Consider the following 72,089-nt stretch of genomic DNA (forward strand, 5'->3'; position numbering starts at 1 on the left):
CAAGAACCCTGTAATACTAGTAAGAGAGTATAGCATGTAAACATTCCTTCTCAATAATATGGTTGTATTGGAAATCTTTTTATACAGATTGACAACTCATTGTCCGATATGCATGTAATATTTGCCACACGACGCCCATAGTTCTTTCTACCATCATCATCTTATTCTGTGATATTGCTGTAAACATCGATGGTTCACACCCAAACAAAATGGGAGTAATGGACCTTCAGAGCTTCTCCGTGTTATACACTTGTGAAATATATAGACGAAATTTCTGTATTGAAATGAATCTACATCTCACAAACAGGATTTTCAAATAACGATTGTGAGTAATCACCTTACAAACCAATATAAACGTATGGCAAGATATAACCATGAAGGAATTTAGTTTTTGTCAGACGCAAGAACTCATCACTATATATATCATAAACGTATACGTATATATATGCATACAGTTTCAAATATTAAGAACAAGCGGTCGATGTCGATAGTCTGTTTTCTAACTGTTCAGAGTTAGACATGTCACTTGTTCATTCTTGGAAGCCTTCATATTCCCCGTCTAACGATGGGAACTCTTTCTGATTGTGTTGACTATAAATGCTTGTATGGTAATTCTGTCGTTTATCTGTACAAGCGGTTGCATTTCCTCTCCTTTCCCAACAAACAAACGAACGAAACGCCACTAGTCTGATTTCTCTGGAGCTCATCCTCAATGGCTCTTATACGTCAGGAAACTTACATGTATACTAATAATGATTGTTTCAAGAACAACGATGTATGGACGAACTATTATAAATTCGTCAATATCAGTTATGCATGACTAAAATATAACTTTTATTACAACTACTGTATTACTTTTTTGGATTAATGACGGCTATCATGTTCAACATTGCACAAATATTATCATAGAATTTAAAAAAAAATCCTCAAAAATCCTCAAAAGAAATAATGTCTTAGCTTAGATAATTGATATTCTTTTCACAAAAAGTTCGTGTAAATGATTGTCAAATGAATTTAATTATGTAAGAATAAAATGTTAAAAAGAAACTAAAAAAAAATCATGCCTGTTGTATGTTGTATTTTTTGTCAATTAAAAACTTTAAAATTGCAATAGTTTTATTAGCATTTAAACACAGCCAGATTTGAATACAAGTTAAGAAATTCCGGTAAAGTCAATGATATCAAACAGATGTACAATGGTATATCAAATTGGGTAATATTGCATTTAGTTTTTATAAAAGATTAAAACTACTATTTTTTGCTTCATATTTGAATCTTTACGCCAATTGCCGCTAAGAAAGTAATCAAAAATTGTTTCCTTTTATTTTTATACACTTTCGGAATTACGAATCTGAATTTTATTTTCAATTAATTTACACAATTTAATTATTGTATCTTTATTCTCATCGTGTATTAAATCTTAGTGTATTAACATCGTGACAGCATACTCTTTCTAATCCTTTCTGTTTATCCTTTCCAAATAACAACATTTATACCTGTGTACGCTTGAACTCACACCTGCGGCTAAATAGCTACAAGGTAAACGAATTGACCTCAAGCCGAGAAATATACAGTGACCTTTACAAAATAATACACACACTCAGCTCACACATTAGTTGCATTGAAATGATTATCAAAACAATAACGGTAAATAGAACTGAAATATTTTCAGTTCAATATCAGTAAAAATGTTCAAAAAATATTTTATGAAAAAAATCTCAACAATAATTAATTAAATTTATTCAAAAACATTTACTAGAGATAATTTTATAGGAGTTTAATTCAATCAATACAAAACGATATATGCATATTCATTTTCTTTCATTCTTATATTGTGGTTAATAACTTCGACCATTCGTCAGCTGTGCGCTTTTAATTACGTATATTGTCGATAAGCTATAAGAGTTAAACAGATTTTATTTTTTCCCAGAATTCAATAAATCGGGCTAATACGTCACGACCCACTCGAGAATTCAACCAAAAAAGTTACAAATACTTGATTTTCTCCGTTATTAGAAGGAATATAAATTTAAAACTTTGCAAATGTGTTTTTTATGTTAAGATGAACATAATTAGATGATAAGTAAAAAATCGCGGAATTTCCCTTTAAGGTAACATCTGAATAAATTATCCATAGAGTGGTTAAATTCACTTAAAAATTTTTACAATTTTATTATTAAGGTTTGGTTGGTTCAAGTTGACTTCAAATACAATTAACAATACATATTAGAAAGTATCTTGGTCATATGACCAATTTAAGGTAACATCAAATACAATTATCCAAATAATTGTCAAATTTACAGAAAAATGCTTGAAAATGATCAATAAACCAAAAACAGGTTTGCTGTTATATTATATACAATTATTCTAAAAATATAATCAATTTAAGGTGGCTCGGCCCTTTAACAATGCGCATATTTTAACGCATGTTTTTTACGACGAGTGCCTTGGAAACGGTCGCTTTCAGGGGTCTTCTCAAAAATAGCGTTGACGACCTTGGAACGCGGGCGTGTATGAAAGCACCCTTGACGACGTAAACAAGTGATGCAAAACGTTCTTCAAAACAGGAAATACGAACGGTCAGACATTCAGAGTGCTTTCTTCATTTTTCGCATAAAAGACTAAAGGAGAGAAATATAAGCTATCTGTTTGGCGTTTTATAACAGTTTGTTTCTGTCATAAATCTCTTTAATATCTTTATTTCCAGTTATTTTTATGGGTTTAATTATTCCCCATTATGCGATATATTTTTACACTGCAAAATTTTGTTAATTATAGTTTTATATTTTTTATTTTACCCAAAACAAATTTGAACATTTTCATTTAAAGACTTGTTTACCTTATCAATAAATGAGCACGAACATCATCTGATAAACTTTCTCGTATCACAATTCCATAATTTCCTGAACACTAGACTAAGTCCTATAATGTAAGACCTCGGGGCCAATGTTTTCTATTTTATGATTTTTGTCTATTACTTAATTTGCTTATTGTAATTTTGATGATTTGCAATATTCTGTTGTATCTATCAATATGTCAATCGAGTTCAAATTAAATAAAAAAGAAACATCATTAAGTGAATCAGAGCAAGTGTTATTATTATAATAGACTAATGGATCCAGCAACTTATTTCACAAAAATGATTATTGGTTTTCCTGCAGAAATAAAAGGACACTTCAATAATTGGCTGTTTTCCGCCTTTTCATGAAGATGAAAATTGATTAATCGGGGCGGATCCAGCCATTTTAAAAGGGGGTTCCCAATCCAGGACAAAAAGGGGGTGTTCCAACTATATTTTCCCATTCAAAAGCATTGATCGTCCAAAAGTGGGGGGTCCACCCCAGGAACCCTCCCCTGGATCCACCGCTGTCAAAAGTAACCGGGACTGGCCTAGTATTCCGACCTCAATACTGCATGCTTTGCGGAGGTACGCAAAATTTTTGGTTACTATGTCGGGATTTTTCTAGGAACATCCACAGCGTGTCGGGCAGTCACAAACACTACTAAAGACCTTATATATATAAATCTATACTACTTCTAGGTTCAGGAAAAGTTTGGATGGGAATTTTTAAACTCCGCCCAGTACACAGGAACGCTATATTAGCCGGGCAAATTTTAACTTCTATCTTAATTTTTGACATGCTTTTTTAAAAGGTAAGATAATAAGGAAAGTTCTTGATGATGAAAATAATTATAGTGGGGTAATGGCATTGCGGCAAAAAAATGTGAATGACAATTTTGTTTGTGAACACGGATTTAATGGTCTTTGATCTTACCGTGGCAAAGAAATGTATAACTAATCTATGCGTGATGATAAAAGGAGATGATGTTTTTTTTATTTATTATATTGAATTTCAAATTTGAACTTTGGTGGATAGTTGTTTCATTGGCAATAATACTACATCTGCTTATTTTCAAATCTTATGTTTAACATAGAAATATGACTAATCTGACAGATGATCCCTTGATTATACAGGGTGCTCAAACAGCTGGATGTATACATACGAAGCCTCGTAAGGTCAAAAGGGGGAATTTTGCCTATACATGCACCAAGCATAATTGTTCACTCATTCTTACCAGCACAACAACAATATGGCAGTCCATATATCTAGCTCATCTTACTTTGCATAACTTACATAATTGATACTTTTCTATATGTTCTCATCCGTATTATGTTTGAAATATTTGCCAGTGACAATTCAGTATGAACAAATTAAATATTCATTATGTGCAATAAATACAAAAAAGTAATTTCCTGGACTTTTATTTGTTTGACTATGTGGTATATGGTTTTATTGGTAATCGTACGAGGACATAATTGTTATCTTCTATGTAAATTGGTCTTCGGTTTAGAGTTGCCTCATAAATAATGATACCCCATCTTCCTATTTTTATACACAACAAAACGGAGTTGCAAAGGGTATAATGTTTTTGACCCGTCTGTCCGTCCGTCAGTCAGTCTTGTTTCTTGTCATCACAACTCTCAAACAGAATTTCATGAAACATTTTTAGATAATAAGGACGTACTATGTAGATGTGCATGTCAACAGGAAATTACGATTCATTTTTATTTTTTCTAGGAGTTATGCCCCTTTGAACTTATTTACTACAATATAGCACTGTAACAGTTTCTCATCGTCTCTCAAAACGCACATTAGAATTTTTGAAACCTTTTTAGATAATAAGGGCATACTATGTAGATGTGCATATCGACAGGAAATTATGATTCATTTCTTTTCTTATACCATTTGTTTTCTTATTTTATTCCTCCAGTGACATTGTGGGAACTGACTGCCAAAGCGGGACCGGCTACAGTTATTTGCAATGTTATCAACCAATGAGCCCGTACCCTATGTCAGACTCTCTAACAATCATCCCATCAACCAAATATTTTGAAACATATTTAGAATTAAGAAATAGACAAATCCATGAAATTAGGTTAAGTTCAGATAAACCCTGCAAGACAGACATTTTTGTTTTTTATTCATTATTTTGTACATAAATCACCCATTAGTTTTCTCATTTGAATCGTTTTAAATTGTTCATTTGTCATTTCGAGGCCTTTAAAACCAACTATGCAGAATAGGTTTTACTCATTGTTGAAGTCTGTATGGTGACCTACATGTATAGTTAATTCTGTGTTGTTTGGTCTCTTGTGTCTCATTTACAATCATATCACATCCTCTTATTTGATATTTTAATTTGTTATAATACATTTAATACACAAATATACATGATTGATTGATTGTTGGTTGCTTAACGTCCACCAAATATACATGAAGATGACCTATTGATTACACAATATAGCATATGAAAAAAGAGGACTTACTGTTGATCAATGAACCATACAAATGATTATGTGGTCCATGATACATTGTAATTGACAGAATTGTAAACTACATGTATTGCACACAAATAGTTTATCTACTACATGTACCTTTTAGTATTTATTAAATGAGTATATGCCGACCATGTTGACGACTGACAGTCAATGGTATACCATATTACCTCCTGAAAACAGGCGTAAAAAAAGGCTCAACTAAATCAAATTTTTGAAACGTTATTGATTTTATTCCTCAGATGTCTCTGAGATCAAATTTATAAAACATGTATTACAAATGTAATATTGTTAATTTAAATGTTCTAGTATAAATGTAAGCATTGTTGCCATTTATACGTCATGTACATGTACAATCATAAGCTGATCAGCTCTATATCTTCATAATTTTTATTCTCCTTCACTGTTTTTTTTATAAGACTCAATATATATATATATGTGATCTTTATTCATCATTGGGACAGGTAGGTGAAGCAGGTCCTTTTGATTGCATTTTTTAAGGATTTTGACAGCACTAAGGCATATACATGTAGTTCCAATGTATAGTTGACCTCTGCTCCTCAATTGTATTGTGGCAACACATATTGCATATACATGTAGAATGTTGTTCTTAAGTTTCAGCACTTTACACATAGTTTCCGGTTGCAAGGCTAGATGATACTGGCTTCTCATAAAATTCTGTCAGTACTGTGCCAATAATTCCAAGTAAAGTTGAACATTCCAAGATCACTCCTTCCATTTGCATGTACATGTACAAATGTACTTGCAGCCTGAAATTAAATATCAGAGTAATTCTGTCAGAAAATCAACAATTATTGATATTCAAAAGCATACAGATGAGACTAATTCATAATGGAGAATGTGTCCATAGGACACAGATGAGCAGCCGCTTGCATGTAAAGAATGAAAAGAGTGACACCACCCAAATTTTTACTTTATCTGAGTTGTGTTGTAGTAAGCATTGCATATAAGTATCACAATATTTGGATAAAGCAAACTTGTGTTAAAGAAAGGAACAAAACTTTAGCTATTTTAAAATTTGTAAAGGGGCATAACTCTAGAAAAGTAAATGCAACCCCACCAAAAATTCAAACTTCATGTGTGTTTGTTGGTAACAAGAATAATATATATGCATTAATTGTGAATTTTATTTAGTTTAAAAATATTGGTAGAGGCAAACTGAAGTTAGAGAACAGAAAACAAATTTCGGACGAACATGCAAGTTTGATAAGACTGACAATGCAAAGATAATTTAACTTAATGCCCCTGCCACTATGGTGTAAAAATAATGAAGAATTTGTTTTGATCAATAACGAGCAAACAAAATATAATTACATGCACAACAAGTGTAAATAGTTATTTTGTTTCTATAGGTTGAATAAAGGCTTCTTGCTGTTCGGCTGCCTTCAATTTTGAAAATGCAGCTCATGCAGTCCTCATGAATAAATTATGCTGAGGCTTTTTGTACCCTATTTGGAATATGGGATACACAAATTTTGTATTTATTAAAAATTACTATTCACAAAGCAACAATTATTTTCAACTCAAAATACAGTACCTGGCCAAAAGTAGTTGTCATCTGCATTTTTTTGCTACATGTATATCATGTAAATATTTTAAATAAAAACACATTACTTCAAAAAAATATTTTGAGGGCATTTAAAAATGTATGATTGGATTTAATTTATATCTACAGAGCTTAAAAGAAGTAGAATGGTCTATATTAATATGTGTTTATTTGATAATAGGTTTGTTTTAAGTGTTTTTGTTTTTCCTTGAGAACGCATATAATATGTTGTTTTAAATACAATATATATATATGTTTAAAAGATGTACAGATGTATTGCCTCCTACTGTAAAGGTTATCATTTACTAAATAGGCCAATTATGTCATATTCTCAACAACAAAAAAACCAAGTCAATCAAAACCCTTGAGAACCTTAATTGATTATTATTAGAGGGGGTGGACAGGGGTAAGGAGACAGGGGAATGAGGGATCAGAGAAAAGGGTTATCTTGGAAATACATGTTGTCATTTTTATTTTGTCTTGGAACAAGGAGATGGAATACGAAGTAAGAGGAGAAAATTTTAGGGTAAAAGGGAAGGGAAATATAGTTGGGACAAGGGAGTAGAAACTGCGCATGCCCTAGGGTAGTCCAAATAATTATGACGTCTTGAAAGGCTATTATAATTTTTTTCTTTGACGCCTTACATCGACGTCGATGTAAGGCGTCAAAGAAAAAAAATATAATAAAAAAAGTCCAAATAATTATGACGTCTTGAAAGGCTATTATAATTTTTTTCTTTGACGCCTTACATCGACGTCGATGTAAGGCGTCAAAGAAAAAAAATATAATAGCCTTTCAAGACGTCATAATTATTTGGACTAGCCCTAGGGAAGTTATGGGGTACCCCATATACATATGACCCTAACTCTATGTAACTTGGCTACGAAATTAGATTTACCAAATGATGATTAAAAAGGCTTATTCATTGACACTAACAGTAGCGTAAAAATGACAGTTGTGGTGGTTCATAGTAGCTAGATGCCATCCCCTCCTCTTCGTCCGTTTGCACACGGATATCTCTCAAAACGGGCCAGACATGTTTACAAATTGCCAGTAAGGTGAAAATACTAAGATAAACACATAAATAAGATACCAGCTGTAACAATTAAACATGGAACAGAAATTGAGCTCGTACAAGGTCTCAGTCGCAGTGCTTTTCAACAGTAGCGAGTATTTTGAGACAGTCCCCAAGTTTGTATTTTTCGTGATACTGGTAACATTTGGCTGCCTTAAATATCGAAATATATGTTTTCTTATGCAATAACTCTACCTTCATCGTTGTATATTCACCACAATGTCTGTTATGTATGTAAATGGTCGTATTCATCAATGTAGTATGCTGCTCGGCGTGGCGACCTTGAAATTCCTCTGGTCCAATAATGGCGCCAAATTAGAGGGAAGCAACTCGCGCCAGACAAAATTACCGTAGTTTCACCTAAATAATCAAAGTTTCGCTTCTTGATAACAAACAGTCATACGATAATCACATTTATATTCAGCCATCGTTTATTAATATAATTTCAAACATTATTTTATTTAAGCCACCAATAAAGAATTCACAATTAAGTAATTAATGGACTGCATTGAAATCAGACCTTATGGAGTAGAGGGGTTAAACAAAAGCTCGTAACTTTTTTAAAAGCCTGGTGACCCCCATTTTATTTTACCTTAAAATGCTCGAAAAGTTCATAGCTTTGACATATCTGTTTTTAAAAAAAATCTACCGGGAAAATTTTACGAAAAATCGATTCAATCAATATTTTTTGCCTTAAACTGAAATTAGAAAATGCAAAATTTAGACATAAATCTGAAAATAAAAAGATTTTTAAGTCAAAAACAACAACGGGAAAGGTTTACATTTCAAATTCTAAGGTTTTTTCACATAAAAATCATACTGACTTGGTTTTAAAACTCTTTGAATTTGATGTAACCGTTATTGTTGTAAGGGTGGACATGTTTGGAAAAAGGGTCAAAATCGCACATTTCGCTTCAATTTGAGGGGAAAACGAGCCTGGTGACCCCCTTTTTTCTTTGCATTTTTGGATTCAGCATAAAAAAATCTACAGAATAAGTGAAAATAAAAAAAATCTACCGGGGGTCACTATTGGGGTGAGCCACCTTAAGGTAACATCTGAATAAATTTTCCATAAAGTGGTTAAATTTCAAGAAATATTTCAATTTTATAAAGAAGGTTTGGTTGTTTCAAGTTGACTTCAAATACAATTGTCAATACATATTAGAAAGAATCTTGGTCATATTACCGATTTCAGGAAACATCAAATACAATTATCCTAATAATTGTCAAATTTACAGAAAAATGCTTGAAAATCATAAATATAACATAAACAGGTTTGCTGTTATATTACATACAATTATTCTAAGAATATAATCAATTGAAGGAAACATCTGCATAAATTATTCATCAAGTGGTTAAATTTACTGAAAATTTTTACAATTCTATTATAAAGGTTAGGTTGGTTCAAGTTGACTTCAAATACAATTGTCAAAACATATTAGAAAGTCTCTTGGTCATATGACTGATTTAAGGTAACATCAAATACAAATATCCAAATAATTGTCAAATTTACAGAAAAATGCTTGAAATGATGTATATACCAAAAACAGGTTTGCTGCTATATTACATACAATTATTCTAAGAATATAATCAATTTAAGGTAACATCTGAATAAATTATCCATAAAGTGGTTAAATTTACTGACAAATTTTACAATTATATAATAAAGGTTAGGTTAGTTCAAGTTGACTTCATATTCAATTGTCAATACATATTAGAAAGTATCTTGGTCATATGACCGATTTAAGGTAACATCAAATACAATAACCCAAATAATTGTCAAATTTACAGAAAAATGCTTGAAATTGCGAATATACCAAAAACAGGTTTGCTGTTATATTATATACAATTATTCTAAGAATATAATCAATTTAAGGTAACATCTGAATAAATTTTCCATAAACTGGTTAAATTTACTAAAACATTTTACAATATTATTAAAAAAGGTTTGGTTATTTCAAGTTGATTTCAATTACAATTGCAATAAATATTAGAAAGTATCTTTGTCATATGACCGATTTAAGGTAACATCAAATACAATTATCCTAATAATTGTGAAATTTACAGAAAAATGCTCGAAAATGATCAATATACCAAAAACAGGTGTCCTGTTATATTACATACAATTATTCTAAGAATATAATCAATTTAAGGTAACATCTGAATAAATTATCCATCAAGTGGTTAAATTTACTGAAGAATTTTACAATTTTGTTATAAAGGTTAGGTTGGTTCAAGTTGACTTCAAATACAATTGTCAATACATATTAGAAAGTATCTTGGTCATATGACCGATTTACGGTAACATCAAATACAATTATCCAAATAATTGTCAAATTTACAGAAAAAATGCTCGAAAATGATCAATATACCAAAAACAGGTTTGCTGTTATATTATATACAATTATTCTAACAATATAATCAAATTAAGGTAACATCTGAATAAATAATCCATAAAGTGGTTAAATGTACTGAAATATTACAATTTTATAATGAGGTTTTGTTGGTTCAAGTTGATTTCAATTACAATTGTCAATGAATATTATAAAGTATCGTTGTCATATGACCGGTTTAAGGTAACATCAAATACAATTATCCAAATAATTGTCAAATTTACAGAAAAATGCTTGAAAATGATCGATATACCAAAAACAGGTTTGCTGTTATATTACATACAATTATTCCTAGAATATAATCAATTTAAGGTAACATCTGAATAAATTATCCATAAAGTGGTTAAATTTACTGAAAATTTTTACAATTTTATTATAAAGGTTAGATTGGTTCAAGTTGACTTCAAATACAATTGTCAATACATATTAGAAAGTATCTTGGTCATATGACCGATTTAAGGTAACATCAAATGCAATTATCCTAATAATTGTGAAATTTACAGAAAAATGCTTGAAAATGATCAATATACCAAAAACAGGTTTGCTGTTATATTACATACAATTATTCTAAGAATATAATCAATTTAAGGTAACATTTGAATAAATTATCCATAAAGTGGTTAAAGGACGATATATGATAAGGGTCATTTTTGGCCCCCTCTCAGAACCTGTTCATATTCATACCATCGATAGACCTTGGGCAGGTACTTAAAAAATAACAACTTTTATTTGTCCCCGTGACTTATTGGTTGCCTAGCAACCGGTTTCTAAAATCAAACTTGCAGTGCCTGTGTTTCGTCAAAAATCTATTTTTTAAGTGGTTTTTGGTGTAATATTATGTTAACTTATATTATATTGATAATCTGTATAAGGTTTTATGTTTCCTTCAACAAAGAAAATAAATGTTTTATGCATAGCAACTACATAACACATAATATTTTGCTTAGCAACCGTACTATTTCAGGCATGTAATGTATGTATTTGCACACACAAGTTACATTAGGTGTGTGACAACAACATAGAATTAATACAAACAAGCTAGTTTATCCCATAAATTCATTTCAGACTGGTATTTTGCTTAGAAACTACCTAGCAACGTAGATTTTGCATATCAACCTTACTATTTTAGGCATTTATAGTATGTATTTGCACATACATTCTAAATCGCATGACACAAATAAATAATTCATACATACTGGCTTGATTTTCCGATGAAACAGTTTAAGAGTGGTATTTTCCATAAAAACTACCTAGCAACATGTATTTTCCATAGCAACCATACTATTTCGTGCATTTTATACATGTATTTAAACATATAACTTTCATTTGGTGTTTGACAACAACATTTTATTACAAACAAGCTAGTTTGTTGCATGCATCAGTTTCAGACTGGTTTTTAGCTTAAAAACTACCTAGCAACATGTATTTTACATAGCAACCATACCATTTCAGGCAATTAAATCTGAATTTGCATATTCAATTTTTATTGCATGACAACAACAAAGAATTCCTTCATGCAAGCTATATTTGCCTATGCATAAATTTCAGATTGGTTCTGTCATATAAAACTACCTAGCAACGTCAATTTTGCATAGCAACCATTTTTTTTTATTATTAGTTGTGTAGAAATCATATGATTGATTTCGATATTTCTTTGATTTCTTTACATGTATATAGGCTGCAGTAACTTTCTTAATGTAGCAGCATAACAAAGTTTGTATTTTCGGATTTTTCCAGCATACTAGTAGAGTATTTAACAGTCACTATAGGTTTTATTACATGCATGGTTGCAAGGGAAGATGTATTGTATGCAGAGTTTCAGCATTGCCTTTTTTGTATGTTAGGATTCTTTCCAGATAGGTAGGATAATCGTGGTTGTCTGTTTTTACAGTATTTGCTTTTGTATTTTTTGAAAGTTCTGTGTTTTGTTTTTCTTAATTCAACTCACATTAAGAAACTCCCAACCTTTAGTTTACTTTTGTTTTCTGTTCATTCTTCAAAGAATCATTTTTGTTATCACAAAATCTGTATAAATAGAGTGTCACATTTTCTTTGTATCCAAAATATACTTTTTTACCTCTGAATCATTACACATTTTTCTTAGAAGAAGGTAGTTTTGTGTCATCCTGAGATGAACTCTGTTTACCAGATTTGATTTTGGTATTAAAGAAAATAACCCAACTTTGAAAAATAAATATCATTTTAATTTTCCATACTATCATTGAAATGCAATATAATAAATACATTATAGGTAACAGTGTCTGTCTGTCTGTCTGCCTGTATATCATTTTAATTTTCATACTATCATGGAAATGCAATAAAATAAATACATTATAGGTAACAGTGTCTGTCTGTCTGTCTTGTCTGTCTGTCTGTCTGTCTGTCTGTCTGTCTGTCTGTTTGTCTGTCTGCTGGTCTGTCTGTCTGTCTGTTTGGTCTGTTTGTCTGTCTGTCTGTCTATCTGTCTGTCTCTGTCTGTCTGTCTGTCTATCTGTCTCTGTCTGTCTGTCTGTCTGTCTGTCTGTCTGTCTGGTCTGTCTGTCTGTCTGTCAAGTAATAAGGATATGAACTTACACACACAAATTATCTGTCTGTCTGTCCCTCTATAAATCTCTCTATTTCCCATACTATCATTGAAATGCATTGTATTCAATAAAATGACTACATTATAAGAAACATGGAAATCAACTTACACACACATACTCTCATAGTCTCTCTCTCTTTTTCTGTAAATCTCTATATTTACCATATCTATCATTGAGACACAGTGTATGAAATCAAATAAGTACATCAATCATAAATAGCAGGGATATCAACTCACACAAACTCCCTCTTTCTCTCATGCCCTCTCTTATTGTCTCTCTTTTGCTCTTTCTCTCTTTTAAATAGAATTTCCTCCATCTATCATGAGTTTTTTAATTAGGTTATTTGTAAAGTATTTGATGGTGGACTTTAAAAAGTAACAAGATCAGAGCTGTGTCTGTGGAAGATTTATGGATAAATAGACTAGTCCATGAATGCAGTTATTAGATGAAAAAATTAAATGTCTCTTCTGATTGAGTTCCATATTTTGAACCATATTAAAGTACTTATAAAACCTACAAGTAACGTATTTATAAAAAAAAATCATAAAATATGCAATATAAATACAAGCTACTGGTGTTTAGTTTATAGATTTCCTGCTACAAATAGATTTGGTAAGAAATAGCATTTACTAAAAAATTTCAATTATCCAAGGTTTATTAAATTCTTCATCTGTAAAAGTTACTAGCTATATATAGATTTCCCAATTTACAGGTTAAATGGTTTGATTTTATGAAGTTCTTATTTATAAGGAAGGAGGAAGATAAGTATCAGATAACATGAACTCAATTCAAACAATTAAAAATATCTAAATACAAATCAATCTTATCTATCTACTAATTAAGTTTTACTGATAAGGAACTTTTGTCTACTCTTCAATACCAGCTGATGTTGAGGGATTAACTGACAGTGTACTGGTATGTGCATATGATATGGAGGTATTTCCTGATAAACGTGATGGTTTGAGACTTTTCATGTGCCTCTCTAGTCCCAGATACCACAGCACACTTGCCACATGTGCACAGCAGCCCACCATCCTAGCCCCAACTTTGCATGTGCAGTACCATCCATTTACAGGTTTTTGCACACTTGAACCAGCATTGTAGTCAATCCATAATGTATGGATGGTAGATTTGGAATGTCTTGATTGAATTTTGACTTGCAGAAGAGTTTCAGATTCCTTGCAAAGTAATAATTCATAATTTCCGGATTCAGAGAGATGTTCCCTGGTGTATCCTGGTGCCTGTTTTAGCTGGTAGATACCTAATGTGATATCCCTTAACATTTCCTCTGTCAGCTTTGGAAAATTTTCAAGTACTGTGCCAGAAGCATTAATTGGTAGGTATACTGTTCTCCGTCTTATCAAGTTGTTCTCTTCTACATACGTTTGCAGACTGTTTACTAAGACTGAGCGGTCAAGCATCTTCTTTGCTACCTCTTCATTTTCAGGGTTGCAGACAAGAGGTCGTTTGTATTTATTTAGTATTCCACCAGTAATTTTTACTTAATCACCAATACTGGAAATCATGGTATTTGGAACCACCTTTTCAAAAAAATGAAATTGTTTCAATCTGGCATTCGTGCTTTCTACAACCCAACGACATTTAGTTACCAAGCGAGTCAGATTAGCTTCATTAGTGGTCAACTTTTTTTTCCCTTTCACCATACAAACAGGCATCTTAACCATATATCCCTGATCTTCTAAGTATTGAACTGCATCCCTGAAACCCCTATCTACAATGCAAATATCATCATCTTGTAACCATGCTGTTATGTTCTCCAGGTTGTTTGTTATTGCATGTTTAGTTATGGATGCATCGTTATTGTGACCATCTGCAAAATAAGGCCCTAAGATTGACAGAATATAGCCATCAGTTCCTACAATAATCATAGGTTTGACCAATGGGCGGTGTTTGTGCATACTGTAAGACATTCTTTGGAAATGGTAATCGCTACTTTTTTGAATGAAAATGTATGTACCGTCGAGGACGATTACAGCTTGTCTTGGATCTGTAGTGAATAATTGCTTAGCTACTGGTGTTGTATGGTTTGTAACAAAATCTTCGTGACTTATATGCTGAAAACCTAGTGTATGTGGAACAAAGGTTTCCATTAATGTTCTTCTTGCTGCATGGATAATTCTCTGTACCTGAGATGTTTTCAACCCAAAGACTGTTCCCAGAATTTTGTTTGACAACCCAACACGGAGCTTGGTAAGAAATACTCCAAGGCAAGTTCTTACTGATCTTACTCCAGAACTCCTAACAGTTGACATGTATCCCAGTAAATCACAAAACTGCTCCTTACTCAGTCCTGTCAAGTCATTATAATTTTCTTCAGTCATGAGTGCAGGTATATCAAAGTTTAAACGTGAAGATGTCATTTTCATTATTGCTCTTAAATCATTTAAGAGACCTATTATGTCAGTACGAGAGAAGTACTCATGCTGTTTTGATGACTGTAAAACATCTAATGCTTGTATCTTAAAAAACCTGCTTTCCATATGTATTTTGCAACATCGACTTTTTTGGTTAATGAAAATTCCTTTTTCAATAAATGATTGTGTTCTGGCTTCTGATGTAATTGTTACCAGACGATGCCTCGTATTTCCTTCCTTCTTACATACAATGCAGTACCTGTGTGTTTTTGGTGCAGATTTAATTTCTAGCCTTATTGACTTTGGTGATGTGAAAACATTAGCTGCACATGCTCCAGGAATATGTGCTTCATTATTTTCCCCAGAATTGTTTATCTCAATGGAGCGAGATCTAATTGTTTTATTGCAGTTTTTTACTTGTTTATAAAGTTTTGCGGTACAAGATGCACATAACCTGTCTGTTTCTTGGACACATCTCTGCAATTTTTCTGTTAGGAATGTCTTTATTACACCACTGAAGCATCGTCTTCTGTTATTCAGCTGGCATCTTTTCTTACAAAGACAGCAATTGATAGACTTTGTCATCTTGTAAAAATACTGGAATGTAAAAAATAAATAAAATGAAACACTGTGAAAATTAGGCCTAAATAACAAAATCTAAATATAGTTTAACTGAGCTAATCAAAGAATCCAAAGAATTCATTTTTTGTTAAAATCAAACTAAGTGTAATTTTGAACCCTTTGGACCTTAATGTAGACCAATTTGAAAAAAGAACCAAAAAATCAAACTTCATGTAATTTTGGAGCCTTTGCATCTTAATGTAGACCAATTTGGAAACGTAACCAACAAATTAAACCAGATGCTTTGCAGGGCTAGCTTTATACGACCACAGAGGTCAAACCCTGAACAGTTGGGGCAAAAATGGACACAACATTCTAGCTTGATACAGCTCTGAATTAGGATTGTGATCAAATAGTTGACACATCATAGGTTTCTGACACAGAATAAGTGTGGTCTAATGAACTACAAAATAGTTTTTTTTTACATACTATGGTCCATCATCCAAAATCTAAATACATGGCCATGGATTTATTCAGAATATCAAAGAATACCAAGAATTACATTTTTGCTGAAATCTAACAGTTTAATTTTGGACCCTTTTGACTTCAATGTGGCCACATTTGATAACAGGGTCCAAAAATAAAAAATATCAATACATGGTTAGATTAAGCATACCAAAGAACCCCATATATTCAAATTTTGTTGAAATCAAACAAAGTTTGATTTTGGACCCCAATTTGGACCAACTTGAAAACTGGGCCCATAATTAAAAATCTAAATTCATGTTAAGATTCAGCATATCGAAGAACCCCAAGAATTCAATTTTTGTTAAAATCAAACTTAGTTTAATTTGGGACCTTTTGGACTTAAATGTAGACCAATTTGAAAACGGGACCAAAAATTAAGAATCTACATACAAAGTTAGATTTAGCATATCAAGGAACCCCAATTATTCAATTTTTGATGAAATCAAACAAAGTTTAATTTTGGACCCCGATTTGGACCCACTTGAAAACTGGGCCAATAATCAAAAATCTTAGTACATTTTTAGATTTTGCATATCAAAGAACACCAAGGATTCAATTTTTGTTAAAATCAAACTAAGTTTAATTTTGGACCCTTTGGACCTTAATGTAGACCAATTTTTGATGAAATCAAACAAAGTTCAATTTTGGACCCTTTGGGCCCCTTATTCCTAAACTGTTGGGACCAAAACTCCTAAAACTAAACCCAACCTTCCTTTTATGGTCATAAACCTTGTGTTTGAATTTCATAGATTTCTATTCACTTTTACTAAAGTTAGAGTGCGAAAACTAAAAGTATCGGACGACGACGACGCAGACGACGACGCCAACGTGATACCAATATACGTATCTTGTACGTATCAAAGATACATATTTTGTATGTAGAGAAGACTGATAACATTAACAAGAAACCGTGAATAGGTAAACATAAATGAAATATAATTACGATATTATTGTCAGGTAATTAAAGATTGCATATTTTAGCTTTAATATCGATTCACTTATAGGGGGTTTGCATCGGAACTGATAGTTATCAGAAGCACCAGGATTATAATTTTATACGCCAGATGCGCGTTTCGTCTACATAAGACTCATCAGTGACGCTCAGATCAAAATAGTTAAAAAGCCAAATAAATACAAAGTTGAAGAGCATTGGGGATAAAAAATTCCTAAAAGTTGTGCCAAATATGTCTAAGGTAATCTACCCCTGGGGTAAGAAAATCCATTTATTTAAAAAAAAAATAGTTGTTGGCATGACACGGGTTATGTTCTCATATTTTTATGATAGTATAATACTAAACCCCTTACGGCAGGGATTGTGCCTGATATTCCTATGATGAAAACACACTCTTTAAATTAGTTTAATTGAGGTCTGGAGCTGGCATGTCAGTTAACTAAAAAATTGTTACTGAGAAAATGTTGAATTTTTTAAATAAAGCTGTTGTTAGTTCAAGTTTACTTTTAATACAATTGTCAATATATATCAGAAAATCATCTTGATCAAATCACCGATTTAAGGTAACATCATTACAATTATCAAAGAAGTTGTAAAATTCAAAATAAAATGTTGAAAAATTATCAATAAAAGTAAAATCTGAATAAATATTTTAAAAAAAGTTGTCAAATTCATTGAAAAATTATAATAAAGGTAAAATCTGAATGAATATAAATAAAAGTGGTCAAATTTACTAAAAAATGTTGCTGAGAAAATGTTGATTTTTTAAAATAAAGCTGTGGTTGGTTTAAGTTTACTTTAAATACAATTGTCAATACATATCAGAAAATCATCTTGATCAAATGACCGATTTAAGGTTACATCATTAACAATTATCAAAGAAGTTGTAAAATTTAAAATACAATGTTGAAAAATTATCAATAAAAGTAAAATCTGAATGAATATTAAAAAAAGTTGTAAAATTCACTTAAAAAATGTTGATTTTTTTAAATAAAGCTGTGGTTGGTTTAAGTTTACTTTTAATACAATTGTCAATACATATTAGAAATCATCTTGATCAAATGACCAGATTAAGGTAACATTATATACGTTTATCAAAAAAGTTGTCAAATGTACAGTAAAATGTTGAAAAATTATCAATAAAGGTCAAATCTGAATGAATATCAAAAAAGTTGTCAAATTTACAGTAAAATGTTGATAAATTATCAATTAAGGTAAAATCTAAATGAATTTTAAAAAAAGTTGTCAAATTCACTGAAAAAATGTTGATTTTTTTAAATAAAGCTGTGGTTTGTTTAAGTTTACTTTTAAAACAATTGTCAATACATATTAGAAAATCATCTTGATCAAATCACCGATTTAAGGTAACATCATTAACAATTATCAAAGAAGTTGTAAAATTCAAAATAAAATGTTGAAAATTATCAATAAAAGTAAAATCTGAATAAATATTAAAAAAAAGTTGTCAAATTCCCTGAAAGAATATTGGAAAATTATAAATTAAGGTAAAATCTGAATGAATATAAAAAAAAGTGGTCAAATTTACTGACAAAATGTTGCTGAGAAAATGTTGATTTTTTTAAATAAAGCTGTGGTTGGTTTAAGTTTACTTTTAATACAATTGTCTATACAAATCAGAAAATCATCTTAATCAAATGACCGATTTAAGGTTACATCATTAACAATTATCAAAGAAATTGTAAAATTTAAAATACAATGTTGAAAAATTATCAATAAAAAGTAAAATCTGAATGAATATTAAAAAAGTTGTAAAATTCACTGAAAAAATATTGAAAAATTATCAATAAAGGTAAAATCTGAATGAATATAAAAAAAGTGGTCAAATTTACTGAAAAAATGTTGCTGAGAAAATGTTGATTTTTTAAAATAAAGCTGTGGTTGGTTTAAGTTTACTTTTAATACAATTGTCAATACATATCAGAAAATCATTGATCAAATGACCGATTTAAGGTAACATCATTAACAATTATCAAAGAAGTGGTAACATTTACAATAAAATGTTGAAAAATTATCAATAAAAGTAAAATCTGAATGAATATTAAAAAAAGTTGTCAAATTCACTGAAAAAATGTTGATTTTTTTAAATAAAGCTGTGGTTGGTTTAAGTTTACTTTTAATACAATTGTCAATACATATTAGAAAATCATCTTGATCAAATGACCAGATTAAGGTAACATTATATACATTTATCCAAAAAGTTGTCAAATGTACAGTAAAATGTTGAAAAATTATCAATAAAGGTCAAATCTTAATGAGTATAAAAAGTGATCAAACTTACTGAAAAAATGTAGATTTTTTTAAATAAAGCTGTGGTTGGTTAAGGTTACTTTTAATACAATTGTCAATACATATCAGAAAATATTCTTGATCAAATGACCGATTTAAGGTAACATCATTAACAATTATTAAAGAAGTTGTCAAATTTAAATAAAATGTTGAAAATTATGAATATTAAAAAAAAGTTGTAAAATTCACTGAAATATGTTGAAAAATTATCAATAAAGGTAAAATCTGAATGAATATAAAAAAAAGTGGTCAAATTTACTGAGAAAATGTTGCTGAGAAAATGTTGATTTTTTAAAATAAAGCTGTGGTTGGTTTAAGTTTACTTTAAATACAATTGTCAATACATATCAGAAAATAATCTTGATCAAATGACCGATTTAAGGTTACATCATTAACAATTATCAAAGAAGTTGTAAAATTTAAAATACAATGTTGAAAAATTATCAATAAAAGTAAAATCTGAATGAATATTAAAAAAAGTTGTAAATCCTATTTTTAGCCAGTTTCTGTAATTCAAATCTCATTATGCATAACTGATAGGGCAATAACAAAGAAAACATGAACTTAATATAGTTTAATCATGACATAAATACATCTATTGGTAAACATCGATATTTCCTTACTATAAAAAAAATATAGAAGGTCACCCCTCCTTTTTCATTTTTTTAATATGTCAAATATTGAATTATTAAATGCCACACACAAAAATAAATCTAGAGCTGACAACACGAACTTCAATAGAGCAGGAACTTCTCACTTACAGACGGCCATCTCTTGATGGCTTCAGACAAAACAAGAACAACCTAGCCCAAGGGCACATCAATGACTTAAATGGACCCTTTAAATTTAAAAACGACTTCCGACCTCTATGTTGGAAAAAACGACCTGCGACCTGTGCATTTCCTTTAAAAACGACCTCGCTACCTTGCTACGAATTTAAAAACGACCTTGCGACCTGAGGGGGGTACCCTGTGGGAGCCTCAACTGTAATACTTAAATCGTTGAGCATGTTTGATAATACCTTCTGCTGATAAAAAAGTGCAAAGTGACGCATCACTCATTATTTATATCTTAACGAGAAAATAAATATCGCTCTTTAATAAATGCAGTTATTGCACTGCATCAATTGAACCGTTTAAGAAATTGTTGTGAAGACAACAAAGGATAATGAATAGTACTTAATTAGATTCATGGTTCGATCAAGGATTTGTATAGTGAGAAGGATTGTAATCTCGCGGTATCTCGTTAGTTCACGCGTATCGTGAGAAGTCATAAATTCGCCACTTATACGATGATACTCGCTTGTATTGTAAATATCCGGTTGTATCGCTTGGTTGACACAAGGATTTGTATAGTGAGTCTCACTATACAAATCCTTGGGTGACAACGTTATGAAAATACACATGGTAAGCTACGATCTTACGATCTATTTACGATATTAATTTTGTGTAGACTTACCGATAATATAATTCTTATTTCTCTTAAATTACAAAGTGATAATTACCTAAATTGATCAAAAGGAACAGTTGGCGTTTATAAAGTCTGTCTGTGCAATTTTCGTAATAAAAATTAATTAAGTTTGTAAATTTGATATTCATGCCGGAAAAAGATAAAAAATATTGGGTTTTCCCCCTCATGTGACCGCAGTTTTGATAGTCCATTATTATCTTCATAATAATCATTTACTCAAAGTGGTAGATGAAATAATTATTTGATTGTCACAGCTTGTTGTTTGTCTTTCTGTTTTTTAAATAGTTCTTTGTTTTTTTATTAATTATGCAAGGCACTGTTTGTAATTGAAATATATGTTTGGGGTGATTAGATTAATTAGTGAAGAATATATATAATTAAATAAATTACAACCTTTAATCTCAAAACATAGCATTTAATTTAAAAAAAATTAAGATGATTAATTAAATGAAGTCTTTGATCTCAGTATCAGAACAAGCTTAGATATATTATAAAATGGGATATTTAGTCATCAACTTTCAGTTCAAATTATTATTCAATGATACAACCATGTCAGATTTTTTATCCTGGGACCAAGATATTGACCTTGATCTTTTGTTAGGTGAATATACTGAGTATGATCCAGAACCCAGTGACAGTGATGAAGAATGTTACATTGCCAAAAAGAAAAAGTCTGAATCTGTACCAGATACATGTATTAAACCTTCCTACAGTTGCCCTGTTTGCAAAAAGACTCTGAAAACAATTTCAGGCTCCCGTGGTCATGTCAAGAAACAACATGGACCGAATTTGAGAGCATCAGACCATCGCACACATGCAGATAGTAAACTACCTAACACCGTCCGTGACGCCTTAAATGAAAGTTTATTTGCTGAAATATTCCCTACAGCTTTGCAGTCCAGTTTGTCCAACATTGCTAATGATCCATTTACAATCAATAACATCACAATGACAGCTGTTCAGAAATCTACATCAAATCAGGAAAAGTTAACAGAAAATGACCAAAGCATTATATTGCTGGTTACACCATTCGTGCCCTCCAAAAGAGATACACCAGGTACTCTACTAAGAAGTTGTCCGTCATTAATAAATTTACAGACAATTCTTCGGGTGTTAACTTTGTGAAACAATATGACAAGTGGTACAAGACACAAGACCGTGGTGGCCTTCAGAAACCATCAGATTCCCTGTTCTTATTAATCCGTGAATTAGAGACAATTATTCGCAAAACAGTTGAACCTTCATATAGTGCTAGTTCGCTTCTTATTGATCCTGTAAAAGAAGCTATGATGGAAGGGTTCATGGTTAAACATTATTGTGACATTCTTATTTAAGGTGAAACTGCAAATATTGTGTCAGCTATAACTGAAGAAATTTCGTCAGTCCATTTTTGTTGATAACCTCTTAAAAATGGTTTTTTTTTAAATAGTCTTCATCTTCATCTAAGAAGTCCAGTACAAAGTCTACTAGAGCCCAATCTCCTCTTCTCCAGAAAAGAAGGATGTCAAATAGAAGCCAGTAAATACATCCTCTCAAAAGTCTTCTTATTCGAAATCGCGGGGTAGGGGTCGAGGCGGAGTAAAACCAACTGCGTGTGGTCCCGGAGATCGACGACTCTCCTCGCACAACAGATTTTCAACACTTGTCGACGAAACTGAAATGGAATCAGAAAGTGTTCCGCCACCCGAAAGATCACAATCTCAGGGTGAGCGAAATAAGAATGCTGGCAAACTCGACAGCATTCACCCTTCTTTTATTAAATTAAGACAAAGATCATCCAATGGAATTGCCGAGGTCTTAAAATAAATCTTCTCGAGTTAACACTTCTAGTTCAGTCTTTTTTACCTACTGCATTTTTTCTTCAAGAAACTCATCTTAAAGAAAGTGACAATGTATCTTTAAAAGGATACAACATGTATAGCACATTTTCTAAGGTAGATGAACGTGCTGCAGGCGGATCATCCATTTTTGTGAAGGACAACGTCATTCATAGCACAGTCCAACTCACCACGGATCTGCAAGCAGTTGCAATTCGTTTATCATTAGACAAAACAATTACATTATGTTCAATATATATTCCACCCAATTCAATTATAGATAAAGCAAAACTCAAAAACCTGACTGATCAATTACCCTCACCATTTATACTTATGGGCGACTTCAATGCTCACAATCCATTATGGGGTAGCAAGACTCATCATACCAAAGGTAAGATCATTGAGGACTTTGTCTCTCAAGAAGGATTAGGCATTTTAAATGATGGATCTAATACGTATCTTCATCCTGGAAACGGGTCTTATTCTTCCATTGATATCACTATTTGCGATCCCTCTCTGCTTTTGGATTATTCATGGCGTGTTCATGATGAATTATGTGGAAGTGATCACTTTCCAATAGTACTTGAACATCTGTTTACTTCTGCCCAACAGAGAGTACCACGTTGGAAATTTGACAAGGCGGACTGGTCCTTGTTTGAGAATCTCTGTCAAGCGGAACTTCAGTGAAAGATGTTTGAGACTGTGCAAGATCCAATTTTTACTTTTAATACAGTTTTAACGTCAATTGCTGACAGAACTATTCCTAAGACCTCGGCAAATCCGAAACATCCCAGCAAACCATCGTTTGATGACGCTTGTGATCAATCCATAGGTGACCGTAAAAAAATGAAAGATGGTTCAATCAACAACCAACGACGGAAAACTTGAGTAATTTCCGTATTTTCCGCGCTAAGGCACGGCGGACTTGTAGACAAGCTCGACGAACATCCTGGGGAAAAAATTTGTCTCGGGGATTATATCTCGCACTCCGATGACAAAAGTTTGGAATATGGTTAATAAAATAAAAGGTAAAAATTTAAAAAGCCACTGTAAAACAGACACAATAAATAAAATAGTCAGAATAGTTTACCTTTGTTTCTATTCACCACAGCATGACTAACAGCAGGTGTATTGGCTGTCAAGAGCTATTATCGTTGGCGTACCGATTACAGCATGAATTACACCTATGGAAAAAGTAAAAAAAATAGTTTATATTTCCAAATTTAGAAATAATTTTCTGGCAATTCATTTGTGATAAGGTTGGATTCTGAATTTTGAAGTCTTTGTCTGTTCGGAAGTTGGCATCGTCCTATGCATAATGTATCATAAAATTGATGTAAGTGTGGTTGAGTATATAAGAATTTTTATTTGTCTTGTTCTTTCGATTGTTTTATTTTTTTTTCGTAAAAATTTAGTGTTGCCTTCAGTGCTGTCGTCATTCAAGTCTATTTATAACTTTTTCTTTGTTTATCTCATCGTAGTATCTGTCCTTATCAAGTGTGCAAATATCTGACATCAAATCTTACTTACCCTGAATTACAAATGACATTTTCAAGTAGTATTCGTTGTTCTTTGCTTTATCAAATACAAATTATGTTGTCTTAACTGAACTGATAAACTGTAAGCACATAAAAAGGCAAACATTAAATGAGGAACAATATGTTAAATACTATTGTACTTAGTGTTGGAAGGGAAAGTAGCAGGAGGCTCTATTTTGCATCACAATTAAGTCATTGCACATACATTTTTCTGTCAAATGGCACAACTGACTCGCACATGTTGGTCAAAGGACAGCAAACAGTCTCAACTTTGTTTCAGCACGTGGTAACAGGTTTGACGGTCTCTCTATAAAGACTTAAAAGTAGTCTTTAATAAATAAACTTATCATAGATACTAGGACTAAATTTTGTATATACGCCAGACGCGCGTTTCGTCTACAAAAGACTCATTAGTGACGCTCGAATTTATCTGAAGAAGCAATAAATTTCAAAGACAATATTATAGCTTCTGCTTCAGCGGTAAAGATGGATGTATCAGATGGTTAACGAGTTGCAGCTCTGTCCCTGAAGACAGCAGCAGATGCAACTCTGTCACCATCTTTTGATCCATCAGTATAGACAGTTGAAAAATCTCGATAATTGGCTTTAATTTCAGCATAGTATTGCTGAATTAAACGAGGATTTGTTTTATTTTTATTGTGTTCACGGAGATCAAATATCAATTTTGGTTTGGGAAGTTTCCATGTTTGACATGAAAATTCTAGAGTCCCATATACATACTGTTCGAAGACTAGCTATATATCTTTAGCATGTGTTCCATTGGTCAAAACGGGTGATTATTTAAGGACACTGCAAAGTGTCAAATGATGGTAAGGATATGTTCAGCTGTTTATTCGAGTTGCGAGTAATTAAATTAGATAACTTTGAATGATTGTTTTGGTCAGTAATTAGCAGGTTTAGACATAAACGGAAACCATTCCGAATCTGATTCTACGTTTGCATGGTGTGTGGCTGTGTGGTACTCATCACGGAAATCTTCCTAGTCTATATCAGATTCATATATATATCATCAGGAAATGTAGGTTCATCAACCTCGGAAATACCATCATCAAGTTCGTCTGCTTAGATATGTTCATGTTGATCTGTCATCTCGTCATCCTGGACATAAGCCAGCATCTGTTTCAAGATGTCTTTGTCTAGACGATGTTAAATTTCTAGCAAAGTTTGACTTCTGTCGGTTCCGTAGGTACAGTCTTCACATCTGTAGGTGGTTTCTTTTTGCGTAAACTTAGGTGACCGGTAGCGAGAGAACATTGTTGACATTCATGAAATCACTGTCATCTAGATGCTTGAATGTTTAACATTATTCGAGCGTGTTTTAAAAAGGTTAACTGAAGCGCGTGACGTCATGTACAGACGACAACACCGCGCTGTCAAAAAGAATACAGTACTGTCGGACTACTGTCAAAATAACTACAATGTCAAACTATCAGGTAAGATTGTAAATAAGCTCTTTATAAATTCGGATATTGTTTGGAATTTAAAATTTTGAAAATTATCATTCATAGCTATATGTCTTGTATTTGTAACAGTTTGATCTTCAGCCAAAAAGACACTTTTTTAGTTTTAATTTAGGAAATGGGGAGGGGGGGGGGAGAGGGGAGGGGGATTCAGATATTCATGATTGTTTGTACTTAATTGATTAAAACTAATATTTTGTAAATATTAATTATAAAAAATGCATTGTAGAATATTGCTTTTGATAGATATATATTAAAAATGTTTAAGGATAGCCAAGAAGAAAATTCTTAAAATGATTTATTTGGCAAAGATATGACATTATGTAAATATTAAAAAAAAAACTTCTATAAGGGAAAAAAACAAGTAAATTGATAAAACTTGCCTTAACTAAATGATGCAAGATGAATAATATATTAAAGATTAAATGCAATAAAGGAAATGTGCCATATACCACCCCTATGAAAGTGAAAGTTATGACAGTGTCCCCAACAAAATAATATAAAAAGGTGGGAAAAGATAAATCCTGGACAATTATGGGGCTTGCTGATGTGTCATCACCAGTCAAAGCTATTGTTTACGATGAGGAAAAGCTTAGCTCCATGAAGACAGGAAATTCAGTCATGTTAAGAAATTATATCTGCAGGGATGAAACAATAATAATAACAGAACTAGTCGCCAAGAACTTCCAGAGTACAAAGATGAGAATAAAGCAGCTAACAGAGCACCCCTTGTTCTTACTTACCATCCATTGTTCAGAAGCATTGGAAAATTATAGAAAATGATTCAAATCTAAAAAAAAGTATTTTCATCACCACCAGTCATGGCCTTCAGAAGACCTAAAAACATCCGTGACAAATTAGTGACATCTGTATTAGCAAAGCAGCCTACTCCATCTCCCGGTTGCTACCAACAATGTGGTCGAAGGAATTGTTTGTGTTGTAAAGCTGCCAATACAAGCAGTTCTTTCATCCGCTCCGTTACTAAACAAAATTATACCATCTACTCTTAACTCCAACTGTAAAACGGAGAACTCAATTTATATATTAACATGTGACACTTGTGGCATTCAGTATGTGGGAGAAACAATGGCAAAATTTAATATTCGGCTCAATAACCATCGTTTATCGTACAAAAGCAACAAAAACTGTCCTCTCACAAGACATCTTCGTTCAACGAAACATCCTTTTGATAATGTCACTTTCCAAATCATAGAAGTCAACACCGAGTGGGACACCACGGCGAGAAGGAGAAGAGAAAACTTTCGGATCCACCAACTCCACACTTTAGAACCTAAAGGTCTTAACTAAAAAGACAAGAAAAGATACAGGAAAGATAAAGAATAATTAAATACAAAGCATCGTCCTTTTTATCCCGTAATATTAGCCAATGGACGTTGCTAACTTCAACTACCAATTATGTATGTTCAAGGCAAGTACCCCCCAAGGGTGACTGGGGAACAGAAATATGGGCACTTGGTCTTCTTCCGACCGGCAGTAAAACGCTTGCCGAAGTGGGGCGTCCGTTTGGCTGTAGGGGATTTTTTTACAAATTGTTCACTTAATTTGTTGATACTTTTTAAAAAATCTTCTCCCTTGAAACTGCCATGGGCTACATGGGTTTCAGAGTATCTAGTATAACATGCATTTATTTGCTTTTGAAGAAAATATGACAGATACAAGAAAATGTTAATGGACACTAAATATATTTCAGGACATGGTGCATTTGAATTCGACCATGCACTAGTTGACCAAATTTAAAAGCCAAAAACTGTGAATGTGTCAGAAGCCCTGTCTTCACCCAAAAAACTGGATTGACTGTTTCAGGAGTTGTAGATAGTGTAAGTAAATTTTGAAGTATTAAGGTCAGTCCTTGAACTTATAAATCTAGTCTCTAATTAGTCCCGACTTGAGTGCGGTCAAACCAAAGACTTAATAAAATTGGTATTTACTGCATCACCGCTAAACATGCTGCTTTAAGGAGTAATAACAAAGACTGGTCGGAATGTGTCCATGTAAGGTAGCTTGTCTTCCTGGGAACTGTTTCCTGGTGAACTAGCATATTAAAATCCAGCTCAGCGTGTCAGTCTAGCTAGACCAAAGCAGAGTTAATGTTCCGGTCCGCTTCAGGATAAAGTTTTTGGTTAAGGTAATTGTTGATGAAGCTGAAGTCCAATCCATATTTTGTTCAGTAATTTTTGGTATGAATCAACTTAACTACATTTGTTTAATTTAAAATTTTAACAGGTTGTGGCTGGCAGCTCTACACTTTAATGAGAACAGCCAAAGGAAACAAGCTGTAACAAAGGATGGCGGAGTACGGTACAAGATAGTATATCCAAAGTTTAAAAAGGGGGATAATTCTGTTAAGAAAATTTTGGTAGACTGCACATTTGGTGAGTGATCCAAGTAGTACTGATCTTTGAATGCCAGTATGTCAAGTGTTGGTCATTAATGTCTGGATTCTTCGCGTTTTACATCGTGTTACATACACCACCAGGATGTTAGACGAGTAGATGTATATAAATTACACCCCAAAGATAATATTATCAATGTAAAATTAAAGATTTCTATATTTCGAAGTTAAAATGCTGCAGGATAACAGACAAGTATTTTAATGATAACACTTTTTCTTCTTGTAGACTATGTACAAACAGTAATGACCACAGTGATGGGGCTTGTTAAGGTGTCACATATGAACGAGCATGGTGTTAAACTGCTGGTAGAGATTCCTCCTCCTCTTTGTAGTGAATATGAGAGACCAGACAAAGTGATAGCAGTCCAAAATCTGATGAGCTGTCTCAATATTGCAGTAACTAGTCACTGTCGGCCTGATGGAAACCAGTATAATTCTGGCCAGGGAATGTGCTCCTGTTTCGTAATACTGCACACGAAGGAATGACTACCCGTACCTCTTTCCCAAGGAATTGCCAGCACCATCTTACAAACTGCCTGTATACAGTATATCTGCTGCGTCTGAAAACAGATGTTAAACTTTGATTTTGGGACAAATAAAAGATTAAGGACTTTAATTTAAATTATGTAACAATGTACTTAAAATTTTGCAATTTTTCTTATTTGTAATATGAATTAATTATGTGCACTATATCACAAAGGCAACAGTAGTATAATGCTGTTCAAACGTCATCAATCGATTAAGAGAAAAAACAATCCGGGTTACAAACTTAAACCGAGGGAAACACACCAACTATACGAGGAAAACAACGGAACAACAGAAACACTGAACTGCAACAAAAAGAAATAAGTTAAAATATGTTTCTCCGGATATAAATTTTCTATTATCAGTTGTTATACTTTACAAAACGAGAGCCGAGGTCAAACTAACGAACATTTGTTCAATACAGTATCCTGTAGATTGAGAAATTTTGACTGTGTTTGCTATTTGTCTACTTCTCTCTTACTTATGTATTCGAAAATACGTCTTCAATTAGTTGTTTTATACTAAAATTTGATTTTATATTATAAATTTACTTATATTCATAAGTAAATGAAATGTATCTCTAATTTTCTGTAACCAAATTCTGGAAAACTTATATATATTAGCTTGTTGTATCACAATTTTACCTTTTTATTCTCTATCGTCTATTTTCACCAATAGCAATCATATCAAGAGAAGCATTACCTATTCAATTATTGAAACATGATTTAGTATTGGTATAGTTAACACTTTGATTTCTAGTGGAAATAATTGTCGACAATTGCATTACTTCTTACTTTGCTGATGTCTGTTTGTTGAATAGTTATTTTCTCCAAAAGACATGTTCTTACTCATTTTATTGAATGATTGATTGATTCTTGCTTGTTTAAATTATTTCTTGTTTACATTTCTTTTGTCAGAATCAGAAATTTGGAATTTCTCAATGCACTTCAACTTTGTACTTGTTTGGCTTTATAAATATTTTGTTATGGGCGTCACTGATGAGTCTTATGAAGACGAAACGCGCGTCTAGCGTACTAAATTATAATTCTGGTACAATTGATAAATATTATAGAATTTTTATTCATTGTTACTATTCATTTTGAGAAAAAGATGCAAAAACCTCCACGACCCTTGTTCATTATGAATCCTTATGTACACAGGCAAATTTTGCTCACGTGAATTTCACGTGAATCTCATTTCACGTGAAAGTCACGTAAAATTCACGTGAGTTTCACATGAATTTCACGTGAAGTTTTGTTGATGTGAATTTCACGTGAACTTTTCACGTGAAATTCACATGAAAACTGTTCACGTTAAATTCACGTGAAATTCATGTGAAACTCACATGATTTGACTCACGTGAAATTAACGTGAACTTGCTAACGTGAAACTCATGTGAATTTGATGTGAATTTCACATCAACTTTTTTTCACGTGAAATTCACGTGATTTCACTCACGTAAAGTTCACGTGATCTGACTCACGTGAATTTCACATGTTCTAACTTGCATGCAATTCACATGATCTGACTGATGCTAATTTTATATATATAATGTGCTTACAGATATAATTTTTGTGCCTGTCCCAAGTCAGGAGCCTGTAATTCAGTGGTTTTTGTTTGTTTATTTGTTACATATTTGTGTTTTGTTCATTTTTTAATATAAATAAGGCCGTTAGTTGTCTCGTTTGAATTGTTTTACATTGTCATTTCGGAGCCTTTTATAGCTGACTATGAAGTATGGGTTTTGCTCATTGTTGAAGGCCTTAAGGTGGCCTATAGTTGGTACTGTCTTTGTTATTTTGGTCTCTTGTGGAGATTTCTCTCATTCGCAATCATACCACATCTTCTTTTCATATTTACAGAGTTCAAAATTATACAGTGTATGCACTAGTTATTGCTATTTTCACATATTAAATCAACTAAAAAGTAAAATAATTATTGAAGAAGAATTAGAATACGAATATAAATCTTTTACTGGTTTGAAATACAAAAATTCACAAATTTTAACCAAATTTCACAATGAATATTTTAAACACATTCATAGGATAATATTATTACTAGCACTTGTATGTATGACTATATATCCCCTTTAAAATTTTATGGTAAAAAAGATACTTTTAACATTAATATTTTGTTAAATTTTTTAGTGGTCTCACCCTGAGGTACATTTACAACAAAATGATTAATTATGAAAACAAAGCATTTCTAGTATTGTACATATTACAAATGGATTTAACAATGACTTTTATTATTTCAAAATCTCTATCTACAAATTAAACCAAAAATTATCCTTGTCCAAAAATATACAAATTTGAATACAACTTTATCTGACTAAGCCTTATTAATAAAATACAGAACTATTTTCAATGCATTTTGTGCATATTTTTCTGGAATGAATTCAGTAGTAAATTATTATTTGTAATTGTTTTAAAGCTGGATTTGAAAGGGTGATCTAAATAATTTTTTTTAGGAATTTTTAATAATTTGTCAAAATCTTGTTTATTTGTTCTTGTCCATTATATACACACACGACCAGTTTTGAAAAAATTGTCAGATTTTGTACAGATTATGCATGGAAAATCAATTTGCTTTTGAAAAGAAATCTACACTACTGAATTTTAAGTTTAAATGCAAAAGGATAGGTCTAATAACATGCTTTCAGATAATAAAAAGAAAAAATTGGGTCACCAGACTTGTTTTCTTGCTACATATTAACATACATAAATGCACAACACTTTCTATTATAATGAATCACTCTATCCGAGTTATCTCCCCTTGTGTGACAATATTGAAAAAGTATGAATCAAACAAAAATAATGATGTTTTTTTCTGTATAGAAAATACACCCAAAATATGGTAAAACACACAATTTTCTATATTAACATTGAAAAGTCTTACACATAAATTACATACTTCTTTAAAACTTTTCTCATTTCATTAAAGATCTAGATCAATAGTTATCTGCTACTTCAAAATACAAGATGGAGGAGGACAGCCACCTTATGTCATCTATGAATTCTTAACTTTTTACAGATAATTGAATCAATATAACAATAAACATTTTATTTCCAATATTTCCAATATAATCTATCATTAAGTATAGTATATACTGCATGTATACAATAAAAGTTACTGTCTCTAACAAAATGTTTTGATTTTCCAAAAAAAATGTTAAAAATTAAGCTAATGACTCTTAACTTGTTATGGCAAACCCATTGCCTACTTGCAACATGCGCAAAAATTTATTAAATATGTGTCTAAGTAAACAATTATTGTCAATTTTTACATGCAACCAAAAGACAATAGACAATTTTAGGGCTTCTTTTTATTAAAACAGGATACATACCAAGTTCAGCCAATACTGTTAAATTGACAAGAGGTATAGTTTAAGTCTTAAAAAGTTAATCTGGCGAAGAGTCTCTGCTAACAGTTTTGAATGACTTCCTGAAATTAATTATTTATTTAGTTATTTATTTAAATGCTTCATAAATACAGTTCTACTTAAGGGTTAAAAGATGACCACTAGTTTGACTAATGTGATTGTTTCTAAGACATTTTTCTCAATAAACTTGTATTTAAAACTTTTCTGCAGCATTTTTAAAGGGATATTACTGATTGATTAGGAGGATCATTGAAATACCCAACCTGAAAAATAGGATAAATAATTTATGTGATTAAAGGGGAAAAAAGCTTACAAATATATATGTCAGATTTTAGAAGGAGAGTTGAAACACAGTGGTTGTCTTTTGCTGATGTGTTACATTTTTAGTTTCATTCATTATTCTTTAATATCCTATTCACATAATACATTACTGTACATGAAGGTATTAACTTTGCTCGTTGTTGAAGGCTGTACAGTGACCTACACATGTTAATGTCAGTCTCACTTGTTCTCTTGTGAAGAGTTGTCCTTTTGGCAGTCATACCACATCTTCTTTTTTATAATTAATTCTGATTTGGTACTGCATCATGTTCTAAATAGCCAAATTTAAAAAACAAATTTATCCAAAGAATGCGTTAATCTGTATTTGTTAATGATATAAACATTATGCTGTGAAGAGTGTTTAAGGTATGTTCTTTTGACGCTTCTGTTTTCCTTTTCAATTCTTTTGGTTACATTATCTTCCTTCAGATGGCAATTCCCTCCTCTACAGTCATGTACAGTGTGAATTAATGACTGCAATTTTACTAGTTTTACACAATCTGTTGTCTCGGTTGTAGTTATATATTGCAGTCGTGCATTACTATGATGAGCAGGAATAACCTTCTGGATAAAAACAACCTGGTGACAATTTCCTTTCCACACCAACCTAAGAAATTTTGTAACTTTTCCAATTTTGGCCTGTGAAATAAAATTAAACATTACTTATTAAAAAAACATCAATATCATCTGTCTGAATGATAACAGGCTGGTGCTTTCAAACAGATATACCACTGTGATAAAGTGACTACAATCTGCTCTTAACAAATGTGATTATACATATATATCAATAGATTGAAAAAACATGGAATATAGTATTATTTCTGTACCAAAATATTTAGTACACATCAAGTACTTTAAAATACCAGTACCTGAATATTACAATAATTTTAAAGTAAAGAAATAGTACTAAATATTAAAAGTAAATTTCCAGTACTACATATTTTTAGTGCAGAAATAGTACCTATGCAAAAGTAGCTGTGTATGGATTATGGGCTTTGCTCATTGTTGAGGGCAGTACATGGAGCTAATTTCTGTGTCTTTTTGTCTCTTGTGAAGAGTTGTTGCATTGGCAATCATACCACAACCTCGTTTTATAAGATTTATAAAAATTATAACTAAAAATGTTAGATAAAAGTATGATATACATAAAGTAATACTTGTGTAAATTGCTATTATGATATTTATGTCTCGTAGTGATATGGTGTGCACATGATTTCAAAATGATGGATAAAGATGTACAAGTTACATTACTATTTTTTTAATTGCTTGTGTCGATTAAAACTTTTTTTATTCTAAATATTAGAGTGATTTTGATGAAGCTACCGGTCTAAGAAATTTTACAAGGTTTAACAGAGTAGCACACAAAGTAGAGTTTTATACATACGTTTTCTTCTTCATCAAGGTATAAAACAAAACTTCCAACTCTTGCATTTTCGCCCAGCTTAGTTGTGCCCTTTGAAAACTCCTGCACTGTTAGATCTTTGCTGCTTATAACATTTGGACTTCCTCCACAATTCAAAATGGCCTGTAGGACTTGTACTTCTATGTACATTAGGTCATCAGGACTCTTCAATAAAGAAAATGAGCAAATATAAATTAAATTTTATTTCAAAATAATTCTTATATGATTTGCATATCTATAAATACTTGAATTGGATTGGTCAATTAAATTTTTTCTCTTAGTTTAAACTTCGATAAACCAAGTTTCCGAAACTACTTTCGTAATCTATATATTCATGCGCAATACACAAGCTTGCAGGAATCCATTGGAGAAGGATAATCTACATTTCATATAACATTTGTATGATTTCAATAATATATGATTCTGTTTTTACTGTATGAATACATAGTTCTGCACACATAATACTAAATGCTTAAAGTATATATTCATTGCTTTTATTGGTGCTATTGTGGGGTAGTACCTGCTGCAATAAATATCTTGTGATGAGCTCTGGTTGTCTTTTTATATATAACTTATGACAGTTAAATCAGCATTGCCAAATTCTGACTCTTTATCATTACAGGTAACTGAAGTTACTGAACTTAAGGAAATATCAAATCGTCATATATTTCCATACACAAAACATAGTTAGTAAGACACCCAGTAAAATGATAAAAACCAATAAAACACAAAATTTTCTACTATTGTTGTGAAAAATCATATCAAAAGCTATACAGAACTTTACAAAACCTAGATTTTATTACAAGTAAGACTTTCTCACAAAAACTTAATACATCTTTACAAAATCTAGATTTCAAACAGTTCAGACTTTCGCAGAGTCAAACTCACAAGATATTGTGAAATTATACTGAAAACGTGAAACAGAAAAATTGAAAAACTGAAGCATATTCAAGTACTCACCATCTTTTTATTTACAATGTTTTTTAGAAGTCCAACTCCTTTATCATGGTTATTTGGCATTCCTAAGAACTTTAATAATTTGCCGTCCTTCCCATAGCTAATCACCAAATCAGAAGCACAACTCCTTAAAAAAAAATTACAATGTGTTTGATTTCCAGATTAAAGTGTATACATTCACCTATAATTAAACGAAGATTTTATAGTAGTTTTTATTATTATGCTCCTTATAAAGTTACTTTTCCTGGTTGTGTCAACAGATTATTGAACATTAATACTGCTGATTCCAAGACTTTTGGAACCATTTTGTATTCAAAACAAATAGTAATGTCATTTGCAACTTTTTTTAATTCTTTAATTTGTTCACATTTAGAAGAGGTTTACTTATTTTTAATTGCTTGATTCCAGGAAGGTATTCCCCAACATATTTTCAATATATGCATAGTGACCTTAGCATGACCCTCCTTGTAAAAATCCAGTGATCGCAATACCCATGGATCTATCATTAAAATTAACATACTATAAGGTGACAATTGGTAAACTTCCGCTTCAAAACACAGCATTTAATGAGCAATATTTATTAAATCATAACAGACAGAAATAAAAAAAAATGACGATTATAGGTAGTAAGACCAAAGGAAAAATGTGCTAATTGGCGATAAAATTTCATCCTACAAATTATATCACGAGTTTATAAAACAACAAATTGTTTTAGTTAATTTATCAAAAAGTGTTATTTATAATTTTTGTGATCAGGAAAAAGTAAAACAAGAGTGCACACACTGAAATGTCTCGCCTTCTATACTAATCATTAATATCATGTTGATAATCCTAAGTATAAAGCTAAGCTTTATGATAACTGTCACATAAACTTAACATTTCATCTTTCTTTTTGTGCCAATTTCTGGTATGTTTTCCTGTATCAACAGGAAATAATCGTCAAACTCTGATTTGATTTTTGGCACACCACATCCTTGCAAGATATACTTTGAAATCTACAAAAGAAAGAGTTTGCATATTATTTTTTTTCATAATTATTACCAAAATAAAAATAAAACAAACAAAAAAAGAACAGATAAAAAAAATCCTTATTATAATCATAATATTAAAAGTTGCATTAACAAAATTTGATTTTTTTTCTCAGGTAAATGGCCAATTATAGATGTTACTCTGTGGTTATATATATTTTTTGTGGTAATTATGTTACAAATGTGCTTTTCATAGAATTATAAAATGGTGCAATACAAAATCTAATATGAGTAAATCGAGTCAAAAGAAATAACAAGTGAAACTGTGAGCTACTGCTCACTGATGGTACCCAAGTGATGAATCTAAAACACATCACACGGTATAGCAGACTTATATAAACCTTGAAAGCAAATTTCAGAAATCCTTGTATTGTAGTTCCTGAGAAAAATGAGACTAAAGATATTCATGGGACAGACAGACTGACAGACTGATAGAAAGACAGAGGTAAAACAGTATACCCCCTTTTTTGAAAGCAGGGGTATAAAATAATGAAATTGACTTAATTGGAAATATATTGTCATGTACAGATGGGTGCACTCCTAACCTGTACAGCAAGTTAACTTGATAACCAGTCATTTGGACTGGTCAAAGTTAACCTGTGACCGAATATAGGACTGCTCTGACCAGTCCTAGGACCAAAATTTAGTTAACTTGAAAAGCGGACTTGGTCCTAGGACTGTTTTTTTGTCTGCCAAAAAGTTAACTTGGAAACAGGTCCGCTATTGATATAAGTTAACTTCGAACCAGTCCTGTCATAAAGTTAACATAAGTTAACTTCGGAACCAGTCCTGTCATAAAGTTAACATAAGTTAACTTGTAAACCGGTCCTGCCACAAAGTTAACTTCTGCTTGGACAAATCCGATCAAAACCAGACCTGTTCCCAAGTTAACTTTTGACTGGTCTGCTCAACACTAAGTTAACTTGTAACCAGGACCGCTCTTCGTTGATTTAACAAAAAATATTTTTAATATCTTTGTTTCGTAGTATAAACATCGAAAATAAAGTAATTTGAAAATTAATACTTCCGTTTTATGAACAGGATTAAATACAATTTTTTGAAAATAAGTACGCACAGAACGTAACACAAATTTATCTGTGATCTGACAATCTATCTATTATAAAAACGATCTCGGTTACAATGATAACAGGCACTGAATATATATATATATTCCGAGATCAAATTCAATCATATTAATATGTATATTTTTGAAAAGAAGTATATTTGATGTTAGGTATATACGTCCTTGTTAGTTATACATCCTTGAACTATGCAGCCACAATCAGCAATAGTTTAATTCATTTAAATAATGACTACAAATTTTTGTTCGCCTAAATTAAGGGTGCAAGCATGTCTTCTTTTTACTCAAAATACTGATAGGTTACAAAATTTCAGTAGTTTTGATGCCTCCAGTTGACTTGTATAACAAAATTATTTGACCGCATCCACCAAAACTGACCATATATGCACTTTAATTTGTAAATCTATATACCCGCATAGTAAATCAGCCATATTTTTTATGTCAGGATTCAATGTATAATACAATCATGACAATGGACAGCAAAATTGCAATATAATAACAAAAAATTTTGGTTCGCAAAAATTTAAGATACCAGCATGTCCTCATTTTATTCAAAATATTGATACGTAACAAAATTTCAGTAGTTTTGATACCTCCAGCTGACTTGTACAACAAAATTATTTGACCGCATTACCAAAACTGACCATATATGCACTTTAATTTGTAAATCTATATACCCTCATAGTAAATCAGCCATATTTTTTATGTCAGGATTCAATGTATAATACAATCATGACAATGGACAGCAAAATTGCAATATAATAACAAAAAATTTTGGTTCGCATAAATTTAAGATACCAGCATGTCCTCATTTTATTCAAAATATTGATACATAACAAAATTTCAGTAGTTTTGATACCTCCAGCTGACTTGTACAACAAAATTATTTGACCGCATTACCAAAACTGACCATATATGCACTTTAATTTGTAAATCTATATACCCGCATAGTAAATCAGCCATATTTTTTATGTCAGGATTCAATGTATAATACAATCATGACAATGGACAGCAAAATTGCAATATAATAACAAAAAATTTTGGTTCGTATAAATTTAAGATACCAGCATGTCCTCATTTTATTCAAAATATTGATACGTAACAAAATTTCAGTAGTTTTGATACCTCCAGCTGACTTGTACAACAAAATTATTTGAACGCATTACCAAAACTGACCATATATGCACTTTAATTTGTAAATCTATATACCCGCATAGTAAATCAGCCATATTTTTTATGTCAGGATTCAATGTATAATACAATCATGACAATGGACAGCAAAATTGCAATATAATAACAAAAAATTTTGGTTCGCATAAATTTAAGATACCAGCATGTCCTCATTTTATTCAAAATATTGATACGTAACAAAATTTCAGTAGTTTTGATACCTCCAGCTGACTTGTACAACAAAATTATTTGACCGCATTACCAAAACTGACCATATATGCACTTTAATTTGTAAATCTATATACCCGCATAGTAAATCAGCCATATTTTTTATGTCAGGATTCAATGTATAATACAATCATGACAATGGACAGCAAAATTGCAATATAATAACAAAAAATTTTGGTTCGCATAAATTTAAGATACCAGCATGTCCTCCTTTTATTCAAAATATTGATACGTAACAAAATTTCAGTAGTTTTGATACCTCCAGCTGACTTGTACAACAAAATTATTTGACCGCATTACCAAAACTGACCATATATGCACTTTAATTTGTAAATCTATATACCCTCATAGTAAATCAGCCATATTTTTTATGTCAGGATTCAATGTATAATACAATCATGACAATGGACAGCAAAATTGCAATATAATAACAAAAAATTTTGGTTCGCATAAATTTAAGATACCAGCATGTCCTCATTTTATTCAAAATATTGATACGTAACAAAATTTCAGTAGTTTTGATACCTCCAGCTGACTTGTACAACAAAATTATTTGACCGCATTACCAAAACTGACCATATATGTACTTTAATTTGTAAATCTATATACCCGCATAGTAAATCAGCCATATTTTTTATGTCAGGATTCAATGTATAATACAATCATGACAATGGACAGCAAAATTGCAATATAATAACAAAAAATTTTGGTTCGCATAAATTTAAGATACCAGCATGTCCTCATTTTATTCAAAATATTGATACGTAACAAAATTTCAGTAGTTTTGATACCTCCAGCTGACTTGTACAACAAAATTATTTGACCGCATTACCAAAACTGACCATATATGCACTTTAATTTGTAAATCTATATACCCTCATAGTAAATCAGCCATATTTTTTATGTCAGGATTCAATGTATAATACAATCATGACAATGGACAGCAAAATTGCAATATAATAACAAAAAATTTTGGTTCGCATAAATTTAAGATACCAGCATGTCCTCATTTTATTCAAAATATTGATACATAACAAAATTTCAGTAGTTTTGATACCTCCAGCTGACTTGTACAACAAAATTATTTGACCGCATTACCAAAACTGACCATATATGCACTTTAATTTGTAAATCTATATACCCGCATAGTAAATCAGCCATATTTTTTATGTCAGGATTCAATGTATAATACAATCATGACAATGGACAGCAAAATTGCAATATAATAACAAAAAATTTTGGTTCGTATAAATTTAAGATACCAGCATGTCCTCATTTTATTCAAAATATTGATACGTAACAAAATTTCAGTAGTTTTGATACCTCCAGCTGACTTGTACAACAAAATTATTTGAACGCATTACCAAAACTCAGAACTTAGAAAGCAGTCAACAAGTTAACTCTAAGTTAACCTTTGTCAAGGTTAGGACCGCACCCATTTGTATCTTTCTTACCAATGCCAGTTTTTCCAACACCAAAATGTACTTTGTACGCAATCCAGCATATTCCATATTGATAACAGCAATTTGGAGCTGCAAAACAAATTAATAAAACCAAAAATTAAAAAAATGTATGTAAAAATAAAATAAAAAATTTAATAGTTTTTTAATCAACAGAAACGTTATGCATGTCAATGTGATGTCACCATACTATCATGCTGAAATCAAATTTGAGTTTTACTAAATTGGCTTTCCACATCCTTTTTTATTTGACAACAAAAAAAATAAGTCATAAAAATATATATCACCCTGCCGTCATTTATATGGTAATCCCACTGTACATTGCATTATATATAGCCTGTATTATGAAGTACTCTGTATGCTAGCATTGTAAAATCAAGTTGTGCTGCACTATCTATATTTTTTTGTCTGTGTTATACATATACAATATATTACAAACGAAAGTGAACGAACGCTTTACTTACTTACCATTGTAACATTGTGACGTTTAAATTTTAACAACCGATTTTGTACTTCAACATGATTTTATGTATTGTTTTTAGTTATCTGATGACGGTGCCCTAGGCACCGAAACATGTCGATCATTAAATTTCTGCAGCAGTCCATAAAGTGTTGTTGTTATAAGACTCTCTATATACAATATATGTACAAGGTCGGAAAATATGTATGAGCTTTAGAAACAGGACGAAAAGCATGGCTCTGTACATATATTGTTTTTATCCTGAAATTGCTCCCAACACTTGTAACTATAGTTATGAAATCAAAATCATTGTCTCTAGTTTCTCAAAGAAATCGACATACCATACTTGAAATGTGGACCACAAAAAGGACCCCAAAAGAACTGGTTTGGAAACAGAAATATTCATATTAGCACTCACTCAACCTGTAAGTGGGGTAACAGGAGACTTTATTTGTACAAGTACAAATATAGCAAAAATATAGTGTATACCTGTCATTTGTACAATAGTTGGCTAATTGCAGGATAAAAACTAAAACGTAATCACCTATCCTTTATTTCATGCCAGATATACTGTTTAAATGTTTTACATTGTTATTTTCTGACAGAAGCATCTTTTAAATAGCAAAGGTATAGCAAGGACAGCTCAGTTCTTATAGAAAAATAAAACAAGCCTGATTATTTCAGCAATTGTTAATATGTTCTTGTTCAGGTTGTTGTCTCTTTGACACATTCTCCATTTCCATTCTCAATTTTATTGTATTGATTATTTTCATTTGTAATGAAAAGCTGTACTCACATAATTTTTGAAATCTTTGCCCTGTCTACTATCAAAGTACTTGAAGAAACTGGTGTTGATTTGATAGGCGAAGTCTGACTGGTCAATACTTTCTAGATGCTTTTCCAGTAAATTTTTTTGGTTTTCATTTAAGGTATCTAAGCAGTACTGTCAAATATATAAAAAAAAAACTGTAGATTGATTGTTAATGTATACATATATTTTTGAGACAGCAGCTGTTCTTAGTTACTCTACTAAGTCGTCAACTTTTAACAAAATTACATGTAAGCGATCATAATTTGGAAATTGAATAAGAATGATATAAAAAAGTTCAAAGAGAACACAGACTGTGCAAAGTTTGTAAAATTTTAGATAAGGAACACTTCTTTTTCATTGCCAAATTAACAGTAATGTAATACATTCCCTTATAAATTCAATTAAAACCTATTATCCTAATTTAAGAATGTATTGTTCTGATGTTTTAGTATCATTGAAATCTCATTCTGGAATTATTTCTAAATATTTGATACAAGTGGAAAATAGCAATGAATTAAAAAAAGTTTATAATCAAACTTAACTCTTGTGAAAAAATTAGGTATTTCCAATGAGTGGTTTTTGAGTAACGGTAATCAATTATTCAAATTTTATTATCAATCAAGTCACTGTTTTTAGTCAAATGTTTTAGATATGTATTTTTTTAATCTCATTTATAACAAAGAAGTTAAAAAAAATATGCAATTTGTACTTAACATGGGAAAAAAATTTCAAATTTACAAAATTGATAACATGGTAAATTCGATGGTCACATAAAAGCATCAAAATATGATAAAGCTTTCTTAACACCTACCCATAGTTTTTTAATTAAGAATTATTCCTTTCTGTCCCCTACTATTAAGAAAACTTCGATCACAATCATCCTCTTCAATTTTACCACCCATAATAGAAGAAAACATTTACCTTAATCAAATGCTTAGCTAGTCCTAAATACAGGAAATGTAAAGTTCCCACTGGTGTATCTCTGAAAAAAAACCTACATAAGAACACATATATATATCATTTCTAAATATAGTTAATACATCAAGTCAATACATGCAGACAAACAGTGAAAAAACACAAAATGTGAAATGGAAAACACATGACCAAATAAACCAATAATAAAAAAAAAGAAAAATTAAACCATAAGTGATGTTGTTAGTTACACAGTGTGCCATTATCTTAATACGAGAATTAGTTGAGTCAATAAAATTCATATCGATACAAATTTTATAGACCTATCAGATTTAATGTATGTTTTTTTTTAAATTACAAATTTATATATATATATTCAATAATAAGGACAACATCAAGCAAGAAAGTTTATATATCTTATATAAAACTGTGAAAAATGGAAAATCTGAGGACTATACATGCAGTAACTTAAAAATATTTTTTGTAGGATCAATAATTTAAGGGAGATAATTCTATCTGAGATAATAAAAAAATGGTACTTGATAACTAGGACAACATCAGCCAATCAAATTATGAGAAATTACTCTAATTCAGGTTACTTATATAAGACAATTACCATTCATCCCAACAAATTGAATATATGTCATATTGATATTCCTTAAATTATACTAAGCTTATAAAGCATGTGCTGCATACCTGTGTGGATCCATAAATTGCCATAAACAATTTTCATACAATTTCACCCCTGTCTGTCTTTGTAATGATACTTTGTCTCGCACTAATTTGAGCCTTTCCAGTGTCCTCTTTGTGGTTTCTGGTGTTCTCAAATCCCATTTCTTAAAAGGATCTGTGCCATCTGCCTACAGTTAAACAAATAAGTTTCACTAAACTAAGTAAAGTTTGGTATAAAAAAGTAATTTATAATATGATGAACAACCATCCAACTTTTATGTGTTGTTTTTTTGAGGTTTCTATAAATAAAGTTATAGTTATATCAATCTGAATTAATACTATAGTATCTATTTGAATTGACTTATTGGGGGTAATTTAATTGAAATATTTCAATATTGTAAATATTTTGTTATACATAATGACTAATGTCAATATAATACACATATTTGTATTGAATTGTATAGTGAAAAAAACAAGAGAAATGCTTATTTGGGCCATTTTTGGCCCCTATTTCCTTTAAAACTGTTCGGAACAAAACTCCAAATTTCAATCCTAACCTTCCTTTTGAGGTCATTAACCTTGTGTTAAAATATCATAGATTTCTATTTATTTATACTTAATTTATTGTGCAAAAACCAAGAAAAATGCTTCTTTGGGCCCTTTTATGGACCCTTACTATTGGGACCACAACCCCCAAAATCAATCCCTACCGTTCTTTAGTGGTAAGGAACCTTCTGTTAAAAATTTATAGAGATCCATTCACTAAAACTAAAGTTATTGTCCGGAAACTAAATGCATCTTCGAGCACTGACGACGACAACGATGCAGACGACAACATCATACCATTATAAGATGCAAACATTTTTTGCGGTCGTATAAAAATAGTACCTGTACTGTGAATACTTACATTACATTTTGGGCAATATTTATTTGCAGATGGGCCTAAATGGTTGCAGGCCAAACTCATCATTTGGTAGTCTGTAACAATCAGGGATATGTCAGTTGTCAGTATAACCTTTTGGTTAAGTGAAGCATCAAATGCTTCTATCCCTGATCTGAAAGATAAAAAAATAACAAACAGTATATAAAAGTTCCATTAATCACTTCATATGCTTTAAATGTATTTTTTTCATGTACACTTATTTTTGCAAATTGTGTATTTCAAACAAGTGTACAGCTAATTTATTTTGTGATTTTTATTTGTTTTATAGTTATGATTATTACCTCACATGTAAATCTGAACTGTATTGAAGGTAAAATTGTAAATAGCCATTGGAAATACTGAATTAGACTGTGGTTAGTGCATAAATTTAAAAATGTAGAAGATGTAAATAAGTCTTGTGTGTATATATTTGTGCTAGTCTTATTTTCAAAAAATCTAATTAAAGTTACAATTTTGTTTGTTATAAAATGATTACAGTTTAAAGCTTTCATTGTCTACTGCTATACACATATATATGTTTTTGTAAATAAATCAATAGTTAAATTAAGCTTATGACAAATCCATATATATTGTAAATCAGAAATTATTGCGTGCATTTAATATTGTGATTTTGTCATTTGAGACTAAAATGCATTTTTTTATTTTTGAGATATTGAGAAAAATCCTGTTGAAATTATATAAAAAATTTCAAATTGCGATTTTTAATTATTGCGATTATAATCCTGTCACATTTTTCGCAATAATAAAATAATTGCAATAATTTCTGAGTTTACAGTACCTGTTAGGTGGAATTGAAAGTTTTAGATTTAAGAGCATTTCAATAACCCTATCCATAACAAGTTCTGTCTTATAGGCACAATGCATAGAGTTAGATCACACAACATTTCAATTTCTTTAAACAATCATACATACTGTTTACAATTTTCAATGTCCTGGCAAATAGGAGACACAAGCTCAAGAATATTCATTCTATCAGCCACACCTAACAAAAACACATTCTTTCCTCTGTTCTTTTCTTCAACACTCAAGCCAGAAAGCTGACCCTGGATGGCATGCAGGGGTGACCACCTCTTGGACTGATTGGCTGACATGTCATCCATGAACAGATTTAAAGGTACTGTTATAACAGGTAAACCGGTGTATAAAGATGACTGCTTTAAAATTGCATCTTTTCTCTGAAAAAAAATAACAAGATGTACTGTAAGTAATTCCTCATTTAAATGATATCATTGTTTAAAATTGCATTTGAATAAGTTGAACCTTTATACAGTAATTTTTTTTGAAATGTTCATGTTGATTGGATTAAGTCACTACTCTTCATGGCATCAGTTGACAATTGGTGCTATGAAAACATACATGCAAGTGCAGACAGCATATAACAGATTTTAGAATTAAGATAACAATATTGTATTGTAAGTTAACGAATAATAAAATAGGCTCTCCAACCCGTTTGCCGTGGGTTGCTACCCGTGTCGGTGGTTGACGAGATCCTTGTGGATGAGGGCTATAGCCAGACTCCTTACGGTCAGAAAATACCCGGACGGACGAGACTATAGTTCAATAAGCTGCTTTGGCTTCGAAATCATCTAAACGGGAGGTCGGATGGACCCGGTTCGATCAATCGGCTGGTCATGTCGAGCCCTTCAGTTAATCCTCAACAATAAGCTTTCTTGTAACAATTTTCATAATATACACATGTATTTTAAATTAAGCTATTTATATTTTGGATAACTGAAGAAGGCGATGGCTCATGGGTCAATCAAGTGGTACGCTTTCTTTTTCGCTTGATGGATACGCTCTGCTTGAGTATTCTATTCTTGGAACATCTGGTGCTTTCCGCAGTGGATCTTGGGTGCTGATTTTGAGGACCAGCTACATTATATATGGAGCTCGTTTTCAGCATTAGCACTCGATCCCGGTTCGCCACGGAAACACAGCATCGCCCTTGTAGGCACTCCGAGGTGGGTGGATGGCAAGAATGGTGAATCTTTCTCCTTTCATATGGCACAACAAAACAAACCCTCGAAATCAGCTTTAATACATAAGAAAAGAAAATGTGATGATTCAGAGCCCTGTCGGGAAGATGACAGTTGGCCCAGATTTATTGTAATAAAAGGAACAGAAGAAAACCCAATTTCAAAAATATCGCCCTTTGTAATTCACAAACAAATTCAAAGCGTTGCTGGTACTGTTAAAAAAGTTTCAAAAATGAGATCTGACAATTTGTTGGTTGAATGTTCCAACAAAAGTCAATCAACAAATTTACTTACAATGTCTACAATATCAAACTTTCCTGTTTCTGCCTCTCCTCATAACAGTTTGAACAGCTGTAAGGGGATCATTCGAGACAGAAGTCAATACCTTGGTGACCTTACCGTGGAAGAAATCGGTGAGGAACTTTCAAGCCAAGGTGTAACTAATGTTATTAGATTTCAAATTAAAAAGAATGGAAATATAATCAAATTAAATACTTATCTTTTGACCTTTAGAACTCCAACTCCTCCTCCATCTATTACTTTAGGTTGCTTCGGAATCAGAGTTGACATGTTTATCCCAAACCCAATTCGATGCTTTACTTGTCAAAAGTTTGGTCATGGAAGCAAACAATGTCGTGGTAAGCAGAGATGCTTCAAGTGTTCTGACGAAGGACACGAGGGAACAAACTGTCACTCTGAATCTTCTAAATGTGTAAACTGTGGTGAATCTCATTTTTCATCGTCTAGGGACTGCCCTGTTTACCTTAAAGAAAAAAATATTATTAAAATTAAAACAGAAAGAAACATTAGTTACCCAGAAGCTAAACAGATAGCTTCTGTTTCGAATGATCTCCTTGTTTCAAACAGACCATCGTACGCCAGCAAAGTTGTCCGCTCATTCAGTCACGAGAATACACAAACTCGCATGACTTGGCCAATTGATGCGGACAATTTTAAAATGCTGCCTGTTGAAACCGAACCTACCGATAGAATATTAATTCCAAGAAAACCAATATCTTCCAAAACCAGTACTCAGTCAACTCAATCTTCCCTACAGAGCTCACTATCATCACCAAAAAAAAATGAGAAAAAAAAATCAAATAAAAAAGAAACGGTAGAAATACACAATTGGAGCGGTGAATCTGTCTGGGATCTTCCCAGTGATATAGATGATTCTTCCACCTCCAAAAGTCTTCCTTCATCTGCATCCAAGAAGGTATCTTCTTCGTCCAGTACACAGTCTACCAGAGCCCCATCTCCTCTTCGTTCTCAAGAAAAGAAGGATGTCCAAAAGAAGCCAGGAAATACATCCTCTCAGAAGTCTTCTGATTCGAGGTCGCGGGGTAGGGGTCGAGGCGGAGTAACACCAGCTGCGCGTAGTCCTGGAGATCGACGACTCTCTTCGCACAACAGATTTTCAACACTTATCATCGAAACTGAAATGGAAACCGAAAGTGTTCCGCCACCCGAAAGATCACGATCTCAGGGTGAGCGAAATAAGAATGCTGGCAAACTCGACAGCATTCGCCCTTCTTTTATTAAATAATGACAAATATAATCCAATGGAATTGCCGAGGTCTTAAAATAAATCTTCTCGAGTTAACACTTCTAGTTCAGTCTTTTTTACCTATTGCATTTTGTCTTCAAGAAACTCATCTAAAAGAAAGTGACAACGTATCTTTAAAAGGATACAACATGTATAGCACATTTTCTAAGGTAGATGAACGTGCTGCAGGCGGATCATCCATTTTTGTGAAGGACAACGTCATTCATAGCACAGTCCAACTCACAACGGATCTGCAAGCAGTTGCAATTCGTTTATCATTAGACAAAACAATTACATTATGTTCGATATATATTCCACCTAATTCAATTATCGATAAAGCAAAACTCAAAAACCTCACTGATCAATTACCCTCACCATTTATACTTATGGGCGACTTCAATGCCCACAATCCATTATGGGGTAGCAAGACTCATAATGCCAAAGGTAAGATCATTGAGGACTTTGTCTCTCAAGAAGGATTATGCATTTTTAATGATGGATCTAATACGTATCTTCATCCTGGAAACGGGTCTTATTCTTCTATTGATATCACTATATGCGATCCCTCTCTGCTCCTGGATTATTCATGGCGTGTTCATGATGATCTATGTGGAAGTGATCACTTTCCAATAGTACTTGAACATTTTTTTAATTCTGCCCAACAGAGAGTACCACGTTGGAAACTTGACAAGGCGGACTGGTCCTTGTTTGAGAATCTCTGTCGAACGGAACTTCAGTCAAAGATGTTTGAGACTGTGCAAGATCCAATTTTAACTTTTAATACAGTTCTAACGTCAATTGCTGACAGAACTATTCCTAAGACCTCGGCAAATCCAAAACATCCCAGTAAACCATGGTTTGATGACGCATGTGATCAAGCCATAGGTGACCGTAAAAAATCTGAAAGACGGTTCAATCAACAACCAACGACGGAAAACTTGAGTAATTTCCGTATTTTTCGCGCTAAGGCACGGCGGACTTGTAGGCAAGCCCGACGAACATCCTGGAAAAAATTTGTCTCGGGGATTACATCTCGCACTCCGATGACAAAAGTTTGGAATAGGGTAAATAAAATAAAAGGTAAAAATTCTAAAGCCACTATAAAACATTTGAAAGACGGCAATAATTTATTAACATCTGAAAAGGATATTGCCAACAAACTTGGTGAAACTTTTGCAAAGTCTTCTTCTTGTAACAACTACAGGGAAGACTTTAAAAAAGTTAAAAAACAAAAAGAAAAAATTAAATTAAACTTTAAATCAAAAAATGGTGAAAATTATAATAAACTATTTTCTCTTGAAGAACTTAAAACATCTCTGTCAAAAGCCCATGATACAGCTTGTGGGCCTGATAATATTCACTACCAACTCTTAAAACACTTGCCAGATTCCTCGCTAGAAGCTCTCTTGCAGCTCATGAATAACATCTGGGAATCTGGTGATTTACCATCAATCTGGAAGCTTGCAACCGTCGTGCCTATTCCAAAACCAAGTAAAGATCATACGGATCCTATTAATTATCGACCAATTGCTCTTACCAGTTGTGTCTGTAAAACACTCGAACGGATGGTCAATGATCGCCTTGTTTGGTTCCTGGAATCCAATGGGCTATAGCCAATATCCAGTGTGGATTCCGACAGGGTCGCAGTACTCTTGATCATCTTGTTCGATTCGAATCATTTGTCCGTAATGGTTTTGCGAAAAATGAGCATGTGGTGTCGGTCTTTTTCGACTTTGAGAAGGCCTATGATACTGCATGGAAATATGGTATTTTAAAAGATCTATTTGATATGGGGTTGAAAGGCAATATGCCTAATTTTATTTCTAATTTTCTCTCTAACAGACAATTTAATGTTAGAGTTAATTCGACCATGTCTGATCTTTATGATCAAGAGATGGGTGTCCCTCATGGCAGTATTTTATCTGTTACATTATTTAGTCTTAAAATCAACAGCCTTGTTGAAGTTTTAAAAAGTAATATTGAAGGTTCATTGTACGTTGATGATTTTTTAATATGTTACAGAGGCAAAAATATGAATAACATTGAAAGACAATTACAATTATGTCTTGGAAGAATTGAAAAATGGGCCTCGGAAAATGGTTTTAAATTTTCCACTTCAAAAACGGTCGGGATGCATTTTTGTAACAAAAGAAAATTGCATCTTGATCCAGAACTAACTTTGTACGGCAACCCAATTAAAATGGTTGATGAAACCAAATTTCTTGGTTTACTTTTCGATAAAAAGTTAACCTTTCTACCCCATATCAAAATGTTAAAAGCGAGATGTTTAAAAGCTTTAGATATTTTAAAAGTTGTCGGCAGCACTGACTGGGGTGCTGATCGCAACATTTTACTCAATTTATATAGATCTCTTGTTAGATCTAAACTAGATTATGGCTCTATAGTGTATGGCTCTGCAAGGACGTCCTACATACAGATTCTCGATGCTGTGCATCACCAAGGTTTGCGTCTCTGTCTTGGCGCATTTAAAACCTCACCAGTTGAGAGTCTGTATGTAGAGGCTGATGAGCACTCACTCTCTAACAGACGTTTGAAGCTTGGACTTCAATATGCTGTCAAACTAAAAGCCCATTCAGATAATCCTGCCTACAGCTGTGTTTTTAATCCGATTTATGAAGATATTTTTGCAAAACCTGAAAATAAAATTCCTCCGTTAGGTTTACGTTTAAAACCACATTTAGCTTCTTTTGATTTAAAATCTGTTGCTCAAGTTCAAACTTGCAAATGTCCTCCATGGGAACTTCCCAAACCAAAAATGATATTTGATCTCCGTGAACACAATAAAAATAAAACAAATCCTCTTTTAATTCAGCAACACTATGCTGAAATTAAAGCCGATTATCTCGATTTTTCAACTGTCTATACTGATGGATCAAAAGATGGTGATAGAGTTGCATCTGCTGCTGTCTTCAGGGACAGAGCTGCAACCCTCCGTTTGCCATCTGATGCATCCATCTTTACTGCTGAAGCAGAAGCAATAATTTTGGCTTTGAAATTTAGTGCTTCTTCAGATAAATCCAAATTTATTATATGTTCGGATTCACTTTCATGCTTACAAGCTATACGAAATACTAAAATTAAAAACCCAACAATCCTGAAAATTTTATATGTAATGAGGAATTTAAAAATTCTTCTGAAAGAAATAATATTTCTATGGGTTCCGAGTCATGTTGGAATCCTTGGAAACACAGCTGTAGACCTTGAGGCAAAGAATGCCCTGGGTGACCCTCTATCTAACTGTGATATACCATATACTGATTTTAAATCTAATATTAGAGAATATGTTTTTAATATATTGAAAAATAAATGGAGTAAAAAAGACAATAATAAATTGCATGAAATTAAACCTAATTTAGGCAAACCTTTTGATAATATTATGTGCAGAAAAGATCAGTGTGTTATTACTAGATGTCGTATTGGTCATACTAGAATAACACACGAGTACCTTTTAAAAAATGAAGATGAACCACAATGTGTTCCTTGCAACTGCAAGTATACTATTAAACATGTTTTAATTAATTGTATTGACTTTGCTGATATTCGTAAGAAGCACTTCAATGTCAATAATATGTATGATTTATTTAATAATGTTCCATTTACAAATATTGTTGCTTTTTTAAAAGAAATTGGAATTTATTATAAAATATAAAAATGTTATTATATTTAAATCGATTTTAATTTTTATCACGTTATTTTACTGTTGATTTTTATTTGTATATAATCAATTTGCTTTAGTCAAGAATTTTAGTGTATTGAAGGACCTTTTGTCTTATTTTAAAAATATGCTTTAAATTGTAAAAATATTCGAATTAGCTCTCGCCGCGATATAGCCTTTTTGTGCTAATGCGGCGTAAAGCAACCAACAATCAATCAATCAATATAACCTTCAAATCATAGGTGGATCCAGGGGCCCTGGGGTGGGGTGTTGTAGGGGCATCCCCTTTCATGGGAACATTTTTGTTGATTTGTATAGTGAATCACTGAAGCATTTTACTGGCGAATAAATCTATAAAGTGGCAAAAATATATATTGTTTTTGCGGAAGAGGTGGCGAAACAAAATTATTTCAACCAGCAGAAAAAACCCTGACGGATAGCAATGAGACTTTATAAAAATCTAATTGATCTAATAAGTAGTTCCTTTACATGTCTTAAGCAAAAAAATCTATAATACTAAAATTACGAGGTCCAATTTGTCAGCCGTCATCACGTAAAAACGACGAATCACAGAATTCAACTTTATATATAACTAATATAGTACAAAGGTGGAGATTAAAAATTACACCACTCCAGGCTCTTTTGTTTTCCACGTAATTAATATTGCCAATAATTAAGAAGTTCCGGGTCGAGTCCGCTACCGATACCAATAGTATATTCACCTGTTACCTATTACCTTATCTGTACGTTCCGCATCTGACAGGCGCACCACCAAACGTTGTATTCAGGATTAACATGCTATATACAGGGTTGACACTATTAAATTGTCAAATTGTTACCTATTGTAGTATTTTAATCAGTAAGACTTTCTAAGATAATACGAATACTAAAAATCTGGACTAAAAATGAGGCGTATAGGTACAGTTTTCAATTTGTTAGTGGGCATGACGTAAAACAGCGAAGCAAAGAATTCAACTTTATTTATAACTTAGATCTATATAGGACAATGCTGTTGATTAAAAAATACTCCATTCCAGGACCTTTTGTTTTCCAAATAATTTTAATATTACCAATAATTGATAAGTTCCAGTTCGACGGGTTCAAACAGAAAGACTTGAAAACAGAGAAAAACTGTGTATCTTATAATCGGCATGACTTTATCAGATGACAATACTAATACTAAAATAAGGCTTGCGCATAGTTATATACTTCAATTCAGTCACGGACCCGTGGTATCACGGGTGTGTTCTAGTATATACTATGAAAATAGCTAATTAATAGATATAGGAAGATGTTATGTGAGTGCCAATGAGACAACTCTTCATCCAAATAACAATTTAAAAAAAAAAGGTAAACCATTATAGGTCAATGTACGGCCTTCAAAACAGAGCCTTGGCTCACACCGAACAGCAAGCCATAAAGGGCTCCAAAATTACTAGTATAAAACCATTCAAACTGGAAAACCAATGGTTTAATCTATATACAAAAACGAGAAACACATTTATATTACATAAACAAACAACAACTACTGTACATCAGATTCCTGACTTAGGACAGGTGCTGCAGCGGGATTAAACATTTTAATGGATCCAAACCGTCTCCCTTTTTCTGAAATAAGTCCTTTATAAAACTAATTTCTAACTTGTTCAAATAATCGTCTTTAAACAATTTACAAATGTTAAACAATGAAACACATACTTCTCTGGAAATATTTATCCAACTCCCCATTGATGAGCTCCATCAATGATGTGTCACTTGGAATTGAAACCACCTTGCATTCTTCTAAAGACACCATATGCAGTTGCCCATACTTCACTAAACATCTAAAAAATAATTAATCTTGCAATTATCATTGTTCAAAATTTTGACACTAGATTGTACTTACAGCAAATGCACATAAGGGGTAAGTTTTGGCACTAAAAAAATAATGCCATTTATTTCCTATTTGGAATTTAAGGGACATCTATTATGACTTTGTGGTTTTGTATCATTATTGAAGGTCATACATTGTTTTATGGTGGATTATTTGATTTTTGTGTAGAATTGTCTCATTTAGGCACTTAAACTTATTGTAAATAGTTTGATCATGTCACTTATGCTCTGTTCTTTTACACCAATATAAAAGTGCGTTTATTTATGGGAACCACAAATATTTGCCTCTACCTAGAGCGCTTCAATTCAAAAGAAGTTCCGTTTTTGTCCTATTAGAATCAAAATAATTGAATATATCTAGATTTTACCAGGGGTTGTCCCTTTATGCCGATATTTTACCCCTCGCTATCGCTCAGTGTAAAATATTTGTAATAAAGGGCCAACCTGTGGTAAAATCACAATATATTCAAGCCCCAATGAATTATTCCTTAAAGCGTACACAATTCGAACAGGAAAACCACCGATCTAATTTATATATCCAAACAGGAAAGTACCAATGAACAGCTGATGAACAACATCAACAAACAATAACTGCTGAATGACATTTCCAGATGCGGGAAGCAGGAATATAAAAAATAAAAAAAATCTGTTTTGAAAAAATAGGGTTGGCGGGTCCGTCGTACAAGGAATCAAATTGGTGTGGCTTAAATGATATTTCAACCTTTACCATTTTTTTTTATGCTCTAGACAGCTAAAATATCAAAAATCAATACAATCTGTTGAACAGAAGCAGTGAAATTATAATTTTGTGTCAATTTTTTATTGACATTTTGTCTAATTTTTGCAGAGTTATCTCCCATATCAATGGAAATGTCCATAGGAATTTTAAATCATTATTTTTTACTTTTCCTCAAGTTAGATTTTATTGGATTTTTTCTGTGTATATAAGGGTTATAATGAAAAGTTTTAAACTTCTTCTGATGCAATTACTTCATTAAGGTCAGTGTCAAATTTATGCTAGATTAACTGAACTAAATACCATATGGCATAACTTATGTAAAATTATACATACTTATCTTCCATCTTCATTTCAGACATGTATCTGTGTTCCTTGCCAATAAACACATCTACTTTAGCATACATCAATTTGTCTTCCTGCAAAATCAAATAAAATACAACAGCAGTTATGAAAGCATAATCACACATAATAATATTAATGATATTGAAACATCTAGATTGAGTTCTATAAGGTAAAAAATAAGATATTAATACACTATTTAGTAACTATGTCTAGTTTAACATAAAATTAATGAGATTTAGAACCGAAGTATCATGAAATTTATAACATCAATATTAAATGCATCTCAATACTGACAAAAGTTACAACTATCAAATTTAAACAACAGCATCTTACCATTATACAACAATATTTTTTGCATTAGTCACAGAACAACTCACAACATTCCTGATTCACAAAATTTAATAATTATATATGCAACATTCAAAACAAAATGCATGAACATGAACTGTACTGTCTTTTAAAAAAAAATGTTTGATGTTACATTAGCATTGTTGTAGGACTGAGTAACTAAGTTAAATTATCTCCCTTTGTTGGAGACTGCAAATCAAATCTTTCATTACAGTCTGGAAAAATGTAATAAATTTAATAGTTCATATTTTGATTAATTAATGTTTTTGTTTCAAATTTTACATAAGATTATAAGGGATGTAATATTCATCTTTTATTTCCTTTTTAAACCTAAATCTGCTAAAATCATCAATAATATTTTTTTACAAAAAATCATTTTAAACGTCCCTATATCTTGTATATCAGGTTTGTCAAATGTATTACAATACCTGTACACTTTCCAGAAACTGCAAAATCTTGCCATAGACTACTTGACCATCAAGTTCAAAGGATATGAACTGCCCTTTAACAAATTGGTGTTTTTTACTGTTTATAGTCCAGTGAAATTCCATTTCTTTCCACTTACTGCCTGACACTTGGTAGTTTGACTGAGAAGAAGTTTCTACAGTTGGATATCTATTTATATATAAAGAGAGAGTATTTAATTATAAAATATATTTTTCAACATTCTGTTATATTTTTTAGATGCAATAAAGGTTTGGGGGTACTTGTACAGTTGAAAAAAAAACCAAATCTCTTATTTCATTGACATGTGCTTTGAATATTTTTCAAGTACCTGGAGTGTCTTTTTCTTCAAGGGTTTTCCTCTGAGAGTACATAGAAATGTATAAGTTGGTTTTTAGGTAATTGGGGTACCTTTGCGACAAATAACGTTAAAAAAATGATGGTAATAAAAATAATTTCAGACCTCTGACAATACATGATAATAATATTTTGGTAGATCCTTATAAAATTTTAATCAATTTGATGCTTTATAGCTTAAAATTGTCACTTCACCCCTAATGGTAAAGTGCATTACAACCCTTATATATAAAAACATTTACCATAAATCAACCATCCTTAATTACAAAATTACAGCAATCTTGCAAAAGACTGAAATTTCACTCTTTATGAAACATTTTAATACCTGAATATCTGGTTTGAAAGCACTGGATTAGCCAGTTGCAACTTAAGCATTGAAGTTGGCTTGATCATCCAGGAAATATTTCCATCTTTATCTTCATGCTAAAAGTAGATTAAAAATTCTAATGCAATTTGGATGTAACAATTTTTTTCATTGGCTAAAAGTATTCGTCAAATCCACAGTTGACCAGGCGTAACTAAGGAGGGACCCGCCCTTTTTGAATTGATGAATCAATAAATGTTCGATTACATTTTACTACTATATAATCAAAAATAAAACAACACCTACCACGAATTCGACCGTTTTAATGCAATTTTATTCGAATTTGAAGTTTACAAGTAATGTCATAACCTCCAGTTAGTAAGTTTTCATTTGTATGACGTCACGTTTAGCCATCATTATTAATAGTATTGGATACTATAGATTATAATCTATTAAAGATATTAGATATTATTATTTAAGATAAAGTAATACTAAAAACTGCAAAATTCCTTAAAATCACTAATTCAGGGACAACAACCCAGCAGTTTTTATCTTTAATAGTGGGGGGATCATTGGACACATTTTTTAAATTTAGATACAAGACAAAATTATTTCTCATGTTTTTATTAAAGAAAATTACTATTGAAAATTATAGCAAACATTAAAGAGTGTGCCCATTTCCTTTTAGGGGTAATAATAGCAAACTTTTTACTTATCTTTTAAAATTGTAACAGTTTCATATGTAGTTTATACAAATATTTTTTAAAATACAGGCAAAACAAATATTATACAAAAAAGGTCATTATAATAAAACAAATAACTCAGATAACTTGCTTTTTAACTAAATTTTTTAATATAATTATTTAAAAAAAAAGATTTTAACAATTAAAATAAATGAATTACCTTTTGGATCATATCTTCCATTTCCATTTTTGTCTGAAGATACTTTTTTATTTTGGACAGTGGAGGCAAATTACGACACCCACACTCCTTCATTATGTACATAACGAAAGTCATTACCTCATCACTCTGAAGAATAATAAAAAATAAATAAAAAGTGAAACAAATATTGATATCCAAGTATATCTGCATGGCCGCAACATCGACAAAAAAAATATATGGTATAAATGAAAATTCAGAATTTTGATTGGGTGATTTTGGAGTATGGGCGAAAAAAAAATGACTAGAAAGCTTAATGACTTCAAGGCCTGGCCTTAGGATCATAAAACTTGTGAACATGATTTTTTTTTACTAAGATGCAAGAATCAACCAATCAAAATGCTGGATTTTGTGTTGGAGCTCAAATTTTGTACTCCTTGTACAGTACTAAATAAAGTTTTATGACAAGAGCTGAATTTTTGAATTCAGTTGCAGTCCAATTGTTTGAAAGTAAATTTAATTATCATGTATTTGTGATTAATATGCTTTTTATGGACTGCTTTAAGGTTCTTGTGGGCCATTAGGCTAAATTGACTGCATTTTGTTTGAATCTGTACTCTGAATAAATTTTGAGGTTATAATGCAGTCAATTTATCCAAAGGGTTCACTTGACAATACAAAAAGTACTCCATTTTTGAGAAAGATGTGTAAAAATCAGTGATTGAAATAGCATCACATTTTATACAAATGAATATTAGTATGATGCTTATAAGTCTTAAAGACCCTGGGGAGACCACGAAAAATAATTATGATGTTTTAATGTATGACTTTTCCATATTATTTTTTTTTGGATGCCTTCCCATTTAACTGAAACTAAAGATTACAGAAAACAAAAATCAAAAATAGCCTTCTTAGTTCCTAGACATCATCAATTACAAAATTACATTGACCAGACTAAGAAAAGAATAAGAATATTCTAGTTCTAACTGAAAGGCCCTAGCTACAGCTATTAGTCCAAATAATTATGAAGTCTGGAAAGGCTTTTTTAATTTTTTTCTGGGACGCCTTCCTAAAACTGTCACAGAAAAAGAAAATTAAAATAGCCTTGCCAGACCTCATAATTATTTTAAATGTAACTAAATAGCTATAGTATTCATGTAGGTTATAAAGAGCTTTCATCACAATACATATATCAGTATATAATTTTAACAAAATAGATATAGTATACATGTAGATTATAAATAGCTTTCATCACAATACAAGTTCATTAGATTGGACATTATATTAGAAACATATAAGAAACCAACTAGATATATGCAATCAGAATGTTAACTTACAACTCTGTGGGTTTTAGAACTGTATAATGAAGTGAGGAGAAAGTGGATTTTGGAGTCGAAGGGGAACCACTCTGTATCTATCCTGGCGTCGTGGCTTCGTTCCTCGTAATATTCTTGTTCATCATTATCCTCTACAGCTTCATCTTCTTCTTCTTCTTCTTCTTCTTCTTCAAAATCTTGATCGTAATTATCTGTACCGTAACTGGTTTGACAGTCTACTGTCGCACCATCTACGATCATGTCAATGGGCTGAGTACTTGCGCTATCCGTGCACAAGTCATTCTCGTTGATTTCACAGTTTATCTGGTTTGAAAAATTCAGTACCCGCAGATGTCGATCTGATGCCAAATGCCGGTGATAATTTGCACTTTTCCCTGTTTCATATCCACAACAATCACACTTAAAACTACCCGGTGCCTCAAATGTTGACGTCCGATTGCGAGACATGTCAGCGGCTTCATTGACAACCATCAACATCGATGAAACGCTTTAGTGTAATCAACGAAATCGCATCTCTTTGAAACGTATACGTAACCCGGTTTATACATGACGTCATAATACAGACTACAGTTCTGTCAAAATTATTACAGTTCTGTCAAAGACGCCAAACATCAAAGGAAAGACAAGAAGATTAAAGAACGACAAAGATTAGACTTCAAAGTCATGTTTCAGGTATAAAAAAACACACAATCTTTCAGCGTCATATAACCAGAAAAAAATCAATGCCATACAATGAACTAGAAATTTTAAATACATTTAAATATTCTACTTTTGCTACGATTTTTAATTTGGTAAAAATTTATTAACAAGTGGACACAGTTGTAAGTGAGGTTATAGTGGTGGAAAAGACAACAAGTATTACAGGCGAAAATTTTTAGAAACATTTGTTGCACTGTCTGTCAAACATGCATGTGTTGCAGTAAGGGACTTATCTTTTTTTGTCTGGGAAAAGGGGGGGGGGGGACCTGGTCAAAATACAGGGGGTGTCATTTTTTCTGTATGTAGAAAAATCTGTTTATAAATTCAAAGTGGGAGGATCAAGTTTTTATACACATGAAAATAAGTATTTTACATACTTCAAGAGACAAAATGTGTAAAAAATTACAACAGTCAAATGAAAATATATTTTAAAGATTTATATACAAGTAAGACATCACAAGAGGTGATGTAGGAAGCTGCAGCTTTATCATCCAAATAATTTAGTCATTATACATGTATTTCACTCACTTTGATCACTATATTAAATTAAAAAGCCTTACAACCAAACTTTATTTAAATTAGTTTATTTGTTTGAGAGAAATTAAGTATCAATCAAAACGAAATTTACAGCCATTTGGGCAATTTTTTTTCCAAACATACAAATCAGGCAACATTATGAAAAGAACATAGTGTACAGCAATAAATGATTAAATATTTATCTACTCCGCATTTGAATATTGATACACATTGATAATGATTCTGACCACAATGCATTCTTTTGTTTTCATAACAAGATCCCTTTGGGTCAATTTTTACAATGTACCTCTAACTCCCTCAAGCTTGTTGGGCTAATATAGAATAAGAAAAAGGTTACTATCACACATTCGTGAGTGAAATGTGACAATAAATGAGTTATTGAATTGTCAAGCTGAAAACATGAACTATCTATATAAAAGTTTAGGGACTTAATTAAAGTTTCAATAAGACCTTACAAAAAACTTAAGTTTAAGCATCATTTATAGCCATTTGGGCAAATCTTTGTCGTTCTTTAATCTTCTTGTCTTTCCTTTGATGTTTGGCGTCTTTGACAGAACTGTAATAATTTTGACAGAACTGTAGTCTGTATTATGACGTCATGTATAAACCGGGTTACGTATACGTTTCAAAGAGATGCGATTTCGTTGATTACACTAAAGCGTTTCATCGATGTTTCCTGTAATTAGTTAATACTTCAGCTTTATCATGCACATCTTTTGAATATTCATTTTATTAAATTTACTGTTTGCAAAAGTATAAATTACTCTAAATTATAGGGATTTTCTGGTAACTTAACGGAAAGCCCTTGCCGTTTTTGGCACAACCTTTTTGATCTTTTGGTCCTCGATGCTGTTCAACTTTGTACTCGTTTCGGCTTTCAAACTTTTGTATCTGTGCGTCACACATAGGTCTTGTGTGGACAAAATACACTTCTGGCGTATTAAAATTTTGAACTTGTTGCCTTTTGTTGGCTGTTGTTCGTGTGATTCTTTATCAATTGTGTTCTCCAATTTATTTATATTGTAGTCCTGTGTTGTCATTTTGATGTTATATTTCACATGGCCATAAAAGTGCGAAGTTTGGCATGCCACAAAACCAGGTTCAACCCACCATTTTTTCCTTTAAAAATGCCCTGTACCAAGTCAGGAATATGGTCATTGTTATATTATAGTTCGTTTCTGTGTGTATTACATTATAACGTTGTGTCGTTTGTTTTCTCTTATTTTTGAGTGTAAATTCACATTGCGATAAGACGTGTCACGGTACTTGTCTATCCCAAATTCATGTATTTGGTTTTGATGTTATATATATATGTTATATTTGTTATTCTGGTGGGATTTTGTCTATATGTGTTACATTTTAGTGTTATGTCGTTGTTCTCCTCTTATATTTAATGCGTTTCCCTCGGTTTTAGTTTGTTATCCCGATTTTGTTTTTTGTCCATGGATTTATGAGTTTTGAACAGCGGTATACTACTGTTGCCTTTTTTTATATGATAGATTCATGTTAATAAATAATGTGTTGTTCCTGTTGTTACTGTTTCAAAAAGTTATTTTTTGAGTTACTTAGGATAAAGATTTCTTTTAAAGCACAATATAGCAAATTAGAAAAAAAGTCAGAAGAAAATACTAATTTTAGCACTGGCTTGCTCTACCTACTTATATTCATGGAAAAGGCCTTATGGAAGAGCCCTATTACAAAACAATTTCCCCTCAAATATGTTTTCATTTGCAATATTTTTGTAGATTTACATGTTGTATGTAAATAGAGGGGGTGGGGTAATTTTTTTTAAAATGTTTTTACCTTTGGGGATCAAATAAAAATAGTGAAATATTATTTGGGGGTCAAGAAATTTTATATGTTTGATTTCAAAATGACCAGCCCCTCCTCCCAGGTAAATAATGATAAGTCCCTAAAAAAAAGTATTTGAATAAAGTTTTTTATTATACCTCCCAAATAGACATTTTAATATGTCAACTGGTGTAATTTTTGAAAACAGAATTAGATAATTAAAAAGCAGAGTTTCAGTAAGGCAATGCTGGTAATTAGTTAAAAAGCTTAAATTTAACAACACAATGTGTACATAGCCTTTCAATCAAAACTATGAGAACAAATCATTAAAAGCAACAACAATTTTTTTTTGAATTTTAAAAAGAATTATTTTTTAACAGGACAGCCAAGATAGCAATGCTAATGGTATTGGTGAATTAGGTTCACAGCAGGACCTTTTTGATGACTTGGTAGCAGCACCACTCCCTAACCTACCAAATGGTCAATTTTGTTGTGAAGGGTGCAAATGCAACTCTTTGTTGTTAAAAGAAATAGGTATGTTATGTTTTTGAATCTATATATATCTCTAATTATGTTGAAATGTATAACTACAAGTTTTAAAATTTAATATCTTGGATTTCTCTTAGAAGTGTTTCCATCCAAACTTGCACTGTTTTATAGACCCACTGGTACAACCTGCCTGATTTTTTAAATTAATCAAATTGATTATGCAATGTATTGGAACCTACTTCTAGTGAAAAATATGTTGGTAATTGTTGCAAATTGTCAAAACAGGGGAGATAACTCATGAAACTACAAAAAACTATTAAGTACTAAGCCATGTAAATGAATTAAAAATTAGATGGGCACTGTATGATACTTACTAACTAAGCCTGCACTTATTAGATTAATTATAATATAATATAAATATATTGTGTAAGTTACTTTGAATTTCCTGTAGTAAAGTGAAAGAATAAATTATTTTACCAATTATTTTCCCATATATATATGTTAAATGCTGAATATCTTTCTTTGCTTGCTTGTCTATTTAAAAAGGCATGCAATGATGAAATATAGATAATTTCTTTAGTAAAATGCATATATATGTATTTTAATTTTATACTTTACATTTAATTTTTTATTATCATTTTTTTTTTAAGTACCTGAATCATTTTTTGAATGTGACATCAAGACCTTAAAATACATATTTATAGCTTTCTATTTATTTTTTTTAACTTATAATTATTACAGTAAAAGAGTTAAAAGATTTGAAAAAATGTGTAAACACAACAGCAGCAGCAAAACCTGGAAGGTCTTTTACCTGCATTGAAAAGACAGATATGGAGGTAACTATTGAGAAAATTTTGAAAATATGATACAATGTGTAAGAATTATAGCTGCAGTCGGTCAATGTAATCCATATCATAGATCTTTTATGTCTCATGATCAGCAAATCACTGAATTGTTTCTTTGCTCAACATATTTACAGTTGACTCTTGCGAGCACCAATATTCCCAGTATTGAAACTATAGTATGCATTCTTAAATTTATGGTAAAGTAGTTATAAGTTCTTATCTACAATATGAGACAGAACTCTTTCATCCTGTTTTTTGTCATTATTATGCCCAAGTAGTAACAGAGATCATTAAGTAATACCCATGTCGGTTTGTCCAGTCTGTCCGTCCTCTGCATTAAAAAAATGGTGTCTGTTCTCTCATTTTAGTTTGCCTCAACCAAATATTGTAAAACTGAAATAAAATGCATACTACCACAAAACAAAGATCATGGTTAAAATTGGGTGTCATCACTTTATTCCTTCATAAGCCCCTTTATTAGCCTAGACAATTGCTGAATTTTTTTCCCCATTCTATATATAGCTTTAGTTTGCCTCAACCAAATGTTTTAAAACTTACCGTAAATACAATGCACATTACCTCAAAATATAATCATATATCAAGTTTTAAATTGAGTGGCAAAACTTTTACCATATATTAGTTATGCCCCTTTATATATGTAAAAATCTCTCAATCGGTTTCTGTTCTCCCACTGTACTTTGCTGCCACCAAATGCAATGAAATTTATTCTCTTGCTGGACCCGGGAAATGACAAAAAAATGAGAATTGTTTACGTACATTGTGTTAACGGTATACTTAAATCTGACAAAACAGTAAGCGGAATCCTGCTAAATTAACATAAGGCCAAATTAGACATATTCTCCATTTTTTCACTTTCATTTATAAATGACAGACCTCTATCATTGCACTTGAATGCACCTTATAATGATAGCTTTTGCTGGTTATAAGCAAAATCAGCAGTGACATGTGTATATCATTAAAAAGTTCAAAAGAATGATCCGGTAAAAAGAAAAAATAAATGTATATCGACATAGAATGAGCTATAACTTGACTAAACATGATTATTCAAATAAAATTAAGATCTTATAATAAATATAAAGGGAGACAGAAACTTAGAAGACTGAGACTACTGATGCTTTTCCTTTTTGTAGAGACCGTTGACAGATTACCTGAAAAGCCGGTTCCCAAAGAACCCATTTTTGGCAGACCCAGACACAGAGTTAAAAGTAAGATTTATTAGCAATGAATAAATACATATGCATGTTTAAACCAAGAATTAATAGTCATCTGCCTTTTAGTTTAAGAGGGAATGTTCAGTCTCTCCATTTATATGGAAATGTACATGTTCAGCATTACTGATGACTTTCCCTTTATTGATTTTCAAGAAAAAGTGTCTCAAAAAATCACTGCTTCATTCTATATTTTATATTTGGCAATTTGGCACCAAGTTCTATGTAGGCATGACAATTGCAAATCAATCAATTTTTTTAAAAGAATGGCAATCAACAACAGATGTCTGTGTCAGCTAAATACTGCAAACTCACAGTTTATAATTCCTGATGTTTGGTAAATTAATACAGCATGTCATGTATAAACATGCCTCATTGGCACTCACACCACATTCTTCCTATATCTATTTATGATTCTGATCAACTTGAAAAATAGAGAGGCTGATTACACACTTCTCATGCTTGAAGGACTGAATCGTACTAGCAATATAAAATTAAAAAAAACAACATATAAATTCAATGGCATTATTATTAAACTGGACAAAAATACAAGAAATATGAAAATTCAGTGTTTCAATAACAATTTCTAGATTTGATAATGCATGTACCAAGTCAGGAATATGACAGTTCTTGACCATTTGTTTTTAATTAGTTTAGTTATTTGATTTTGACATGTGATTATGGACTTTTTGAATTGACTTTCCTCTAAGATCTGTATTTTTGTGATTTTACTTTTTTCTGATTGAATTAATATCATATTAAATGGTTTATTTTGAATAAAGATGAAAATATAACTTATATATTGCATGCTTGTTTTTATTTCAGGCCAAATTAATGTCTTTAAAGAGGAGACTTGCTCCGGAGGCAGACTACCAAGAAGTTCTTAGAGCAGGGGTGAGGTTCAGCACCCGGAAAATGGTTGACTTTAGGTCTCAAACTAAAAACAAGGTAACAATGAAATGTATGAGAGTGTTAGAAGAATGACATACAAGCATTGTAATTCAGGGCTTGTCTTTTTATGATGTGTTACTATTTGTTTTTGGTTCTTTTTTTTACATGATTTAGGCCATCAGTTTTCTAGTTTGAAATGTTTTACATTTGTAATTTGCTGGCCTTTTATAGCTTAATTTGCGGTATGGGCTCTGCTTATTTTTGAAGGCAGTATGGTGACTTATAGTTATTAATTTCTGTGTCATTTGATCTCTTGTGGAAAGTTTTGTTATTGACAATCATACCAAATGTTCTGTTTTATACTAGGTGTTGTCCTATAACTAATATCTTGATTTACAGTTTTAAAGATACATAATAAATGTATATCTTTAAAATGTATATAAACTGTATATATATAGAATAACCATACATTGTCTCGAAATATCCATGTCATTTGTACAAGGCTTAGAAACAGGTATAAAGTGAGGCTGTGCCGAGCATTTCTACCTGTTTCGAGCCATGTACAAATAACCGATTGACAATGTATGGTTATTCTTTATATACTGCAACTCTTATAAGTGTTCTAAATGAAGTATTTAGGGCGAAGTGGTATGTTTTATTGACTTCATAAATAAAACTCTACGGAAACGCATTGTCAACGTCATAAAAAAGGTGATATACGGTCAGTGACTGTATATCACATATTAATATACAGTCAATGCAATTTGACTGCTCAAATAGCACAGCTGCAGTATATATATAGTCAAAAGTGGTATTCAAATGTACATTTTCAAAGATGTATATAAACTGCAACTCTGTAAAAATGCACATTTTTTAATTTGTATAAGCTTTATAGATTCTACCACTGCATACAATATCTATTCAGTTTATATATAGGTTTTAAGATGTACAGTTTATATACAGCTTTACTACGGTACAGTTTTATATAAGGCTTTACTACGGTACAGTTTTGATATACAGCTATTCAGATGCACATTTTTTATGCATCTTTAGAACTTTTTTCCAAAGGTCTTCAGTCTATTCAAGTTTAAGTTAGGGACGGTTCCACTAATTTTTTATGAAATTACAGGCTTTGGACTTCGATAAGTTGTTGAAAATCAAAGTTTAATACAGGCATTTTTCCAAAACGCCTTCAGACATTGGGCTGATTTTTGGATTGTAAGTTAACTATGATGAGGACATGGACAACATTTTCTTGGAAAATAAATCAGAGAAATATTTAGACTAATACAGGACATAAAAATCACATGTTTTTTCATGATTTACTCATGCTTAAAATAAAATTTAGAATTGAATTAAAGAAATAATGACTTTTAATTATATTTTTTCTTTCTCCTACCATCAAACATGTGGTGCACCCTTTAAAATAACCATGTAGATATGTGCACCACATTTTAGATGCTATTTCTTATATAGACCAAATTTTTGTTAAATTATTCCTTAAGAAACATAATTTGCTTACATGTATGATGTAAACCTATCATGATGTTTGAATTATTTTTTAGATGCTATCAAGAAATGAATCAGCTGTAAAAGTCTGAAGGACTTGGGAAAAGCTCTCTTTTCCAGGTTTCAATGCCAAGATGAAGAAGCTGTTGAGAATATGACAGTTGCTTTAGTAAGTACATAAATCAGTATTTAAAAAAAAAAGATATTTATTATCATATATTAAAAATATAGTCCCCACACAATCGCATAAAATACTTATTATGATTATCATTTATAGCTGTAAGAATTCTCAAAATCAATCACTTAAGAGTTAAGCAACTTTTCACATCATTTTGCAGATAAACCCAATTTGTGTTAGTAAAACATTAGTTATGAGTAGGTTAGATATACTAAAAAACTGAAATACAAGATAGTTTACTGCATACCTAATTCATCTATTGAGCTGGCTGTTTGCTTATATAAATACAATGATGCAACCTTAATATATATAGATTCATTACCTGGGTGAAACACTAAGAACAATTTAATTTTTAATCATAATGTGCACACCTTTAAAATATATATGCATATTGGTATCTTCTTTGTAGAAAATCAAGTCAAAGCCTTTCTAACCTGGGAAAGTACAGACCTTAGGATATAAATTAATTGTATAAACTCTTATTTGATTCTTTAAATTTCCATTTGATATTTGCCATGTTGAACATGATTAGGAGGAGTTGTTATTGTGTTAGCAATTTTCATGTCTGTCCTATGTCAACCTCCTTTGTTACTGATAAGAAACTTTTAAACCAATGAGGCACTGAAAATGTGTGCATTAAACACCAGATTTGTATAAACATACTGTATTATTGATCTTTAATTATTTTTCAGAGAGCATTCAGCTATGAAAAAAAAACAACTTAAAAAGCAGTCTGGGGAGCCCTTGGAGGATTTCTGGACAGCCTTCAAGGGTTTCCTGGGCGATATCTTAGACAATCAGGACCAGGACAAATGGGCCCAGTTGAAAGACAGAGAAATCAAAAGAATTGAAAGATATATTAAGTATGTAATATAAATATAATTTACACTTTTGCTAGCCTGTGACATATTATGTATACAAAGATGTCATATTATTTCAATATTCTACTTTGTCATCATCATGACCAAGCAATACATACTCTCTTAAAAATATTAAATAAGATTTATTCCATAAGAAAATATAAGGAAAGGTTATACATGTATATGTATTCGGTTCCTGTAATTCAAAGGCACAATCATTTGGAAATAACTTTATTTGGATATAAAGTTTTTATTGAAGTAACAATTTAAGTCACGTCCCTAAGACATCTTGTATGAGATATATGTCAAGGTTTAAGTACACAATCAGAAACTTTTAAACTGTTATCTTTTCAGAAAAATAAGTCTTAGGCAGTCAAATTTTGGAATAATTTATATGAAACGATCATTATATTTTTTACCATATATTATTATTTCTATAATATTAGGATCAGACTCTACATCATACTTTACTGGTTAGAAAAATGCACGGAAAAGAGTATGTGTATACATATAATGCTTGAGCTTAGTATTTCATTATACTTCTTATTTTTATTGTGAAAAGAACTAAAGTCTAAATTAATCAAAATTGAGGGTTTATTCTATTTTAGTCTACTTAAAAGATAACTTTATTGTATTTGAAGCTCTAAGGACTTACAATCAGTAGTTTTTACTGTCAAATTTAGTTTACCTGGGAATGGGTAGACATACTCAAAGCTTTTAATAAATTTTAGTGTAAAATCTTCATTAAAGAAAATTCTGGGAAAAAGATGTTATTTTCTTATTTTGGTCCCTTCACTAGGTGACGTCATATACATGCTTCTGTCCTCAAACTAGACACCAGGTGTTTTCTGGCTTCTGTGCCGCTTAAGCATGTATAAAATTTGATAAAGATAAGATTTATAGGTGCAACATGTGATTTTTTTGTAGAAATTACATGTCAATACATTCAGCAATTCTAAATGTTGGCTTCCTTAGTTACAGACAGGAAGATAGAGAATTTTACACTAACTGTCATCAAATCAGAACCATTGATACAAAATGATTGCATTAGAATTAAATATAACTCTTTGTATTCTTCATTGATAAAATAGCTTTATTTAATATCCTGGGTCCGTGACTGAATTAAAGTATATAACTATGCGTATGCCTTATTTTAGTATTGGTATTGGCATCTGATAAAGTCATGCCGATTATAAGATGCACAATTTTCTCTGCTTTCAAAATCTTTCTGTTTAAACCCGTCGACCTGGAACCTTCAATTATTGGTAATATTAATAATTTGGAAAACAAAAGGGCCTGGAATGGAGTATTTTTTACTCAACAGTATACAGCAAAATTCTAAATACACCGTTTGGGGTGCGCCTATCAGATGTGGAATGTACAGATAAGGTAATAGGTAACAGGTGAATATACTATTGGTATCGGTGTCGGATTCGATCCGGAACTTCTTAATTATTGGCAATATTAATTACGTAGGAAACAAAGAGGCCTGGAGTGGTGTAATTTTCAATCAACACTATTGTACTATATTAGTTATATATTAAGTTGAATTCTTTGGTTCATCGTTTTTACATGATGACGGCTGACAAATTGGACCTCGTAATTTTAGTATTATAGATATGTATATATGGTTTAATGTTAATTTTAATATCGCATATTTCTTTGACTCTTAAATGATGCACATGATGTTACTAATTAATTTATTATGACGGTAAAGTGTTGTTTCTGAAATTGGCATTTTTGACTTAATGGCTATATATGATCACAAGTGAAGTGTTCACGCTTGTTGTTCAAAACTTTTCTGTCTGAAAAGTAATAATGTCAGATGTTCGCTTCTTTACAAAGAAAAATGAAATTCCTGGAAGAGACTTTACCAACACTTCTCTTTTTTAAAATACATATACATCTAAATATTGGACATCAAAATTACTGTGAATGTCCTAATCAGAATCGAAATAATAGTATACTTTATTGTAGGTTTAACATGGGTATGCATTATATTAGTGAAATTTTAGGTTACACTATCACCTGGGAAAAAATAATCAGGAATTGAATGCCTTTGGGACAGAAATTTTGCCTTACAACAGGCCAACTACGGACCCCTCATAAGTCCAAGTTCATTTGAATAGTTCAAACACGCACGTCATGCATGATGTACATTTATACTACAGAAATAAAAAAAAATATTAGAAACATTATTTGTCATTTTCATCATACAGTAGAACACACTCGGAAAATCGCAGGCATTGCGAGCTTGTTTGAAAGTATGTACACTGTTGAAGGGAGAATTTTTTTTTTAAATTGTGTCTGGAGAATATCAGTAAAAGATTTCATGTCTGGAAAATTTCAGAAAAAATATCAAGATCTATAGGAACATTTATTGAAATCAGTTTTACCGCTGACTGATCGCTAAAATAGTAACGCCTAAGTTTGCAAGTACTGTACAGACGACTTGGACATTTTGAAAAAAATTGATTGTAAATGAATCACTACCAAACAGCCAGAACATTTTAAAAATGATAACTCAGCTAGCACATAATGCAATAATCAAAGAACCTAATTTCTTCATTGATTCTGGGAATATTTTTTTTTCTAAGCGGTTGTCCAAAAAACTTTCGAAAGAACATTTCGACAACACATATCAGAAACTTGCGCCGACCCCAAAAAAGATCATTAATATTATATGCTACTCAACACATATGGATGTGCTTCACAGTACCGTGAGAAAGCATTTTAACGGTTCATCAAGGATCTTGACAACAATTCCCTCTCATGATTTTATTAGATTTGTTACAGGATCAGATCTAATGATTTAAGATTGTATTTCAATTCGTTTATCGATCTTCAACGTTCTAAATTTGACCTTTGCGTTTATCTCTTATGTATTTATGGACTTTTTGCATTAGGTTGCAAGCAATATGACCGTGAAAAAGCTAACTGGAAGTGACCTTTTGTAAACAGGGAGTAGCTTTGGCAAACACCTTATATTTTTTTCAGATTTTTGTAAATATTATTCTAATAGTATGTTAAACAATATATTTTTTGGAATCAGCGTCAAAAAAACTATTTAGTCCTTGTATCTATGATGAGTGTATCTCTAACACCTTAAAGTTTTTAATAAACTGCTTTCACCAAATTGTTCGTCTACTCCAAGGGACCAAAATATAGAATCTCCCAACCTATCAACTGGAAAAAGAATTTCACGTTACTGATGGGTGCAGTTGAGGACTATGCAAGAAAATGGATAAAGCACGAACCAGGACTGGACACTTGGTCTGAATGGATCAAAGCTATTCGATCATGCATTCAGAGGCGCATACAAAAACTACTTGTAATCCTACATATTCTTTAACATCATTTACCAAGGATGAAATTTTACAAAATCATAAATCTGTCCTTCTTTCTTTTGGTATCAACATCAAAGAAAACGAAGAAAACTTGTTTCGATAAAGAATCCCTCTGTGGTAAAAATTAGAAATATAACTAGTGTGGTGTTGGCATCCAGTGCATTAATGTTTGCTAGAAACAACAAAAACTCAGCGTTTCAAAGATGTACCACCTTGATGGCTGTTGCTGGTAGTGCAAGTGATGAGGTACCATATTATTCCCCTTTATGATTATATGTACACTAATGAGTTAATTTAATTGACCAAGAGCATGTGGCAAATCATCGAACACCCTCTCAGGATTTTGCCACCCTGTTGTGCCTGCACTATTATCTTATAATCAACTAGTGATTTCTGATTCAATCAAAAAATAAAAGCGCTTAATTTTTTTTTTATTAACACAGTAGTTGATAAAAATTATGGTATATGTATACTGAACAAAGTTTTATATTTTTATATAAGTTCATCAGAAGATTAAACCAGATGTGGATATCATTGTCTTGTACAAGTAAGTTGCGTATCTTGGAAAAACAGGGGCGTAGCTAGAATAAAACGATGTGGAAGCAAATACCACCGTGAAATATGATGACAATCAACAAGATATGATATAAATTTATCTTAAAGCTAATTTGTTAAACATTAAGTAAGTTGTGCATACTATCATGAGGTTAACCTTGACCCAAAAGGTATTGAATTATAGCCTTGCCCTCACATAAATAAACTTTGAATCCCCAAATTCAACAGTAATAGAAGAACTGTTAGAATCATTTGTATGAACTGTAAACATGAACAAAAGAGCATTTAAGACCAAAATTCCTAAAAGTTTTGCCAAATCCAGCTAAGGTAATATATTCCTGAGGTAGAAAAGCCTTAGCATTTCAAAAATTTTAAATTTTGTAAACAGTTAATTTATAAATATAACCATATAAATGATAATCATGTCAGCACAAAAGTGCCGATTACTGGGCTGGTGTTTCCCTCGGAGAAATAAATCTCCACCAGCACTGGCATCGACCCAGTGGTTGTAAATAAACTCATCATAGATACCAGGACTAAATTTTGTACATACGTCAGACGCGCGTTTCGTCTACAAAAGACTCATCATTGACGCTGGAATAAAAAAAAAGTGAAAAAGGCCAAATAAAGTACGAAGTTGAAGAGCATTGAAGACCCAAATTCCTAAAAGATTGCCAAAAGAATTGAAATATGGTAGTACAGCTTTAGAAAATGTAAAGACTGTAAAATCGGGGGAAATGTCTGAAAGAAAATTGACACAGCATTTTAATGTTCCTAAATCTACAGTCGGGGATCGAGAATCTGGGAAGAGGGATTAAGAAGTCAGCAGAGGACCGAAACTAGCATTGCCTATAGAGTTAGAGAAGTTCATTGTCCAGTCAGTTAAGAGAGCTTCCCAGTTTGGCGTTGGACTTCCACGCAAACAACTTCTTACCAGAACAGGAGCACTGGTAACAAAATTTAAAATAAAAAGGCCGTTCGAGAACTCAACGCCCGGTAAAGACACTGATTTGTATGCTCTAACTGATATTTGAGTCAGTTGTTAAGTGTCGGATATCAACCCTTTAGAGTATATATGGTTTTTGACCTTCTGTAGCACGGTCCATTTCGGTTTGATGAAAAATGAAATTGTCATTCTTCACTTTAATGACATCCGATACAATTTCACGGGAATTAACTCTTGGCGCGACGTTAAGCGTTTAAATTCCCGCAAAACGTCAAATGTTAGTACTTTTAAAAAAAAGTGTGTCATATTCTCTTAAATCGGCCATGCCCCCTAATTTTATAAAATTAAACCTTAAATTGATCAGTTTATTTATGAGTATATGACAATTTACAAGATTCAATCACTTTTAATGAAAAAAAAAGGCATTAAATGTAACCTTGAATCGGCCACTAAGTTGTACATAGTTCCCACCGCTCCTATCCATTTTGTGGCACAATGCAGACTTATTTTCCCCACATTTTATTGTCTACTGATCATAAGAAGAACAAGAAGTTGAAAAATGGCAGCTAAAATTCTTATGTATACCGAGTTCTCAGCTGTCAACTCCACTTAAACGATGTCGTAAATATAAATTGATTTT

The 72,089-nt window shown here is 31.7% G+C and overlaps 4 protein-coding genes and 1 long non-coding RNA gene across 5 annotated transcripts; 1 reads left to right on the forward strand and 4 right to left on the reverse strand.

Annotated features, from left to right (window-relative positions):
* Positions 1–5,549: 5,549 nt before the first annotated feature.
* On the reverse strand, positions 5,550–8,293 carry LOC139495076 (uncharacterized). The gene is made up of 2 exons (XR_011657254.1): positions 8,177–8,293; positions 5,550–6,108 (listed from the first exon to the last, which is right to left on the reverse strand). It is a non-coding gene; the product is annotated as an uncharacterized lncRNA (long non-coding RNA).
* Positions 8,294–13,254: 4,961 nt separating this feature from the next.
* On the reverse strand, positions 13,255–16,024 carry LOC139495066 (uncharacterized). The gene has a single exon (XM_071283218.1). The coding sequence runs from the start codon at positions 15,917–15,919 to the stop codon at positions 14,462–14,464; it is 1,458 nt and encodes a 485-aa protein (XP_071139319.1). The 5' UTR covers positions 15,920–16,024; the 3' UTR covers positions 13,255–14,461.
* Positions 16,025–21,647: 5,623 nt separating this feature from the next.
* On the forward strand, positions 21,648–22,486 carry LOC139493951 (uncharacterized). The gene is made up of 2 exons (XM_071282121.1): positions 21,648–22,209; positions 22,251–22,486. Exons 1-2 carry the CDS (start codon positions 21,648–21,650, stop codon positions 22,484–22,486), a joined length of 798 nt encoding a protein of 265 aa, XP_071138222.1.
* Positions 22,487–30,881: 8,395 nt separating this feature from the next.
* On the reverse strand, positions 30,882–35,119 carry LOC139495067 (uncharacterized). The gene is made up of 3 exons (XM_071283219.1): positions 34,992–35,119; positions 34,014–34,196; positions 30,882–33,268 (listed from the first exon to the last, which is right to left on the reverse strand). The coding sequence occupies exons 1-3, from the start codon at positions 35,049–35,051 to the stop codon at positions 32,915–32,917; spliced, it is 597 nt and encodes a 198-aa protein (XP_071139320.1). The 5' UTR covers positions 35,052–35,119; the 3' UTR covers positions 30,882–32,914.
* Positions 35,120–35,860: 741 nt separating this feature from the next.
* On the reverse strand, positions 35,861–58,055 carry LOC139493952 (uncharacterized). The gene is made up of 14 exons (XM_071282123.1): positions 57,574–58,055; positions 56,261–56,386; positions 55,379–55,476; positions 54,681–54,867; positions 53,896–53,978; positions 52,650–52,774; positions 46,843–46,997; positions 44,666–44,964; positions 43,718–43,865; positions 42,835–42,998; positions 42,148–42,208; positions 41,212–41,358; positions 39,950–40,027; positions 35,861–35,983 (listed from the first exon to the last, which is right to left on the reverse strand). Exons 1-14 carry the CDS (start codon positions 58,048–58,050, stop codon positions 35,861–35,863), a joined length of 2,271 nt encoding a protein of 756 aa, XP_071138224.1. The 5' UTR covers positions 58,051–58,055.
* Positions 58,056–72,089: the final 14,034 nt, after the last annotated feature.

The sequence above is a fragment of the Mytilus edulis genome, chromosome 11 (genome assembly GCF_963676685.1).
Source record: "Mytilus edulis chromosome 11, xbMytEdul2.2, whole genome shotgun sequence".
Taxonomy (NCBI): Eukaryota; Metazoa; Mollusca; class Bivalvia; order Mytilida; family Mytilidae; genus Mytilus; species Mytilus edulis.

Excerpts from the sequence above, each read along its gene's own strand:
- LOC139493951 (XM_071282121.1), top strand. The coding sequence starts at position 21,648 with ATGGGATATTTAGTCATCAACTTTCAGTTCAAATTATTATTCAATGAT. Across the intron at positions 22,210-22,250 it reads CTCCAAAAGAGATACACCAG|ACAATTCTTCGGGTGTTAAC; the intron begins GTACTCTACTAA and ends ATAAATTTACAG.
- LOC139495067 (XM_071283219.1), bottom strand. The coding sequence starts at position 35,051 with ATGCCAAATAACCATGATAAAGGAGTTGGACTTCTAAAAAACATTGTA. Across the intron at positions 34,197-34,991 it reads ACATTGTAAATAAAAAGATG|AGTCCTGATGACCTAATGTA; the intron begins GTGAGTACTTGA and ends TCTTTATTGAAG. Across the intron at positions 33,269-34,013 it reads ACCTTGATGAAGAAGAAAAC|GCCAAAATTGGAAAAGTTAC; the intron begins GTATGTATAAAA and ends TTTATTTCACAG.
- LOC139493952 (XM_071282123.1), bottom strand. The coding sequence starts at position 58,050 with ATGTTGATGGTTGTCAATGAAGCCGCTGACATGTCTCGCAATCGGACG. Across the intron at positions 53,979-54,680 it reads AGTTTCTGGAAAGTGTACAG|GAAGACAAATTGATGTATGC; the intron begins GTATTGTAATAC and ends TTGATTTTGCAG. Across the intron at positions 43,866-44,665 it reads GACATTGAAAATTGTAAACA|ATCAGGGATAGAAGCATTTG; the intron begins GTATGTATGATT and ends TTTATCTTTCAG.
- LOC139495066 (XM_071283218.1), bottom strand. The coding sequence starts at position 15,919 with ATGACAAAGTCTATCAATTGCTGTCTTTGTAAGAAAAGATGCCAGCTG.